Source organism: Lotus japonicus, chromosome 1, assembly GCF_012489685.1.
Source record: "Lotus japonicus ecotype B-129 chromosome 1, LjGifu_v1.2".
Classification (NCBI taxonomy): Eukaryota; Viridiplantae; Streptophyta; class Magnoliopsida; order Fabales; family Fabaceae; genus Lotus; species Lotus japonicus.
This window is the reverse complement of record NC_080041.1, coordinates 116,839,926-116,899,482: the sequence shown is the minus strand read 5'-3', so window position 1 is coordinate 116,899,482 and position 59,557 is coordinate 116,839,926. Positions and strand designations below refer to the sequence as shown.

At 36.6% G+C, this 59,557-nt stretch overlaps 7 protein-coding genes and 1 long non-coding RNA gene across 14 annotated transcripts; 4 read left to right on the top strand and 4 right to left on the bottom strand.

Annotated features, from left to right (window-relative positions):
* Nucleotides 1–5,316: 5,316 nt before the first annotated feature.
* LOC130729674 (protoporphyrinogen oxidase 2, chloroplastic/mitochondrial) lies at nucleotides 5,317–14,233 on the bottom strand. Of its 2 annotated transcripts, none has more exons than XM_057581494.1 (18): nucleotides 14,076–14,232; nucleotides 13,796–13,835; nucleotides 13,257–13,392; nucleotides 12,625–12,690; nucleotides 12,362–12,412; nucleotides 12,192–12,248; nucleotides 10,319–10,395; nucleotides 10,162–10,198; nucleotides 9,945–10,010; nucleotides 9,628–9,668; nucleotides 8,885–9,017; nucleotides 8,576–8,743; nucleotides 7,211–7,285; nucleotides 6,859–6,982; nucleotides 6,665–6,773; nucleotides 6,305–6,379; nucleotides 6,131–6,237; nucleotides 5,317–5,722 (listed from the first exon to the last, which is right to left on the bottom strand). In XM_057581494.1, the coding sequence occupies exons 1-18, from the start codon at nucleotides 14,191–14,193 to the stop codon at nucleotides 5,607–5,609; spliced, it is 1,596 nt and encodes a 531-aa protein (XP_057437477.1). In that variant the 5' UTR covers nucleotides 14,194–14,232; the 3' UTR covers nucleotides 5,317–5,606. The 2 variants fall into 2 exon arrangements, 1 of the variants encoding a protein (XP_057437477.1); XR_009016067.1 differs by having other exon boundaries at nucleotides 5,582–5,722; nucleotides 6,131–6,217; nucleotides 14,076–14,233.
* Nucleotides 14,234–14,361: 128 nt separating this feature from the next.
* Nucleotides 14,362–15,655, top strand: LOC130729677 (uncharacterized). The gene is made up of 2 exons (XM_057581496.1): nucleotides 14,362–14,941; nucleotides 15,023–15,655. The coding sequence occupies exons 1-2, from the start codon at nucleotides 14,792–14,794 to the stop codon at nucleotides 15,305–15,307; spliced, it is 435 nt and encodes a 144-aa protein (XP_057437479.1). The 5' UTR covers nucleotides 14,362–14,791; the 3' UTR covers nucleotides 15,308–15,655.
* A 181-nt stretch (nucleotides 15,656–15,836) lies between these two features.
* Nucleotides 15,837–22,009, bottom strand: LOC130729671 (uncharacterized). The gene is made up of 4 exons (XM_057581490.1): nucleotides 17,737–22,009; nucleotides 16,524–17,606; nucleotides 16,279–16,455; nucleotides 15,837–16,196 (listed from the first exon to the last, which is right to left on the bottom strand). Exons 1-4 carry the CDS (start codon nucleotides 19,618–19,620, stop codon nucleotides 15,906–15,908), a joined length of 3,435 nt encoding a protein of 1,144 aa, XP_057437473.1. The 5' UTR covers nucleotides 19,621–22,009; the 3' UTR covers nucleotides 15,837–15,905.
* Nucleotides 22,010–22,292: 283 nt separating this feature from the next.
* Nucleotides 22,293–25,478, top strand: LOC130729678 (uncharacterized). Of its 6 annotated transcripts, none has more exons than XR_009016072.1 (8): nucleotides 22,296–22,634; nucleotides 22,717–22,851; nucleotides 23,014–23,062; nucleotides 23,559–23,646; nucleotides 23,833–23,995; nucleotides 24,131–24,316; nucleotides 24,427–24,476; nucleotides 25,104–25,478. It is a non-coding gene; the product is annotated as an uncharacterized LOC130729678 (long non-coding RNA). The 6 variants fall into 6 exon arrangements; XR_009016073.1 differs by having other exon boundaries at nucleotides 23,011–23,062; XR_009016071.1 differs by lacking the exon at nucleotides 23,014–23,062 and having other exon boundaries at nucleotides 22,293–22,634; nucleotides 23,740–23,995.
* A 13,191-nt stretch (nucleotides 25,479–38,669) lies between these two features.
* On the top strand, nucleotides 38,670–44,427 carry LOC130729673 (uncharacterized). Its single transcript, XM_057581493.1, has 4 exons — nucleotides 38,670–39,071; nucleotides 41,013–41,288; nucleotides 41,994–42,131; nucleotides 42,590–44,427. Exons 1-4 carry the CDS (start codon nucleotides 38,772–38,774, stop codon nucleotides 44,126–44,128), a joined length of 2,253 nt encoding a protein of 750 aa, XP_057437476.1. The 5' UTR covers nucleotides 38,670–38,771; the 3' UTR covers nucleotides 44,129–44,427.
* A 744-nt stretch (nucleotides 44,428–45,171) lies between these two features.
* Nucleotides 45,172–47,147, top strand: LOC130721113 (FBD-associated F-box protein At3g49020-like). The gene is made up of 4 exons (XM_057571848.1): nucleotides 45,172–45,798; nucleotides 45,896–46,101; nucleotides 46,610–46,622; nucleotides 47,004–47,147. The coding sequence occupies exons 1-4, from the start codon at nucleotides 45,172–45,174 to the stop codon at nucleotides 47,145–47,147; spliced, it is 990 nt and encodes a 329-aa protein (XP_057427831.1).
* A 2,654-nt stretch (nucleotides 47,148–49,801) lies between these two features.
* LOC130729669 (uncharacterized) lies at nucleotides 49,802–53,453 on the bottom strand. The gene is made up of 4 exons (XM_057581488.1): nucleotides 53,426–53,453; nucleotides 52,606–52,697; nucleotides 50,348–51,066; nucleotides 49,802–50,268 (listed from the first exon to the last, which is right to left on the bottom strand). The coding sequence occupies exons 3-4, from the start codon at nucleotides 51,063–51,065 to the stop codon at nucleotides 49,814–49,816; spliced, it is 1,173 nt and encodes a 390-aa protein (XP_057437471.1). The 5' UTR covers nucleotide 51,066; nucleotides 52,606–52,697; nucleotides 53,426–53,453; the 3' UTR covers nucleotides 49,802–49,813.
* Nucleotides 51,136–52,477, bottom strand: LOC130729670 (L10-interacting MYB domain-containing protein-like). Its single transcript, XM_057581489.1, has 2 exons — nucleotides 51,971–52,477; nucleotides 51,136–51,869 (listed from the first exon to the last, which is right to left on the bottom strand). Exons 1-2 carry the CDS (start codon nucleotides 52,295–52,297, stop codon nucleotides 51,327–51,329), a joined length of 870 nt encoding a protein of 289 aa, XP_057437472.1. The 5' UTR covers nucleotides 52,298–52,477; the 3' UTR covers nucleotides 51,136–51,326.
* Nucleotides 53,454–59,557: the final 6,104 nt, after the last annotated feature.

Here is a 59,557-nt window from a genome sequence, read left to right as displayed (position 1 = left end):
GTTCATGTGTTGCGAGCAAGCAATATGACTGTAGACTTTCTAGCCAAATTTGCATTGTCTCAGTACAGCAGTACTCTTTTGTGGGGATTGAAGAGTACCCCGTCGATTTAGAGGAGGTGCTCGCTTCCGATTTGGTTTCTTCTTAATTAATGTAATATCATTTTCCGTCAAAAAAAACTCGCACTCATTTGACTCGCACTTTTACTATGGACTTTTTCAGATTATAGTTTATAAAAGTGTGTCTGAACCCATATAGAGTAAGTTGACTTTGACTTCATTCAACTCGCACTTCAATTGATTATATTACACAATACATGCATTCACATGATCAAGATTATGTTCAACTTTTGAACCTTAGAGCATCTCCAATGGAGTCCTTATTTTGGGATCTTAAAATAAGATCCGAATCTTATTAAATTCCACCATTGGAGCTATCCTACGTGGCATGAGATCTTAGAGCATTTCCAATGATAGGAACTTATTTTGGGACTTTACTCATTTTTTGTGGGACCAGATTGCCACATAGGATTTAAGACACTCATAAGGTCTCTATGCACATTTCACTCTAATGGTTGAAGATCTTATTTTACTTTTGACCGGGCTCACAATACCCAATATATTTATATTATTTATTTCCCTCCTTATTTTTTACTTTGGTTATGGTATTGGAGGAGAGAGAAAAAAATATTATTTTATTTAAGATCTCACATTTGAGAGTACCTGAGCTAAGACACGGATCTTAGCTTTTGCTAAGATCTCATACTATGTAGGATAGCTCCAATGGTGAGATCTAATAAAATCCGGATCTTATTTTAAGATCTCAAAATAAGGACTCCATTGGAGATGCTCTTAGTTTTTGCTAAGATCCGTGCCTTAGCTCAGGTACTCTCAAATGTGGGATCTTAAATAAAATAATATTTTTTCTCTCTCTCCTTCAATACAAGAACCAAAGTGAAAAATAGGGAGGGAAATAAATAATATAAATATACTGGGTACTGTGGGTCCAGTCAAAAGTAAAATAAGATCTCAACCACTAGAGTGAAATGTGCATAGGGACCTTATGAGTGTCTTAAATTCTATGTGGCAATCTGGGCCCACAAAAAGTGAGTTAAGTCCTAAAATAAGATCTCACCATTGGAGATGTTCTTATATGATATGTTAAAATTCAGTCACGGGTTACTTTTGAGTTGTGTTTACTAATGATGAAAGAATTATGTTTATAGCTACAGTAGCAAGTAGGGCCTGCATAATTTTGGATGGTGGTGGTTGCATAACTTGTGTTCTTTAATTTTGCACTAATCCGCTCCACCCTTGTACCTATTTTTTTTTTGTACTACCAATACCCTATATTGAAATGGAGTAAAATGCTATGCAGAATCATTTATGCACAATATATGTTCACTTTTACTGTGTCTTTATACATGTGATGTGCATTTGTATCGTTTTCATGGAGCAATCCTATTTTTCTATTAAAATTTAGAACAAGTGCGGTAATCAAGGAAGTTGATCATGTGTCCAACTTGAGAAATGACAAAAACTAACCCATCAAAGACGTTTCCTAACGAAATACAATTATTATAATGCAACATGTTTATATGCGATTGTTGTCATGTTTCTTAAGTTGGAGGAATAGTTTTCTTCCCCATTTAACGCTCAAAAAATCATGTCTTACTCAGGTCTTAACTTATATCATGTTTCATATCATCCTATATAAAAGAAAACAAATAATTCAATAATTTCATAATCATAAGAAGATAAAGTGCCTTCGTGTCTTTTTGTCAATAGCATGTGAGGATTTTGGACGCATCCTTTTCTTTGAGTGGCATGGCTGGGTGGGGCTTCATAGCCGGCCGGGATTGTGATGGTCAGGTTCTTGTTGCGGCGTGCTCCTCTCCGGTGGAAGCTTTATCCTCGGTTGGCCGAAGCTCTTGGGTTTCGATAGGCGCTTTTCTTGGCTTCTGGAGAGTTTGTTTTGAAACTGATTGCCTCCGAATCTTCTCGGCCTGGAAACGTACTTCTAGAGGTGTCTTATATTTGGATTTCATTATTTGTGACGGTCGTAATTTAGCTTTTATGTTCGATTTTGTTGGTTTTTCTTTTGTGAGACGGTTAGGAAATACTGTGGTTGATGCCTAAGCCAAACTTTTATTTCTTGTGGTTTTTCTGTTTGGATGGAAGAGACCCCGGTTGGGATTTGCCCTCTCATTCAGAATGATGTTTTAGCCTCTGGCCCCTTTTCTTAATGAATGGAGTTGATTTAAAAAAAAAATCTCATCGAGATCATGATATCACATTAGATGAGTATGTTTCTCCACCTCCATACACACTGTTTAAAGATCGAACTTTGCACTAACTATATTAGGAATTCATCTACTGTCAATTGGACTGGAACTGATTGGTCTTCATTACATGAAGTTTTATTTTATTTATTTAAAAGATAAGGTAACAAAAGTAAAAGGGGTAACACTTGCATGTGAAAAGAATGATAGTTGGGGACCATTTCCATAGGATTCCATCGAAATCAAAGTCAGAAATCGCCACATAACACCACTCCTCTTCTTTTTGTTTTGTTCTGAAGAGAACTTGGACGCATTCTAAGTGTTTGGGAATGGGTTTCATTTTCTGGGTTGTAATTTTGCTTGGCAAGTGCACTTCCACAAACAAAACAACAAACACAGGCAATTACAACCTGCACATCCACTCTCTGACTCTGAGCACTTCTGTGCATCAATCCTTTATTCTTATCCTCTATAGCAGGTTGGACCACGCACCGCTTCCTTTTGTTTCTTCTTAATTTGTGCAACAAAATGAAAGTGCAGATGGATTGTTTCAAGATTACCCGTGATGGGCCATTATGTTTTTTTATCAATATTTTTTTAGAATAAAAGTCCGAAAGGTTACAACTTACATGTGATAATAAATCCCTGGAAATGCTACAACCATGCATTCACACTCAAGTGATAAGCTAAAAATATGATATAAATCTCTAAAGGCTATACAAAAGCCCGTAAAGAGCCAAAATACTAGAGAAGCTAATTGACTTCTAAGCGGGGAAATAACTTTAATCAGCGCTCTCAAAAAAAAAACAACTCAATCGACTTTGTTGAAGATGCAAATTGTGAGGCTATTAAGGAAGTTCAATAGTTTATCGTGGCTACAACGACACCAACATGGGACAATCATGCAACTTTGAGAAACAAGGGGAAGCAGCGAGACTTATAAGATTCCAAATATACCTTAGCGGAGTTGAGTAGGGAAATGGAGGCGACAAACATAGGGACAATAGTGACCGAGGCAAGGGCAGTAGTCGGAGCTCATAGGTGGTAGCTGGTGCCTGTTGCCAAGGTGGCGCACAGAGGGTGTGGATACGCAGTGCCTGCAGGGGCGGAGGTCACAGAGCCTACCGAGGCTAGGGTTCGCGAAATTTCCTGAGGATGGATGGATGGTAGTGGCCAACGACGGAGGAAGGGTGGTAGTTGTGGCCAAAAGAAAGGAGAAAGAAAAAACCTAATTATTTGGGTAATAAACCACCTAATGTGGTAGAAATCCACACAATATGGGGGGAAGCCTAAACAAGTAGAAAGAGATCCTCCCTAATGGAGGAAGAGAACCCCCAAGGGGTGACGACGCTGTTGGATTTGCTTAACCCTAGCAAAGGTGCAAAAAGGGAAAGCAACGCTACTTTTTGTTTTATTGTGTAGCTCTTTAGTTAGTGTGATTAAATGACTTTTTTCATAGCAACTAGTGATTCATCTTATATTCCAATTCTTACACACATAAGCGAAGAATCTCTATACATGTACTTAGATGCTAATGGATTATATATCCAAAACATAGAATGAAGCCACAAGTCTTAGCTACTGAGTGAACTTTCTCCAGGACGTGTAAGTTTTCTTCTCGTGCGATTAAGTGTTTTTTCTTGGATACTCGTTCAAAAACGTTACTGATATATACTACTCACCTACAAACCATCGATTCTATATATATATCAATTTCTTTGAAGATACACCAAACTTGGCTACTTCAGATACTCCTTCAGTTTCCTCATAAATCTTTCCTCAGGTACCACATTTCTTTGTCTCTCCAGTTGACTCTTTTATGCCTATATCCTCAGATCCTTCTACTGAACCAAGTGATTCATCTTCTGTTCCAATCACCTCTTCTACTCTAAGTCAACCTACTTTGGTTTACTTGGCTATTGTCCTTCGTAAAAGTAAATGCTCTATCGTTACTCTTCATCCAGTTTATAACTTACTCTTTATAATTGTTTATCTCCTGCCAACTATGCCTTTGTTTCTGCTATTTCTTTTATTACCATACCTAAAACAGTACAAGAAGTTATATCTTATCTAAGATGACCAGAGACAATAACATAAGAGTATCTCCAATGGAGATCTTAATTTGGGAATTATAAAATAAGATCTGAATCTAACAAGATTCTACCATTGGAGTTGTCTTACATGACAATAGATCTTAGAAAAAACTAAGATTTGTACCTTAGCTCCACTACCTTCAAAAGTGAGATCTTAAATAAAATAACCATTGTTTCTCTTTCATTCAATGCAAAAAAATGTAAAATAAACAATATCAATATTTGGGCATTGTGAGTCCAACAAAAAGTAAAATAAGATCTCAACCGCTGGAGCGAAATGTGCACTGAAACCTTATGGTTGCCTTAAATTCTTGTGGCAATACAGACTCATAAAAGTGAGTTAAATCCTAAATTAAGATCTCCTAGTTGAAGATGTTAATAACTTTAGAATCTGACCATATGCAGGTACTTGTCCCACCTCCTACAGGGACATCTATTGTTGGGTCTTTAACAATAAGGAGGGTCTGGGTTCTAATGGACACGTAGATTATCTGAAAGCTGGCCTTATGAGTAAATGCTACACACAGGTCTATGGTCTTGACTAACGTGTTATAAGTTATAACCACTCAACATTGCATCTCTCTTCCAATCTCATTTTTCATAAGAGAACAAACCATATTGAAGTTGATTACCATTTTATCAGAGAAAATTATTTCTGGTGTCATCAAAACCTCATTTCTTTGCTCTAAGGATAAGCTTGTTGATATCTTCACTATGACCTTTTGGGGTTTGCGAAAATCATACATTTGTTCGATGCTGTATGCATATGATACGCTCGAGTGTGTGGGTGAAGTGTTGAGATATTAGATGTTTTCTTATGATAAGACAAAGTTAGATATGAGATATATTTTGTTATGATAATATATAAAATTAATATGAAAAGTATTGTCATGTTATCATATAGGACTAGTTTTGTAGATAATGATCAAGATACACTAGGAAAGTTATTGTGGAGATAGACGAGGTACTCTTATCTATAATCTATATATTGTACTTCTAAGTAATGTGTAATACACTCCTTTGATATTAAATATTTGCAAGGAAAAAACTGCCTAGACTAGATATCCTCTCATATCCTTGAGTAGGAGCAGCATCGACAATAATGACTGCATTTAATGAGCTTCCTAATTCAAAATGGGGAGTCGTGCAAGTACAATAGTTATTACATGCTGATATGAGGAGATAACAAACTAACAAATGTCGAAGCATACACTTCCTACATCAATAATGATTATCATTTATCAGGCACTATGCTTTCTGATGCATTGTTGAGGTAGGAGATTACAAGATCAGCTGCTTTGCAACCGGAGGCAATTGCTTTGCCAACTGAGAGTCCACCTCTGTGGTTACCTATCAAGTTCATAATCATTAGCATTAAAAGTTTAGAATTTAATGTTTTGTATATGCTCACATCACATTCTGTTAGGATCAACTTTGGTCCAACATTAGAAGTATCAAGTATGAGAATCTAGTGTAGGGTTTATAAGACATTCGGCTCTCCAACTACAACTGCTAGCTTTTGTGATATGGTTTCCCCAAGGTTCTTATCACATTCTGTGTAATCTCATCTCTATCAGAACATAGTCCGTTTGGAAGTTAAGGATATGTTTAGTTATCTATTTTGATCAGTACAAACGGAAATGTCCGTTTATGTTACACTCATGACTCAACGGATATCCAATCACACTAAAAGTATTTGTATTTGAAGCTGTCACAAGAAATTTTACCAGTAAAGAAAAATCATCATAAAATATTTACCTGCGTAGAAAAATCCGGGGAGATCTTTTTCCATTTTGTCAATAGCTTCAAGAACTGATCCATAGTTACGGCCATACAAAGGAAAGCCTTTACTCCAATAGAAATGGCTGCCATTGAGCATAGTTAGAAGAACATAAGAGTAGAGTAAGTACTGAAAATAAATTGATGACATACTTGACAAATGAGGGCTCCCCTTCTGCTCCCAACAACTTTCTCAGATCAGAAGTAACAATTTTCTTAAGCTCATCACTGCAGTAAACAAGAAATTTAGTAATGAAAAGGAGAAAAGAAAACAAAAAAGATAAATCAACAGGAGAATATATATGGTTTTTGGGATGCATAGTCACTCTAAATGTCTATTGCCATTCCGATTTACTTCTATATAATTTATCTAAACTAAAAGTTTAAATAACAAAGAATAAGGTTAGATAAAAGCTTGTTGAGTGAGGGTGACAATCATAAAGACACATCAATGTGGCAATAGATACAAATAAGGTTTTGCTAAATATATGATTACAACTATAGTACACGTACGTGGAAGCTTGAGCCAGTTCCATGTTTCGAGATCCTCCAACAAAGGTGGTATAGAGATATAAATCACTAGGTGCACGATCTGGAAACATTATAGAGGAAAAAAGTGTACCTGTAGAGCAAAATAATTCAGAAGTCACACAAAAAATCGTTTAAACTCTTTTAGTTTTAAAGACAGACACTTATCGGAGCATTACCCATGGTTTTAAAACCATTTTGTTGCTCTTTTGAAGGAACAAGAACTCCAAATCCATCCAGAGGTCTCTTTACATTCTCCTTTTTAAAGGTGGAAATTATGACTGAGAGTGGCAAATAGGTCACCTGCAATAATTGTGCACAAAGAGCATAAGATTTTTTTGGTCTTGACCAAAGTATCCACACAACCGATAGCCATGACACTAATCCCCCACACCACAGTCAACACACTAAGTGGTAAAGGGACTGGCCAATGAGTTTTTTCCATATGAAGAAAGTAAGATGCCATCATATATATGTAAAAAAATTGAAGAACATTAATTGAAGCCCAAGTCAAGTTGTAATACTTTATACCTCAGGAAGAAAATTAAGTGGAAAGGGGGTTCCCCTTTTTGAGATCTTGATGTCTTTGACATTACATAGAGGGGCCTGTGTTATAGAAAAACCCACGTCAGAAATTGATGAAGTTATCAACAGTAGCTACTAACAAGATGTGGTGGAAATGTTTCACTGTAAAGATGTGAGCTTGGAAGTAAAACTTCAGAAACTAAACAAACAAAAGGTTCATAAAGCACTTAAAAAAAATGCCGAACAATACAACTTATGTTCTTTTTCTTGCCTAAATAATGCTGCTTAAAAGACAGTGGAGAAAATCATTACAAGCCTATGTAGATTACGAAGTGCTAGAATAAATCTATGAGCCAGCTTCTCATGAATACCAACTGTAATTAATTTTGAGCATCCTGATGTCACATTAACATCGGTCTGCAGGAACTAGTACACTACACTGCAGTCAAAGATGCCTCTAGATATATAACGATATTAATAAATTAGAACTCAGGAGTCAGGACTGACCTAATACTACTCCTAAGTCAAAATCTAATATGGTATCAGAATCTATCCTTGGGAAAATTTTCAACGCTACAAACATCATCTATACCTTTTATGGAAAGTTATTTCCTTTTTAATAATTTTAAAAAATAAAATTGGGAAATAACTATATCTATGTGAGAGGTCTTCAATATACAGGAGTACCAAATATTTGCTCATATCCCCACTATTAAGTCACCATTAGATGGGCAACCTACAGTTGTCCAATCCTATAAACTTCAAGCTCCTGCTATCTAGCTGTGGGCATGAGGAGGTGAGTTGAGGTCTCACATTGACTAGAGATATGATCAAAGCTAGAGGGGGTGTGTTGAGATCTTACATAATAGACTAGAGATAAGGTTAATATAAGCTTGTAATGGCAATCCTCACCTAACGAGCTAGCTTGTGGTATAGAGTTAGACCTAACAAGTTCTCAATGAACAAAATTCTATCAAGTGTCTTGGAACGACCTATCCTCAGGATAAGAAAAGAAAAACAGTCCATTTGTATATTTGAGCTAAATTTTTAATTTCTATCTGGCAAGAAACCATCTAGAGTATGTTTTTTTTCTTCTCTCAAGAAAAACAGCAATTGTAATGATAATGCATTTTTTTTGTTGTGTGAGACTTTCTCCTGTCTTGTTTATCTCACTTTCTTTCTTCTAATTTGATTTGGTCTGAAATGTAGATTTTCCTTCAAACTTGCATCATCACATACAAGACAAGTCTTTCCATGACTTCAGTTTACTTTTTAGTCAATATTAACATGTTCATCCATAATATGCAGTGCCTACATCATTAAGATTCAGGGAAAGAATAAAACAGCATAAAGAAGGAAAACAATACTAACCGTCATGATTATTGCATCAACCACTGGAGTGTTCTGGTTAGAAGTAGAAGTAATAGACCAGTTTTGTGATGAGGAACTTCCATCATGACTGTAAGCTAATGTCAAAACCTTTGCATTTAATTTTAGGTCATCTTTTCCAAGCTCTTTGCACAATGTATCGGTCAGTGTCTGTGCTGGATACAAATATATGTATGAGATGGAAGATATGTATTAACAAAATGAATACGATATTCAAATGATCAATGGTTCTAATCAAGCACAGAGCAGAATTTTCCTGAAAGGAGAAATATTTGCACAATGATTCAATACCTGCATCCCACCCTGGAAAGAAAACGAACCACGCTTGGGTTTGTTTTTTCTTTGTGCAACTTTAGTTTCTCCAGTTTTGTTCCTTTTGGCAAATAAATTTGATTGCAAAGCCCCAGCTATAATAGAGCCAAACCTGAAGCATGTAGTGTATCCAATATAAGGTAACCAAACAACTATAAAAAGAAATGTACAGTGTACTTCTAGAGAGACTCCCTCTATCACTCCCATGCTCAAATTTTAACAGCTTTAGTCATAAGGCTAGGTATGCCAAAATTCCAATGTTCTAAGGGTGACTTTTTCTGCCTAAGCTTGCAACGGGATATGACTGTTTTTACAATCCGTTGGATCGAGCACTTACCACTAGGTTAAAAGTTGTTGCTAATAGTCAGAAATTAACTATTTGTACTTGAGTGCACAACCCGCGCAGTTAATGTTACTTTGCATGAAAGAAAATTGATCTATTTGAAATAGCTACAGAGGAACAGAGTCACAACTTTGAATATGTGTCAGATACAATAATATATGTCACCAGATCCAGGAGAGGAAAGCGTATGTCCAATAATTATCACAAAACTCATCAATATACTTCATATGTAAAACAGAACAGGGGGTACCATATTTCATATAATATAATACAGATATCAAGTGAAAATACCAAATGGAGAAAAAAAAAAAGTAAGCATTTAAAAGACAAAGAACCTCAGCTAAATTGAAGAGAACTACAAGAAAGTTGCAATCAATACCTTTTCTCCAAATTCCATAGCTCTGGGAAAGAATGGCGCACCTGTTTGAAATAGATGAAAGAAGCTAATTAAGGACAAAAGTTAGGTCTACTAGAAATCTATCTAATCCTAGTTGCTGTTTATTTCATTTCTGTATCTGTAATTTCTGCATTGGATTCCCAGTACTCTCTAATAGAGAAGGATGTTTATGACAGATTTCCTCTCTTTTTTATCAGGAAGCAAATTGAAATTAGGAGAAGAATAAGAAATCCTCCAAAGCTACAACTCATTAATATGAAATATTGTGGAAATATTTCAAGTTTTGAGAATTAACTCACAGAAAGAGATTCAGGATCTGCTGCACTTGTACCTCCAACAAAAGGATCAATTAGATACTCCACAACCTTCAAATAATTTTGTTGGAATTAGGCATAAAACTATTTGATCCAAATAATAAACACTGCTGGAAAATTTGTGTACTTTTGCACTAAAAGCACACATCATCAAAAGTGTCAAATGAGTGAGGGTAAATTGGCATTGCAATGTGAAAAATACCTCTTTCCCAAAATGACGCTCAAAGAACCTGCCCACACTGAAAGATAGAAAGAATGTTAAGGCTATCAAAAAAAACTTTTGTGCTATGGTAAAAAATTAAAAAGATAAAGTGCAAGGTTCTATAGAATTTGGTGCCATTTGCTGAGGTATTTTGAACCTTTCCTGAGAATCTTCATCACAGACTTTGGAGGAGTCGCTTCTTTTCCACATTAATGGTTCAAATATGATCCGGATCTGCAAATTTAGAACGCTAAGTAGGCAAGCTATCTTTGTCAAGTTTGATGGGTTAATAGTTTTAATCAGCTACATCTAGAAGAGGTAATCAATACCATTAACAGAACCGGAAAAAACAACATTAAAAAAGCTTACATTTGCCTTCCACATAAATAAATAATTCACTCCCTAAATTATGTCCAGAACCTTTTCTGATTTTGAAGTTTGGCATCAACTTCCTTGAGGGCATCTCATGCCAGATTCCCATGTTGACATGTTTGATATTCTTAGTATAATATTTATTCATGGCCAATGTTAGAAATAGATTACACTGACTTGGGTACCATTTTCTAGTGTCTGGGCCCCTTTGTCTACTATTTGCAATCATGCCTTAGTAAAGTTTAGTTGTCCTCAAGCACTCATGGAGTCCTTTAATAAACCATCTGGCACTTGTTCTACTTCAAAAACGGCTTCTATTCTATGCTTTATTGAAATTATTAGAAAAAAGATTGCAGGAGAAAAACATCATTGTAGGAGACCACCATTTTATCAGGTCTATGTGTCCACAACACCATTTCATTGTGGCCATGATCTGTGAATTTAATCACTACATTATAGCAGTTCATTGCAGTTCTACTCACTTGCTGCCACTGTTTTGTAGGTGCAGCTGCAACGAACAATGTGGTCCATTTTTAATACCTTGGCTGTACCTATACTATGTATGTATCAGGTTCCAGTATTTATTGAATGCACATAGGTACAAACCTAATTCTCATTTTCCACATAAGTAAAAGTCAGTCCATGTAAAAAACAGAACAGGACACTCTATTCTTTTCTATTTCTTTGGTTCCACCTAAAAACGTGGAACCAATATGGATCAACTTATATGTTTTGTTTCGTCCTGTTCTAACCTTTCCACCATACGCTACCGAAGTAGTTTGGTTTACTACTAATGAAAAAAAACTGCTACTTCAACCCCTTCAAAATGTGTGACCTCTTTAAATATATTTGCTTACTCATGTTAGAGTATCAGAAAAATATATTTTTATTATGATTTAATTACTTTGTTGTTATTTTGTTATATTTCTACATAATATACTTTTAGAAAAATTGACATACTCCACAGCAATACTAATATAGGTACTCATATCAATGCAACTTAGCTCCATTTTAGAGTCAGAATACTAAAATAGTTTGTAATAGAACAGATAGGACATGCAACAAAATATGACAAGAAATTCCTCAAAGGATTATTTGTTCACAAATTTAGCAATAGCTTAATGCAAGGTAACTTCACGTGCACAAAAGAAGTGGGGCATGGCCTCGTAAACTGTTTTTCCCCACAGCAAAAAGGTGTAACTAAAAAGATAGCATGAGAACTGTCATAATGTTCTGTGCTCATTGGTAAGAGATATTTACAAAAGTGAACCAGAAGGGTAATAAGGAAAAAAAAAACACAGTCAATAAACATATGCCGTGAGACAGAACAGGTCATATTTGTTAGCTATTTGTTGTATCAAAAGCAACAAGGTCAGACCATTGACATTATGTGCTATAAACATCATATGTTAGAAAATGCATACCTAATTCAGAGTTCATACTTCAAATTAATGATCTGCCCAAAGTATTATTCATAAACTAAATTTTGCAGAAAAGAGAAACTGAGTCTGACAAACACCAACAAAAACATTAAAGATATTTATGAGGTATTTCTAGAATCTAAAACCTTCGCAAGTGTAGCATTTCATAATAATGAACAAGAAAATTTTCAGAGCTCAAAAAGATGGAATGTTCTTAGACTTGTTGGAGAAAGAAACCTTTGATTGTGCAGAAAGCAATTTGCTCTGCAGTAGTGCAACAGGATTTGTGGGTACCTGATTTTAAAAAGTTACCAAATTTCATAGTTATTTTGTGACAAAGATAGCTGCAAAATGTGAAAATCCATTTCAAAAGTTTAAACTCAAAGTAAAAGAATAGCAAGACATACCAGTAGTGGTGTCCCATTTTTCACAATATAACGCTTATGCTGTGAAATAGGCTGTAACAGTAAAAAAGATTTTAGTGTCATAACCTGAATTACATTTCCAACAAAAAAATACAGATTATAATTCAATTCAAAGAATAAAGGCTCCAGCAGCTCATAGGATTAGAAAGAGGGCAGTCATGGAAAATAAATGAAAGAAAATTGCTTTATCTTATTGGGAAAACATGGTCTCTGACATTAAGTTTTGTAAGCTAAAAAGTCCTTACAAATTGTTGCTTTTCTTGAAGCCCAAGAGCATCAATCAATCCTGTAACCTCCATTCCATTTTCGATCTGCACAAAGTGAACAAAGTATTGATACTAAGTACTTTTTTTAGAAGCATGTATCAAATAAAGGGTAAATTGCAAACAACCCCTACAAGTCATTTTCAATTTTTACACATGAAGTTTATTTTGCTGCACAGAACTCCCTTAAGTTTGGGTTAAATAGAAACATGTTGAATTTTGTTATTTTTCCCATCTCATGGGTCCCGTGAGAAAGATTGAGACATTGAGCAGCTCACAAGGAGACTTGCCTCACTTCTAAGTTGAAAATGGCTGAAACATCATGTGGGTTATAATTTTCCTAATACTAACTTTGTAACAAATCCTCCAGTTCTAATGTGAAGGTGCTTTCTAAAAGAAGTGCCCATGAGAAGTTATTGATGAAAAATCAATGGTTTGGAATTTTGAACTTTACTGAGTAAAGATCATTAAATACTTTGATATATATATTCCATAGATTTGTGACAACCCACACCCTGAACTGAACTAAACCTAGATTTTTCATTAACATTTACTTGCATGTACTGTACTGTAAATTTAAAGGATCTAAATACACCGGTTACTAGTAAACTTACCATTGTATTAGCTCCCTCATCCCAAACTAGACCATCTTGAGAAACACTTTTCAACCTCCCTCCGGCTCTTCCATCAGCTTCAAATACAGTGACATCCAGGCCATGTGATTTCAATTTATAAGCCGCCGCAAGCCCACTTGACACCACAATACAAAGTTAGTCAGTTTCAATGTCATGATATACAGAATCTCGAGAACATCAGTGGCTGAGCTGCACATCATGGACGATGCGGGCATCCAATTTCATTCGTTAAATAGCACACAAACAATCATCTTATTGAAACAACTTGAAATGACATCTCATCATTCCTTGTAAATCCAATCCAACACCATACACAAACTGCGGCACAATACAGTTCCCTCACTAATGCTTTAATTCGATATAACCAATGTGTAAATTCAGCCAAGCCAAGTAGGCAAGTAGCCAACCATAATTATGCAATCTAAACAGTCAAATTGAGTAAATTAACAGCAAATAAGTTCAATAGTAGCCAACAATTAGATAAGAATATCAAGATATCAAGAAGTTAGCCACCATACCTTACCCCAGCACCAACAACAGCTACTCTTTTGACAGACCCTGCAGACCCAAAAACACCAAGTTAAGGTTTTAAAAATTTAAGGAATTTTGGACAGACATATCAACAAACAAGAATCACACATTTTTTCGCAAATCCACACACTACTACTGGACGAAATATGAACCTAGAGACAAAAAAAATTGCATTTTAATTTTCAAGTGATAGGTAATTAGCTATGATCAGAATAATGAGAATAAATAAGAGAAATGTGAATGATTTAGAGGAAGGAGATAAGATACTTGGGTTATCATGTTTTGCAGTTGCAGAGGACGCCATTTGTGAGTCAACTTGAGGCTGCTGCTGCTGCTGCATGCGGGAGGGAGGGAGGTACTTAGCGAGAGCCAGGCGAGATGTCATACAAACGGTGTCGTCTCGTCTCTGTTTTTAATGATAAAAGTTTGGCTTAATCCTCAAATTAGTCCCTGTCTTTGTTTCGCCGTCTGAACCAGGTCCCTGACCGGAAAAATTTGTGGCATCAATCCCTCTTGTTCAAAAATGTTTGGAGCCAGTCCTCGCCGGAGCTCGGAGCTCCGGCGAGGGATGAAGTGGCATGCTGACTGTGTAAATAAATGTGACGTGGCACTTAAAAAAATAAAAAAATAAAAAAATAATATAACTTAATATAATAAACACATAATTAACCCAATTAAACTTAATCTCATCCTAAGTCTAAACCTAAACCTAAACTAACTAAACATTCCTAATTCCCCAGCCACCCCCAATTTCCCAATTCCTCAATTCATCAGAAAGTGAATGAAATTAGGGTTCATACCCATTTCCCCAATTCCCCATTTCCTGAATCTGGTTCATACCCATCCGCACGCGTTCTCCTCTTCTCTTCTCCTACTTCCTCTTCACACCAGTTCCTCTTCTCTTCTCCTACTTCCTCTTCACACCAGTTCCTCTTCTCTTCTCCCTGAATCGCGTGCGTTCCTGTTGTCTTGAGCCTTGAAGAATGAATTCTTCATCCGCTTCGTCCTCCCGTTCCAGGACAATGTCTGCAAGTGGAAAGGCCAGGTGTCAATGTGGTCTCACTCTCATCATCTACACAGCTGGTACTCGAGAAAACCCAGATAGGAGATTTTTGAGGTGCAGAAGATGGCAAGTAAGTGAATGAATGTATTTAATTGAGGCTTTTTAATCTCATGGTATTCATCTTGTAACCCAATTGCAATATCTGCTGCAGTTTCCAGATTCTTGTGGTTTCTTTTTCTGGATTGATGAACCACTTATGGGAAGAAATGCAGCTCAGGGAAGGCATGCTCAAGTTGAAAGTGATGCAATGAGTTTAAATTCTGAGATTGGTAATGGTCCTGTCACCTCTGTGCATGTTCTTCCTGATTTGAATAAAAAGATTAACAAACTCAAGAAGAAGCTTGAAGTTGAGAGATTCCAGAAGAAGATTGCATGCTTGTTCACTGTCCTTGCAATGATGGTAGCAGTGTGGAGTTTATGTATTAGAAAGGGTTGAAAAGTTTAGTTGAGGGATGGTAGTATGGAGTATGTAGGCTAAGGAAGTATGGAGTATGCCTGTATCTTGTGTATGGAAGTATGTAGGCTAATGAAGTATTTTGTATATCTATCATGTACTTATTGCAAGGATTCCCTGAAGTTAATGAAAAGAAGAATAGTTGTTGGGCTACTATTGATGTCATTTATTTCTTTTGGTTCACATTGAACTTCATTCATTATACACATTGAATAGGCTCATTGAATAAGATTAAAATGACACAGCAAAAAGAGGCATCTAATTAGAATTAGGTTAACCATCAACAGCAATACATAAGGAGTTAAACTACTCCACTAGTCATTGTTTGAACAAAGATGAAAGGCTAGGATAAAACATAGCCTAAAACATAATCAAAACACTTATAATTCAGCAAGTTGGTGGCCAAAGTAAGTGGTCTACATACACCCATAAATAATACAAAAAAAGTAAGGGGTCGACCATAGTGGCCATGTGGTCCATATTCTACTGCTTCAGAACCATGTGAACCATTAAAAAAGTTTGAAAGATTCCCTTGCTTTTTTCATACACTAAAAAAGCTTTCCCTTCATCCAATGCAAGGTCAAGTTGATTCCCCCATTGCTGTGTCAAGGACAACACTGCACTGTGTTGGTAAAGTTTCTCCATCTTCAATAACTTGGTCTCTTGTGGCTTCTGGAATCTCAGTTGCAACCCTCTCAACAGTACTGGAAGTCTCAATCTCCATCTGAACTTGAAGGACAGAACCAGAAGTGGATGCTCCTCCCTGATTCCCAGTCATGACATATGAAGTAGTAGCTCCTCCATGAGTCCCTGCATAGATCTTATGCCAATTTTCATCCACAGATCTTGGATCTTCCACTACCTTTTCTTTCTGAAATTAAATTCAATTGTTAGCATAATTTTTACCAGTTACTCATTGCATAATTTTACCAGAAAATGAATTATTATAATACCATTTTTCCAGAATTAAGAGGGAGTGAGGCAGTGACATTAGGATTGACAGGCTCCCTTATAACAATCCCAGGAAGAGAGCGGGGCTGAGGCATTACAATTAACTCTGGGATGTTCTTGCATCTTGTTTTATAATGTCCATACTGCTTGCATCTACTGCATTTTTTAAATCCCTTGTTCTGCAGAAATAAACAAGATCCATCATTATAGGTTTCATATTTTTTGAAGCAGTGTTTGAATTAATTACCTTTGGTTTCTTCTGAGCAGTTGTAGGTTGAACTCCATCATCTTGTGCAGTTGAAGGTTGTACTCCATCATCTTGTGCAGTTGTAGCTTGTGTTTCACCTGGTACAGCTTCATCAACTTCTGGTACAATTTCAGATTGCTCTTCTGGAACAGGGTTCTTACATCCTCTCTTGTTGTGCCCATATTGCTTGCACCTACTACACTTCCAAGTTGCACCCCCCCTCTGTAATTTAGTTGGGTTAGGATCATTTTCATATGGGTCTCTCCTCCGCAATTTCTTTGGCCTCCCTGCACTTCTCTTATACATGGGTGGTAGAATGCACACAGGATCATGAGGGGTGACAATCCACTGGTTAGGGCCAGGTAATGGAGTCACATAATTTTCATATGTTGCATTGTAGGCTTCCCTCTTGTAGCAATCATCTACAAATTGTTTAGGATCATTGCCATTGAAAGTAAGTGCAGATGCAGCATGTCTACAAGGAAAGCCATTAAGTTCCCAGAATCTGCAGGTACAGCTCTTATCCTTCAAGCTTATTACATGTCTCTCCAAAGTGATAGTATGTCGAACCTCATACTTTTGAGCACCAACAACCCTAGGGATCCAATTCTTAATGTGATCAACCTCATGTAATATCCTCTTCAATGGCCTAGGCATGATCTGTCCATGATGCTTGTGCAGCTTCTCCATCATCTGTGGAAACCTTCCCATTACATAGGTCCTAATCCACTCCATCATAGTTAAAATAGGCTTGTCCCTAGCCAACATAATTGCTGCATTGAAAGCCTCAGAGAGGTTGTTCATGACCACATCACATCTTGAGTAAAGGCTAAATGCATGTCTGCACCAGCTTGAAGTTGGCTTCTCCATCAACCACTGATAAGCACTTTCATTGGCATCCTTTATCAGAAGCATCTTTTCTTTCCAGGCAGCTTCATATGTAGCCTTGGCAGCACCCATCATCAGATCTCTTAAAAGCACACCACCTCCAAATTTAGTTTTCATATTTGCATAGAGATGTCTCACACATAGTCTATGTTCACTACCATGTAGCATATCTTCTTTGAAAACCTCCATCAAACCCTATGATCACATAAAATTTGGCAAAATCATGACAATTTCTACATTAAGGCAGACCAGTGACCAAGAAAAGCATGACAAAAATCTAGACAAATTATACAAAAGCATGACAAAGAAAGAAAAAAAAAATTACCTTTTGTTGATCTGAGATAAAGACCCATCTTCTTGATCTTTCAGGGTCAATGTCATCCATCAATAGCTCCATAAACCACATCCAACTATCTTTTGTTTCAGACTCAACCACACCAAAGGCTAGTGGGAAGTACTGCTCATTGGCATCTCTAGCAACTGCAGCCAACAAGATTCCTCTATGTTTAGTCTTCAGATGGCATCCATCCAAGCCAATGAATGGCCTACACCCAGCTAGAAACCCTCTCTTACAACCATCCAAGCACATGTAAAATCTGCTGAATCTAGGAAACAAAGTGCTTCTTGGTGATTCAAAATTAATTTTACATGTGTTTCCTGCAGCCCTCTTCCGCAATTCATTGCTAAATCTCCATAGAAGGGTATACTGCATTTCAATGGCTCCCTCAACCTCTTGAATTGCCAGCTGCTTACCCTTCCATGCTCTGTATCTGGTTATACCAGTGCCATGGTTAATTCTGAAGTCATCTACTATTTCATTTGTGCTGATTTTATTCATTGTACTCACTTTATTCAACAGCTTGAGCTTCACCCACCTCACTGTAGCTGACTTATTATCAAACACTCTTGCACAATTGTGCTCTCCAACTAGAGTTTTGATTCTGAAAGTCTCTTTATTGCCAACCTTGCTGCATAAGATGACAAATGGACAGCCCTTACTTCTGCACTTTACCCTACACCTTATGCTATCATTTTTCATGTATTCGAATTCTCTGCCATTAGTAACAAAGTGATCATGTAGAGCATCTTTGAACTGTAGTAGTGATGAAAAGTCCATTCCAAGGCTGAATTTGAAATCTTGGCCCATTTTTTCCTTAACAAACTTAGGGAACCTTCTTCTAGGAACATCTTCCACCTCAGAATCAGTTGGCACACTCTCTAGATCCTCACTCTCATAACCTCCTTCAGAATCTGATTCATCCCCAAAAGCTAGACCCATACCTTCTTCACTTCTACTACTAAGCATCTGTTTGATATGCTCATTCAAAAGAGCCTCTGCCTCAGCAAAAGATGTGTTGTCCAATACATCTTCATGCCCTAAGTCTCTTTCTTCATCACTATCCTGAAGCCTTTCTCTTTGCACAGAAACATCACTGTCAGAATTTTCCCCATCTCCATCAATAACTTCAGGAACATTGTTGTCAGGGCTTATGTTCTCAGGACCAACAACAACATCTACCTCAGGGACCTGCTCTGTACCAGGAACATTGTCATTTTCAGGACTTATGTTCTCAGGAGCAACATCTACCTGAGGAACATTGTTGTCAGGACTAGTGTTGACATTCACAGGCAGCTCAACTTCCATCTCATCATCGTCAGAGAGAACCACTAAGGAAGGCTTGCCCAAATATTTTGCTCTAGTCACCACAGCTTGTATACGACTGGACCTTCTCACACATTTCATCTTTGTTGGTAGGACCTTATTCATTTGTGCTGAAACCTTGTTATTTTGTGCTGGTACCTTGTTGTTTTGTGCTGAAACAGTGGGAACAGAGGGAAGCATGGCAATAGTGGGAACATTGCCAACACTAGGTTGCTCTTGTGATAGATTTTCTACAAACAACAAACCTTGACCAAGTGTGCTCGCATATTTAGCAAATTCAAGAGCATCAGCATCAGTTTTGTAATCCCTGAAGACATGTCGTTCAGCATCCTCAGCAGTGACCCACCATAACTTAAACTCCTTGTATCCCATCCCTTTCACAATGGCTACAGTGTCAAAGTAGGACCATATGTCTTCATCTTGATCAAGAAGCTCAGTTCGACCACCACCAAAGTAATGCAGGTAAGGGGCGGTCCCAAACAAACCACCATGACGAACAATCAGTGTAAACACCATCCTGCAACTCCAGAGAAGCCAAATAAACATTTATCCCTAAATAGCAACCCTAAACGAAAAAACCCACCCAAACAAACCATAAACCCTGAACCACACAAAACCAAAAGGAAACCCAAAGCCTCCAAGATAACAGCCAGTCGAACAAGCTTGTTCGTATTCGAAGAAGAGAATGTGGCTACTTACTTAGTAATCGAAGACAAAGAGCCTTGTCCTAAACGGTGACCTTCTCGAACGAACAACACCAGCACAGCATAAGGAAGAAGCAGCGAGAGGAAGAATCGGAGAGAGGAAGAATCGGCGAGAGGAAGAGGATTGATTGCAGGGCTCGAAATGGAAGAAGAAGAAAGAACTAGGGTTCTTCACGGTTGATGAATTGGGAAATTGGGGATTGATTTGGGAAATTGGGAAATTGGCTGGGGAATTAGGAATGTTTAGTTAGTTTAGGTTTAGGTTTAGACTTAGGATGAGATTAAGTTTAATTGGGTTAATTATGTGTTTATTATATTAAGTTATATTATTTTTTTATTTTTTTATTTTTTTAAGTGCCACGTCACATTTATTTACACAGTCAGCATGCCACTTCATCCCTCGCCGGAGCTCCGAGCTCCGGCGAGGACTGGCTCCAAACATTTTTGAACAAGAGGGATTGATGCCACAAATTTTTCCGGTCAGGGACCTGGTTCAGACGGCGAAACAAAGACAGGGACTAATTTGAGGATTAAGCCTAAAAGTTTTATGACTTTTTTTCCATTTTACTAGTCAAAGATTTGAATTGAACTGGTTTTCACTCAAAAAAACATATTTGAACTGGTTAAATCAATTACATTACCCTGGTAGTAAAATATATCAAAATTGTCTTTGTCTTTCAACCCACTTCCAAAGACCGATTTCTCTTTGTCTAGGTTCGTGCTATTTCATGCCTTTAAGCAAAAATGACTAGGGAGAGGAAAGGTTCTCATTTTTTAGGGTATTTCAGAAAATAGATCACGATGTGGGGCCTGTGAGGATTAGAATGAAAAATGAGTATTCTCTCCTCTACTATAATTAATATAAGCAATTTGATACTAGATACAACAGGGAAGTCACTCAAAAGAAGAATTTACATATGTGTCGTTCAGGACCTTCAATACATGTCCTTCTACGAAGAGCTTCTTACTCTCCAACAACCAATGAATAAAAGTTTGTCACTCAGAGCATCTCCAACGGAGATCTTAAATTGGGATTTTAAAATAAGATCTGAATTTTGTTATATCTTATCATTGGAGGTATCCTACATGACATAAGATCTTAGCAAAATCTAAGATTCATGTCTTAGCTCGCTACTCTTCAAAAGTGAGATCTTAAATAAAATAATATATGTTTCTCTCATTCAATACTATAATCGAAATTAATTATGTAAATGTATTGTGTATTGTGGGTCCAACCAGAAGTAAAGTAAGATCTCAAACTATTAGAGCGAAATGTGCATCGGGACCTTATGAGTGTCTTAATTCCTATGTGGGAGTACGTGCTCACAAAAAGTGGACTAAGTCCCAAAATAAGATCTCATTGTTGGAGATGCTCTCACACGTGCAAACATTAATGAGGTTACAATTGTTTTTAAAATTCAAGCAGATTTCGATCCAACCCTTTTCTTGCATCTTGATTTGAACCTTATTCATATCTCTCTTCAACATTGAGTTTAGGCGTCACATCAACTAGCGCGAAGATCTTTGAGATTCAAATTTATTTCATTATCTTCTCATTTGTGTCCATACAATTTAGAATTTAGATTAGATTTAGTTGATCAGTCTTTTAGATTATAATAGGTTGTTTACTCAAGTTTATTTCATTATCTTCTGCTTTGTGCCCTTAAATCACCCTAACAAAGAAAGAAAACCCTGAAAAACCCACCAAAACCAACCAAACAAAGCCAAGGCCCCTAAAGGAAAGTAAGTCAACTCTCCCTTAATTCTTCCTTGAGGTCGCGTATGGCTTCCTCATCACTAGCGGGGAATTCCTGCCACACCTTCTTAGCTTGCTTAAAAAAGCCACCAGACCATAGACCACTCGAGAACGACGATGAATGAGAAGTTGGGGGCGTGGCCACTCCAGAAGTCAGATCGCCACCCTCAATAGAGAAGAAATCATCACAGTTGGACGGAGAAACCTTTTGTGATTGTTCTAAGCTCATAATGCAAATGAGTTGATTGAGCAATGATGAAGTTCTGGATTTCCTCCCAAACTTGCCAAGAGAGGCAATTGATGACAATTGGAAGGAACGAATTTGAAAGCAAAGAGATAAGCCATGTAAACAACACAAAATTAAATCTTGATGTTCCCAATCAACATATGCTGAATTTATTTTGCAGGAATCTCAAGCTTCTTCTGAAAGAAACTTCGGTGGAATTAAGGTTCTAAATATCGGTCGCGGTTGCGATCGCGGTCGCGTTGCGGATTTCGCGATAACGGATATTATCGTTGCTGCGGTATGTGTTGCGCCTGTTGCGGTGTGAATGACTCTCAGATTTTCACAAATCTACTAACTTAAAATGCAAGGTGCAATTTCACTGTTCATAGTGCACCATTTTTTTTTGTTGCAGATGCTTGATTGTTGGGCCTATTTCTTATTTGGGCCCCTTTGGTTCAATGATAGGTTACTGTGTAGGGTTAGAAATGTTCATGCCCTCCTTGCCTCTTCACGTGTTTTCTGGCCGCCGCCGTCACCAATGAAGGAGTCGTCAGTCACAGATGTAGGAGTAGGAGCTTCCCCCTCTCTATTTGATATCCTAGCGAATGCATGTGCTCGAGCCAGCTTTGCTTCGCCCTTCTCTTATCTCATGGCTGGATTTTCGCTAGCAGCTGGAAGCTATACCCCTCGAAAGTTCACGTATCTCCCTGCACGATTCAAGCCTCCATCGTTGATCTATCATCTATGACTTCGCTGCATCTTCCTCACATGCCTTTCCTTCAGCCACCGATGCACATCCCTCTTCTAGCTCTACGATTCGTCCTTCACCTAGCCTTTTGCGTGAGATGTACGCATATCTTCCCCATTTTCTGTGGTAAAGCTACATCCTAACCATCAATCTGGTTTGGGTTCTCTAGGAACTATACCTAAAGAAACCTACATAATCTACTTTACAGGTTGTTTGAGCTACTACTAGATTAAAAAATCTAGCTACTCAAGGTGCTTTCCAGTTGTTTGATTCGAAAGCTTCAAGATCTTGCTGGATTCTCTATGGTTTATTTGCTTTCCTTGGTATCTTCATCCTTAGGCAGGTATGTGCTTATAAATTGCCCCTTTCATTGTGTGGTTTCTCATTTCTCCCCGGGTTCTTCATCCAGTTCCCTCTCCCATTCTTCTTTTCTCTCTTTCAAAGAGACAAAAAAATACCGTATTACCTTAATTGCTATTTGTATTTTGGTTTGTTTATGGAGCAGTATCAAGTGATAGATTCAAATGTTTGGGAAGAGAAAAAAATTGCATTGGGTATAACTCTTCGTTTTTTCCCATATATGTGATCATAATTATTCTCTTTTATTTGTTTTATCTTTGTTAATCAGTTGCAGAATTATATTGAGACTAAAATGAAAGTTGAGGCTAATTGAGGCTTTGACAATCTCATCTCTAATCTTGTCCTCCAAGGCTTGTGCCACTGTCAGCACTTGCTTCTTGAATGGAGACTTTTTAGGAAGGGACTAATTCCTTGCCACTGTTAGCTATGGCCTATGTGTGTTGATGTTGATGTTGATATACAAATGTAAACTTTTTTTTGTATTTTTCAATTAGGACATGTCCATTTTCGTTTTGCTCCTAAACTCTTACAATTAGTTCAAGCCAAATTTCATATCCTTGAAAGAAACACCAATTGTGGCCATGCTTGGTTTACATGGGTTCATCATCTTATTTATGCTTATGGTGACCAATTCAATTGTCTTGCTTTTTTCTATTTAGTGATTAATATTTTGTGGTTTATTTTTTACAGGTTACCAAATAAATAAGAGCTCTCTAAAACTCCAAACTTCAATAAGCAAGTTGAAGACCTGACATTAAGGTTGCTTATTGAAAACAAGGTAAATTAGTATGGTTTAGGCTCATTGTTTTGTTTTTCTAATTTGGTTTTTACTATTTTTTATGGTTATGTTATAATTTTTTTGTTCACGTAGTCCAATGGGGAATTTGGGTATCTTGCTTACACTCTTGATTGAAGGAGGCATCTTTGGAGTTAATATATTGATTATCAAGGGGCTTTCATGTAGGATTTATTCTCTATGGGTTGTGAAAGTCCAAAGCAAGCAGAGACCAGAATGTTGTAAAAGCCTGAGCACATGAATAGGCGATGAAGAAGAACTCTGCTGATATTGAAATGACTTTGGGGAAAGGAATTTTCTGATAGAGAGCATGTTTAGACTTGAAGTCCAGGTATATTTTGTTCTTTTTGGATTTTATGTTTACATTTTATATGTTATTCAATGAATTGATAGAGTCATAGCTGGTCAAGATGAATTTCATCCCAAAATTTTCTTTTGAGACATTTTTATTTGATCATTTTTTCAGATTAGAACATAAGAAATTGATTTGATAGCCAATAGGTGCATTGGTGCTCATGATAGTGGGAGAGAATTTGTGACCAACTTGGTTGGAAGTGCAATTCCTGGTTCTAAAAGCCCAAGAGGTAAGGCAAGAATGACAACATCTCAGATAAAAGGTGGCTATGATTTACATACGACCTGATACTATGAGGTGAGTATAGGCTACAATAGCTGATGTTGTTAATTAGTTTATTTTTATCAAGTGGCTAGACTACCTTTGTATCTGATCTAATTCTTTGTTTATGCATGGGTTATCAAAAGCTAGCTGCCTTGGGAGGTTTTAGTAAACTTTCTGATTTTCTAATTTTTGGGTTAGCCCTCTCTCTCCCTCTCTCATGATAGAATTTCATGGACATCCATTTGCTTGGTTTGATCGTATGTGCTCCTTTGTTTTATCCACCACATGAAGCATATCAAATTGCTTCCTAAATTATTCTTTCTAGCTTTAAGAAAAAACAAATAATGTTGTCATTTGTATTGTTTGCTAAATTTTGGGATTTATCAATCACTAAATTTCTATTTGATGCACTGTGGAATTAGTTTTTTGAAATTGACTTGGATCAATTGGATTTGATGTCATTGTATTGCAGTGCAAGCTAGGATCTAATACTTTAAGTTTGCTGACAAAGGTTGAGCCTTTAAACCATATAACAAATCCCCTTAGAGACCATTTTTTCCTTTAGCCTTATAACCCAAGGATTGAAAATAATGGTTTGGGTGAATAGCCAATAATGTCTAAGTCACACTTCATAAGCTAGATAAATAACAGAGTAATTTTAGGTTTCTATGTTTTGTTACCTATATAAGATTTTGAAAGTGGTCCTACTTATGTAATCTGTTTTACTATAATATGTTTACCACTTTTATTGTGGTTGTTGCTTCAAAAGCATTCATGTAGTTGGAGAGACTTAAAAAGTATATGTTCATCATCTATGCAGGTTTGATGGGGTCGTTGTGTGCTTGTCCTGATCATTGACTCTCATGTTTAATGAATTCAACTAACAAAAGATGGCTTCACTTAGCCTCTTCTACTGAATGTCCTTTATTAAGGGAGCAACACGAATCTGAGCTGCATTTGTTTAGAGACCGGCAAGTGATCCAGCCTGTTTGAGAGATGAGGCTCAACAATGGATTTTGGATTAGGCTCCTAATGTTACTATGGCTGAACTTTATTTATATTTGGAGTAGTAGTTGTTAAATCAATTAGTCAAATGTAAGTTATTGGAGTAATTTTAAATTGGACATTTTCTTGGGATCTCATGACTGTTACTCTTTGGGATGGTGCTTAAGTTGTTACTCTTTGACATTGTTAAGCTCCTGTGTTATCCATGTCATCGCATTAGTTAATGTTTATTATATAATGTGTATCATTCACATAAAATTATTTTGTAAAGCAAACAAAATGAGAGATTAAACCTCCGTGCATCGCACGGGTATAATCCTAGTTATGTTTAAAATGCATAAATCATGTGAAAAAAGAAATATTATTATATAACCTATATTATTGATCATAATAGTAACATCTACATTATACAAAAACTCATGACATATATTTTAAATCTTCATAAGATGCCAAAAAGTAAAGAAAATAATTAGAAAATGATTGATATAAATAAATTAGTAGCTACTAATATATTTAATAAAGTTCATACATTAAAATAAATCAAACAATAAGAATCATTCAAAAGAATCATATGATCTATTAAGCTAGATAATCAAATAAAAAGCTAGATAATCAAATAAATAAAAAAACTACATATAACATAACCCATTTCAGTTTTTTTTTAAATCCATATAACCCATTCAACGAATCTGTTATGAGCCCAAACCAACACCCTTTTAAACAATTAAACAAATTAATTCAGAATCAATTCCAGGGAAGGGAAAAACTAAATCATGGCCATAATTTTAGGGAAATCAGAAAATCAAAATATGATAAAATAAATAATTAAACTGACCCCACATTTTTTTAAGAGAAAAAAATCAAAATCTTTCCACTCTCCTCCCATTCCAAAACACGATCAACAAAAACCCAAAAGCCAGAGAGAAGACAACAACAGATCTGCAGAGATTGAACTTGAAGGGTGAAGAAGAGACAGAAGAGAAGAGTGAAGACGAGAGCGTCGCGGACAGTGTACGGTGGTTTTGGGTGGCAGCGCGGCTGCGCCGGTCGGTCGGAGGCTTGGAGCACGAACTGACGAACTCATCTCAGTTCTCACTTCTCACGGTCAAAGTCAAGAACACAGGAAGAAGGGAAGATAGAGGTTTCTGAGTTGAATCTAAGAAAAAGCTGAAATTTGGTACAAGATTCTCCAATTCTCCTTTGATTCTCCTCTGAATCTCTGATTCTCTCTAAAATTGATTCTGAAAATGGGTTTTTTTTGGAGGAAAAGAAGAAGTCATGGCAGTAACGGCGTTAGAAGGCTCTGTAACACCTCTGTTGCGGCCGATACGCCGTTACGTTGCGGCCGTTACACGTGATTCTGCATAGCACCGAGAAATCGTTCCGTATCGGTAACGTTCCTCGCCGTTACCGCAACATATCGGACGATATCAAGATATCGTTCCGATATTTAGAACAATGGGTGGAATAGTAGGATTCACAAAGAACCGCTGAAGTTTGTGCACACGAATAATAACTCCTTCTACATGTTGTCTCTATGAGAAGAAATTGATTTTATTGAGGTTGACGTTGATGGGGTGTCAGAAGGAGAAAGATGCTGAAGAACGATTTCCAGCAGAAAATTCTAATGACAAAGGATTACCGGAGAGGGAGCCATGATTGCGGATTGGTTCAAGCCCGTGATACCATGTTCAAAATGTTAAAGATCTTAGAGAGAAAACAAAAAGGATGAATGAATGTAGAAACTAATATCATCATTCTAACTGAAACTATACCCATGAGTGCTATATCTATTTATTGCATTTGCATCCAACTGTTACAAAGTGTAACTGGAAACTAAACTACAGTTGTAACTAACAGCTAGCTAGCTTAATAGTTAACTCAGTTACAAGATCAGAATCCAATAAAACACTGACCATGTTAACAGTGTTACTCTAACAATATTGCTAACCGTGAGTCATTACATTTCTACATCGGGTGTTTAACAATTGAAAGTATCTGTCTATCTATATATGGTTCTTTCAATAATTCAATTAATATATATCACATACGTACAGAAATTAAACGAGATAGAAAGGCACAAAATTAAATAATTAAATGAGTCATGCATTCTTAATTACCTTGTGTGATAGAGTCGACGAGTTCCTTGCATTTCAAGGAGGAAAATATATTGCAGATCTAGATAAAATCAGTTCATATGCCAATGCTCCTCCCGCACCATTGAAGGCTGCTTTGGAATGCTCCATACGACTAGTTGAACTCCTTCAGAAAATCTCAACAATGATCTGTTTAGTGAAGGGATGATGGAAATTAAAGGTGTAACATATGGTCATCGCAACATAGTCGACAGAGCCAGCGTTGGGTGCAAGCTAAGGGACCGGTGTTCCTAATGGAACGCTGGAGCTAGCTCTGTTCCTTAGCTTGCAATCAAATTAAGCGACAAAGAAGGATATTGATGAGCATGAGAGTGGACTATTCTCTCCAGATTTCTCCTCGATCGATCGGGTAGCTAAATAATTAGTTAATTAATATGTACAAGGAGAATAATAATAAGAGTTCTTGTGGTCCTCTAGCTAGCTAGCTAGCTAGCTAGGAGCTTTTCAAGTTGTGGAGGGGATGGAAGACCCTTCGCCACCTTCAGGATACACTAAAAATCATCATCCATATTGGTTCAAACGGTCATCAACAGTCACCATAGAGAGCTAGCCGGTCGTGGGGAAAGTCACTGCATATAATAGCAAGCTAATTGGGCCAGTAGATTCATTTAGGCCCACGTCTTATTATTTGATACAAGTTCTACTTCTATTTAGACCCAAAAAAAAAAAGACTTATAGTCCAAATATTTTTATTATCCTCTAATTCAGTGGGATTATTGTAGTTAATATTTCAGCCTGTTATTTTATGTTTTTGATAAGCCATGAAACCATATTGAAAAGAAGTACAAGAGGCTTCAATCCCAATACAAGAAAAGGAAAAAGGAAAAAAAAAAATTGAACATAAAATTCAAGAGTACATGATCCTTCCCTTACTAATGAAAACCCACCTACAGACTTCTTGGAGAAAATATTCTAGAAAATTTGCCTCATTAAAACCTTACTAGAAAAAACCTCCTTGGGCCAAATAATTTCAGTCTGTTATTAGTTCATGTTTTGAAAGTTAGGGTTTTACTATATAAGCATTTTTTAATAAGCACTATATAAGCATGTACATATATTTCATAGCATGCAACTTCCACGCTGGACGCTTGGAACTTGGTGGCAATTGATAAGCATGTACACAATAATGATATACACATTTCATTTTTCAAACACTTCATTTCCACTTATTTTTGCTTCTTTCTCTCTTTTCTTATCATTTATCAGTTATCACATCTCATATTTTCTCTCTTTTTCTTTTTCTTTTCTTTCTATCTCTCCCATCATTTCACATCTTTCCACCTCAAAAAGAGGTGTGTAAGTAACATTATTCGCATGCACATATGTTTTCACTAATCATAACTAATACAACTCTATAATATTGAAAACCATCAACAAACAAAGTTGGATAAGTGTGAATTTTAACTTAAATTGGGTGCTACTACTGTGAGAATAATATCAAGGTCAGTGTTGGCCATGACCGACCTTACTGAGACCTAGATTTGGAGTCGGTCTAAACGGCGTCCAGGGCTAAAGAAATACAAATCAGTGTCAATGAATGTCATCGGCCAATTGCGTCAGCTTAGTCTCGACTAAACCAACTCTAAATGTTTGCAGCAGCTATATTAATTTCCGCAAACAACAAACTTTGACCTTTTTACAAGGTTTCCTGACGTCGATGCTAGGCCAACTCTAAATCACTGATAGAGTCAATTTTTATGCCATAGCGTTGGTTTTTAGTCGACGCTAGCGAGTATTTTTTGTAGAGGTACAACTCCTAGATCCACTAGGACCAAACAATTTCAACAACATATAAGCATAATCAATGTATTTAAAACCAATTTGATAGTGTAAATGGTTCACCTCTATGACGAGTGTCGGACATAGATGTGAGTGCGAACAACAATGAAAACAAGGAGCACGACCATGAAAGTGGCACGACGACAACAAGTCTCTACAAGATAAATGCTTTTTACCGATCGACATTCAAAAGTCATTGGTAAGCCAAACAAACAAATGGTAATGTTTAATTATACACCCAAAAATCCATCACTATTTAGCTTGTTAGTATTTTTACACTACAACTTTCAAAAATCGTTGATAATTACCAACAGATTTTTCTATCACAAACTGATAGACACCTATTTTCGTCACTAAATACAGACGTCTAATGTGCCACTAACTAAACGAGGGTTATTCCGTCGCTACTTATTGGCGATTTTTCTGTCGGTAATTGATTTGATCAGCACAAAAAAAAAAACTCTTTTTGTTGTGAAATGCTTTTTACCAACGACCAAAAGTCGTCGGTAAGACAAATAAACAGCCAGTAATGCTTAATTATCGATGGCCAAAAATTTGTCATTATTTGGCTCGTCGGTATTTTTCCATTGACTTTTAAAAAACCTTCGATAACTACCAACAACATTTTCTGTTGTAAACTTACCGACAACTCTTATTGTTGCTTAATGCCAGAGGTTTTTTCGTCGCTAACTTACTTAGGGTTTTTTCCGCAGCTAAATTACTGATGGATTATCTGTTGGTAATAGATTAATATTGGTTTGGAAAAAAATCATTTTGTTGCGAATAAAAAATGTTAAGGTGGCATTCTTATATGCAACAAAATGATCCTTTTGCAGTCTTTAAAATTATTATTATTTATAATTCATATGAAAGTGAGAAAGAAGAAGAAGAGATTAATTTATTTTTAAAAGAAAAGCATGTTACTGGCGATCAGGTTATAGCAAGATTTTGCAACGATTTTGGGACCGTTGATAATTCAATATTTTCTTGTAGTGCGGCTAAACAACAAAGACAACAAGCGGCATACCATATATAGTGAATTGGTGAAGGATCCGTGTGTGAATTAGACGTGTGAAATCCAGCGATAGACCGTGTAGAAATTGAAGAAGGAATAAATAACTCATTAAAAGTGTTCAATAAAGAAGAGGAAATGAAAAAAATAAGAATACTTGAAAAAGTAATTTGTCATTATTGAAAAAATGATGAAATGTTGAATAAGATTGTTATTTTTTATAGGCAAATGTTAATTGTTAGAAATGTTAGTAAATTAATCCCTCATCTGGGTTCGAACCCAGGACCCTTCACCCTTTACCCCACCCAACCCTTATGTCCCTAGCTCTTACCACTTGAGCTATCATTCGGTGAAATATATAAGAGCATATATAAGAGCATCTCTAACGTAGTACTCCCTTTGTTCCTATTTAACTGTTCATTTTGAAGAAATTTTTTTTGTACTTATTTAACTGTCCGCTTAACATTTCAAGAGAACATTAAATGATATTTTTACAATAAATACCCTTGTCAGTACAATAAATGAGGAGAGATAACACATACTTTAAAGGATAAAATAGAAAAATAATCCCCACTTTTTCTAAAAATCAACAAAATTAATCACACCCTTAATATGTGTGCCTTTACTCAAAGTGAACAGTTAAATATGAATGGGGGGAGTATCTTATACTGATTCTTTAAATAAGATTCGTGCCTTATTTTCACTTGCCCATTGGAACAAGCTAATGTGAGTGCCTTGTTTATAAAACTTAGGCTTAATACATCAGAAGGCCCCTGAATTTGTAAAGGGAATCAGTTTCGGGATTTGGAAAATTTTCGCATCAAATTGGGTCCCTAAGAATTTTTTTTAATTCAATTAAGGATAAAGTGTGTCTGATGCTGAAGTGGCTTCAATTTTAGCCTACTCATATATTATCTAAGCATCAGACACACTTTGTCCTTAATTGAATCAAAAAAATTTCTCATGGACCCAATTTGATGCGAAAATTTTTTAGACCCTGAAACTGATTTTCTTTATAAATTCAGGGGTCTTCTGGTATATTAAGCCTAAAACTTAAGATACTATTGTTTCTACCGTGCTTAGCCATTACTTAGAATAAAATATAATTTATTATTCTCTTTCATTATTCACCAACAAATTTATGGGTATAGTATCATTTAAATAAAATCTACATCAATTATTTATAAATACGTACAGTGGTATTTCAAGTCCACATTATAATTAGTTGATACTATGCCGTAAGACACATCAATCCACCTACCTAGTCCTTAGTCCTCACACGAGGTTGCTAGACCCAAAGATGGTTAATTATCTAAGTTCAGATTACGTCTCCAGGGTTGACTCAACAACACTAATATTTCTGGAACAAGATTATGGAAGGTGCCCATTAACTAATTAATTAAATTTATAGATTTCCATTTTAACAGTGCATGCAGGAATATAACTTTGACGACTTTTACTCGCATGCATAGAGATTCGATTCAACATCAATGACGGATCCAGGACAACATGAGCCGCAAGCATGGGACTGTGCTACATACTCAGGAACATCTAATAGTGGCACTCCATTCCAAATGTATGAAATACACATATTCGTCCTGTACCTGCATCGCAGAAACTGTTTCATATGGGTAGAAACTTAGAAAAGGAAAAAAAATATCTAGCTAGTCTCGTTAAAAAAACTAGACAAAAAATACAAAAGCACCATTCAGAAATAACTACTATAAATCCTAACTCCAAACCAGGGCAGCTATTAAGAACATCACATGGATTACTGCACAACCTGTTCCCCTCTTTAGTAACAACCAACTTTCAACTTCTCTTATTTTACTCAGCTGAGTAGTAGTTTATTCATCAAGGAAAATGTTACCCATACATCTTTTTTTTTTAAGTACCTTAATTAATTAGTACTATTTTTTACTTTCCGTACAGGTTGATCCAGTCAAAGGTAACAAATATGTAGAGCTGGTAAATGAGTGTATGTGAGGAAGTAATGATACATTCATACTTCACTTTTTTTTTCATTTATTTTTTACTCATTTTTCTTTTTATCTCTCGATGCATTTCCTCTTTGCTAACTATAAAGCTATATATATTTCAATAAAATTACTATTTCAGCCAAACACATTGGATGGGGTCGGTATAGAGGAATTACATTCTCTCAAAACATTTATTTTGTGTGTTCAATTCTCCTTACCAATGTAAAAGTTGTGTTCATGATCCACGTTAATTTCCAAAATATCTCTATAAATAATTTGTGATTTGGCTGCAAGCGGAGATGAACTTAATTACCCAAACTTCTTACCTCCAATAAGATAAATTAGTTATTCATGATAGAATCCAAGATGGTTGAGGCAAGAAAAGCTAAATTGAAGCATGTCATGCCAATCACTTGTCCCTCATTGGATTCCCTTTTCATTCCAATTTGCTGTCGGCCTTGTAACTGGCACCCAAATCTAGTATGCACGTACCATTATTTTTGTTGTTTGTAAATGAAAGGACCTGTTTCTCTTAAATTAATACAGCCAAATATTCAATCAAACACATATGAATGGAATCGAATAGATGATTGATATAAAAGAAATTAAAATAACCAAACAAAGAGTGTGGGCACTCTGATCTGATTGAATCCTTCGAACCTTATGATAGGGAACTCGAAACTGCAGTTTGACAGGCTGCAGCCATGCAAAACATGAATAATGTCATGCAAAATAATAATTCAAGCAAATAATTAAATTGAGGTAATTAATTAAATTACTAAGTTCCATCATATATATATATGGTCATTCTTAATATATCTAATGAAGACATTTGCAAATTAATCTGTTATTAATAATTTTCTAATTTCAAATTTTTAATGAATTTAATTTCTTCTTTCAAATACTAAATTAACAGGATGGTAGGCTGCAGGGCGTTTGAGTTTAGACTGGGAGTAGTTCTGGTTGTTACACTACAGCGACGACATATCATTGGGTATTGCAAGGCAATATTAATTGTTCCGGCGGATAATTTGCATTGCCTGAGGGACATCCCCAGATATACTATAGATGCTCTCACCCTGGAGGATAGTTTGCATTGCCTAAAGGACTGGGCCCTCATTCTTGTAAGGTTTGGTTGCGGCTTAGTGCGCTTTCTTGGTCGCGCTTTGATTCACCCACAGTGCATGAGTGGATTCAAACTCAGGTTCTTGGTGAGCATTCCTCAATCCCTCTTTGTTGTTGTTGTCTAGGGTATTTGGAGATGGCATAATGGTTCTCGGGGAAGGGAAGTGGACGATTTAGTTTGTGTGCTCTTGGTTCAAGCAAGAGGAGGTGGAGTATTGTCGATGTCTTGGGAGAAACCAAGATCTGATTATGGACCCCTTGCAGCAATTGTACGTGTTGGAAGCTTCCTTCGGAGGGCTTTGTCTCTCTCGCGGTGGATGATGCTTTTAGCCACTCTTAGAACCATATGGGATGGGTGGAGACGTGGAGTTATATATTCGTGATTATTAGCTGAATTGCAGGGAATGAGGATGGGTTTGTAATTGCTCTAAAAGCACAATATTAAAAAGGCTTACTGTGAACCAGATTCTTAGGATCTCGTGGATTGCTTTATCATTAGAAGTTTCGTTTCCATGAGTGTGTGCGCTTGTTTATAGATATTCATCTTCTTTTGTCACACAACTGAGATATTTATTGAGTCATATTCCTCAAGAAGTCAATGGTCGAGCAAATTGCCTTGCTAAGTTGGGAGTTATCACTCAACGCAACTTTACTTGCCTTGATATGCCTTTGAATACGGTTGTTCCTTAGTTGTATAGGGATGTTTTGACTTTGTAGTTTTCGTTACTAAATTAACGAACTAAGTGCAACATCTTTAGTCAAAATATTTTTCATAGAATAATTACAAATTTTATCATAGAATAATTACAAAATATTTTTCATAGAATAATTACAAATTATTTAAGTCTGAGCGGGATTTTTTTTAAAAAACTAGATATTGAATCTCATACCTTTCAATAAAAATTGATTTTAATTTTAGTTTTATTTTTTTGTTAATTTGTATTTCACTTTTTTTAACTTTTCTAGCACTGATCTGTTTACGAACACCTCTCTCCAAATCTACATGAATCTCTCTTCCCGATTTATTCTATTCGTATTTAATTGCTTAATTCTTAAAATAAACTAATCAGTAATAACGATACGATGCTGAAAAATAAAACTTTAATTATGAAAAATCTTATAATTAATTTGTGGATCTTTATTCTATAGATACCAACAAGCTGCAGTTGATATGGCACGTGGATTGTGACTTGTCAAAGCTTGGTTGTTGTCTTTTATGGCTGAGCTTACATTCCGCCGTTAGCACCTGCACCTTCAAAATTTACGGACAATGCTACTGTAATAACATGGGGTCCTCTACACTACTAACTATTAAATCGAATTGTGCTAGTGTGGCCTATGCATCAAATTTATAGTGAAAGTAATTATGAATGTACTTGTGTTACTGTGTTCAATAACATACTCCCACTCAGCCCCACATAAATATCTTACAGGGTTAAGATATTGTTTTCGAAGGTTAGCTCAATTAATAAGAATTCAGGATATACAGGTTTTGGAGGGTGAAGGATTTAAACCCTAATCAAGAGGACTAGTTTACTAACATTACTAATAACCAACATTATTCACTTATAAAAAAACAGATTCAATAGGTTTTGCATTCAACAAAAAATTGCTACTGACAAATTGACTAAAAGAAAATATTGACTGAAAAAGTTGACCAATATACGTGGTCAAAAGAGATTGAGAGAAGCAAAAAGTAGCTTCTCTATTACTCTTGCAGTCTTGCTGGTCATGGTCTTTCCCTTGTTAAAGGAGAAGACTTCTTTGAAATTGTCAGCAGACTCACAGCCTTTTGTATGTGAGTTTATAAATATCATTTTTTCAGAAATAATTTTTTAGTTAAAATTTATTTTTGGATATTTAGATATTTTTCATAATTAATTAATTTAGGATTATTAATAAATTATTTTTTGTTCCGGTGTATATTAATTTACGACGTGGCCCGAACTGCTGAGTTACAATGAAATTTGAGCTAGACTATATTTGTGTTAATAACTTGAAGTCGGAGTATCTTCATTAGCACCACCAACAAAAGGCACATCACACATGACAAAGAAGCACATACACAAGGTAGAGAAACCACCCTCATCACCATATTTAAAGGGTAATACTCGATGTAGAGTGATTGTTCATATTTGTCTAATCAATTTCTATGATAGATTATAATTAATTAATTATAAAAGTTTGTAGGTGAAATGTTATTTTATAATTTTTTCATAAATAATTGCAATAAAATGTTACTTTCACTCATTACCCAATGTAAATTCAAGCATGAAATTAATTACATTGATAAACTTTGTACTTTTTGCAGGTTGCTCTGAATTCAGCTTCAGCATAGGCAATGCAGGACAAAAAGCCTTCAAAGTTCAAACATGCCATTACGTGTCTCTCCTCACTGATGTGCAAGCACATGCATTGAGTTTCTGTTATTTGACATTGAGAGACAATTCACATGAAATCATGCCATCGATAATTATTTTTCAATAATACAAATTTTTCTTATTGATTTTAGGGTACTGCTATTCTAATAAAACTTGATTGTTTTTCATGATGATATGCAACTTTTTAATGAGATCGTGCAGATAGTTAAAATATCAAAAAATTATTTAATAGACTATGATATGGTAAGATTCTTTTGAATTTTAAGATCATGATGAATACAAGGAGTATTTTTTTTTGGTAAATATACAAGGAGTATTAGTTAGTGGACTTTGATGAACACGTTCAACACATGAGTGAATTATTAACGCTTTAAATAAAAATATTTGTTTTGACCCCAACAAAATATAAAAGTTTTGGTTAAAAAATTGAGTTTAATGGATATCCACTGACAGTGTAAAATAGTTTTACACAGACATCCAATTGAATTCCGCCAAATCAGAAAATATCTTATTCTTTTAATTAAAATTAAAGTCAAATGTAATTATCTCTCCTATGTGGCATGCTTTGATTGAATGGCAGTGCATATCCATTAAACTCTAAAAAATTTGTAATCCCATTTTCCGAAGCAGAAAAAAAATTGTATTCCCATTTCAATCGATTGTCGAACATTTTCGGCCATTGCACATGACATAATTGATTATTTTAGTTGAGATATTAAATTATTATGTTTTAGAGAAAAAAATCAAAAAACAGAATAAGCAAAGAAGACTCAATCGGTGCTCGGTACAGTGTTTGAAAGCTGTTGTTTAATAGTAGAAAATTTGATTCTTAGGGGGCGTTTGTTACATGGGTATGTAAAACATTCCCGGGAATAATGAGTGTGGGAATGCAGATTCCTTTGTTTGGTATAAGATTAGGAAAAAAGATACCAAGGCATGTGACATTCCCAGGGAAAAGATTTTAGTTCATTTCAGCAACTCAGGATTCCTGGCTTCAAGGATGGCTATCTTGCATTCCCATGGGAATGGAAGTTATTTCCCACTAACTATAATTTTTATTTCAAATTTTATATTTTTAAATATTTTAATTAAATAAATTTTAAAAACATACCTGGGAATTGAATTTATCAACCAAACACTTTTTTTAAAAGATGCCCGAGAATAACATTCTCATCATAATATTCCTGGGAATCCACTTACCCGGATATGATTTTTGATAACTTGAAACAAACGCCCCCTTAGAATCACGTTTATGGAGAATTGGAGATACATTTAATTTTACCTTACACCCAAGTTAAAATTGTAAGAAAATTTTAATATAAAAAGAGATTAATTTCTATACACTCATAATATAAATAAGTTTTATACAATCATGTAATTACATCTTTCCATTTTGGTAGCTAATGATAAATTTTGAATTTAATGATAAGATAAGAAGGTTGTTTTTTTTGCAAATAACCTCCACATAAGTGGCCGATAGAGTTAACAAGCCACTATTAAAGGGTCATCTCTCCTTTATAAAAAAAAAGGGCCATCTCTCAAACTGTAATCAAAAGCTTTAACTCATATTGTCGTGTTCTAATTTTTTTGTCTTCAAAGTAATATTAATAAACCTATGCATGTAGTCCTTCAAAGTCTCACTTGGCCTAACCTGATGTTGAACAGGCTGGCTGAAGTGATGCGTTGTGTTTGCCTTGTTAAGAAATGTGTTAAGAATCTCGTTGAGAACTCAGCAAAACTAGCAAAAGAATGTATTGGGAGATTGGAAAACCATATCAAAGCTGCCTACTTGAAGATCCCTGGAAAGAATTTGTGTTTCAACAAGTTATTGATGTCGTCAAACGAGAGTCTTTACATTATCTAGGATCTTTATTGTGTCGATCTCATCCAGGGGGTGTTAAAAATCAAGGATGGGATCTACCCGCAAGGTTCGCCACCATGTCTTGCCAGTTCACTAGGGTTACCATTTGTGCTTAAGCGGCTGATTTTTCTCACCCTGATCGGTTAGCCATCAATTCCAAAAGTAGTGCCTCTAAGACCCCTCCACCTTCATTAAGACTAGGGTTTTCATTCCTTGTGGTCACCATCTTCACTCATTTGAGACCGTGAATCAAAGAAATGATGAATAGAGTGTGTGTAACGCAAATTTCCCTGGCCCCACGATAGGGACCAAATGTTCAGGAAAAGATCTCAAGAACAACAATCGGGTTGTTAAATATGATCTTATATCTCAAGAACATCAAATGAACATATCAAATCCATTGGTAAAGGGCCACTTATATAGTAAGGTTCTCTTCACTATAATAAATCTAATCTATTGAGGGACTACTCGAAAGCCATTAAACCACCTTAATATGATTCCCATTGCATTCCATATGTGTGCAACTAACTTAGTAAATGTTTGAGTAGGATTTGGGTAGACCATATTCTAAAGACTTTGGTCAAGTCAAACTCATTGTGAATGCCATGGTGAATCCAAACGACCAGACATTGGTTCCTTTACAATCCAATTATGATTTCAGGGTTTGGGGGTTTTCAGGCTTCGAGGCTTTTTGTTGGTTACGTTTGTTTTCATTTGAAGCTTTGCATCTATGGTGGGTTTCCAGAGACTTTTTGGTTTTGTTACTATGTGAATGTTTTAAGGAGTCGGGTGCTTCTCTTCTAGTTTTGATTTTGTTTGGGATCGCTTCCTTTTAGAGTTAAATTTTGTACTTTTGTCTATTCTTCAATATATTCAATTTCTAACAAAAATGATTTCAGAATTTCCAATTATTCATATCATTAACATTTTCCTCATCAAATTAAAAAAAAAATAGATTTCCAAAAATACACTAAACTAAACTTAGTTGCCGGATTCCCAAAATCCAAAACCATGTTACACACTATTCACTCCCTCTTAGTATTTTCAAGTGTGACCGGCTGGACGGCTTGGACCCAGTAATTAAAACCATCCTAATATAAATACACTCCCAGGCGCTCACTTCTTTCAACTTTCCTTCTCTCGATTCTCGCGTCCACAGACAGCACTCTCCGCCCGTCCGCCGCCGCACAATGACGGTGTTTTCAGCCAAACAAGTCTTCCCGGTGGACTACGAAGTCGAGGTCTCACGCCGCCTCCTCGAAGCTTCTCACTCCGGCGACCTAGCCCTTGCCTCCCCCTGCATTTCCGATCCCTTCGTCGACGTCAACTTCACCGGCGCCATCACGTTGAAAACCAGAAGCACTGACCTCGTTCTCCACCATGAATCCGCTAGCCAGGTCCGCGTTGAGTTCCAGGAGTTCGTCACCGATGTTACGCCACTGTTCCTCGCCGTACACGCCGGAAATGCTGGCCTTGTCCGGAAGCTACTGGTAATGTCTTCGCTGCTGTTCAGATCGCGATTTGAGCTTCGTTTTTCATTTGTTAACTGTTTTATTGATTTTTGTTTCTCTGATTTGAGGTTGAGTTTACCGTTAATCTGATTTCGAAACGTTTTGTGTGCGTTTTGTTTAGCCTGTTGAATTTTTCAAATTTACTCAACACTGATTTCGAACTGTTTTGTTGTTTACTCAACTAAACTTGAGTGGACTTTTTATTCATTTTTGGTCCTTGGAAAAATCTTAAATTACTAAAAGTGGTTTTAGTTTTTGAATTTTCCACAACAATTTCGAATTTAAATTAAAGTGTTTCTCTTTCTCGCACTTTTTAATTTATTTATTTATTAAATTACCATGACTGGTCCCATTTCACTTTTCTCTCCCATTAGGCCATTACCATTGTAATATTTTCCTTCTCATCATGAAAATTTGATTTAAAAATATTTTAAAATTTCATCAAAATTTTAAGAAGATTGCAAAAAAGAATTGATAATTGATTGTGGAGAGTTGTAAGATAGATGCAGATTTATTTACATGATGACAATTTTTCTTGATTTCTTCTCCTCTTTGATGTTATTATTATTTTTTTACTTGTTTTTGTTTTTAGTAGCAAGCATGTCTTGTGTGCCACATGCTCTATTGTCCCCGACAATTAGACATACTACAATTGATTCATCATGCATCCTCCCTTCATATGACCCACCCACCGACTAAGAATAAAAACAAACGAAATATCTGTTTTTATTTTCTTACCTTCCCTCATTTTTTTTGTTTGATTTGCTTTGTTCAGTTTCATTTTTTGTTCAACTTGTGGTGAGTCATGTCAGATCATATTTAGTTTCTCATTTAGTTTCTGTATCTTTGTGGATTTGGAAAGTATTGTTGGAAATCCCCATTGGGGTAGCCATTAAAAGGTAATATGAATATATGGCATGATTTGATATGAAGAGAGATAGAAAAGTTGGATGAACTTATGTTGGTAGATGTCTGAGAATCAGTGTTATCAAATATCCGCCATGTAGGGTTGGCAATGGGCTCCGTGGGTGTGGGTTTGGTCATTCCCACACCCAAACTCAAACTTAACACCCAAACCCAAACCCAAATTTAATATGGGTGCAAAAGTTAAATCCAAACCCAAATCCCTGGGTTTCGGGTTACCCGAACTCAAACCCAAAACCCAATGTGAACACCGAACCGACAAAAAATAAAAAATATCAATCCGAAAACAACATGTACATAAGAGAACAACATGAACATAAGCTGATTAAACCTCATTATCATTCCAATACAAAGGAAAAAATATAGTTCATGAACATAAGCCTACTTAGTAACTTTAAAAAAAACTCTATTTAGTAGCTTTAATAGTATATATATAAGGGTTGGTAATTACATGCATAAGACTTCGGGGTTGAGTTTGGGTTTGGGTGCGAGTTTAATCAATCCCACACCCAAACCCAAACATGTTTTAAAATTTGGGTGAAACCCAAACCCGAACCCAACCCCAAAGAAATCGGGTTTCACCCACAATTTCGGGTCGGGTTCGACCCCGCAGGTTTGGGTTTTCCTGCCATCTCTACCGCCATGGCGGTTTTTTTGGTTTTCCATCATGACCATTATCTTGCCATATGGCCGCCATATTCCATCATATTCCGCAATTATTTGCCATGTATGGCGGGATTTTGGTTTCCCGCCATCCGCAATTAATTACACTGCCAAGAATGTGATTGTTGTGGATTTAGAATCTTTTTGCACAAGTTCTAAGTTCTAGCAGCATACTTGGAAACAGTAAAGAAAAAACAATGAAGGAAGGAAAATTAGTTGAATTGTGGAAGGCACTTTGTTCTAAAATGTATCAGAAGTTCTTGTAGGATTTTATTGGGGATATAAACTTTAGGTCACTACTTACTAAAAGGTTGATTCTTCTTAAAATGACAGGTTGTGGGAGCTGATGTAAACCAAAAGCTCTTCAGAGGCTTTGCAACCACCGCAGCAGTGAGGGAAGGGCACCTTGATATTCTTGAGACGTTACTCAAAGCAGGGGCATCGCAGCCAGCTTGTGAAGAAGCACTTCTAGAGGCATGCTGCCATGGGCAAGCGGGGTGTGCAGAATTGCTCATGAACTCTGATTTGATCCGACCTCATATTGCTGTACATGCTCTTGTCACCGCGTGCTGCAGGGGGCTTGTAGATGTGGTTCAGACTCTCATAAAGGTACATGTTCTGCAGCTGCTTGATTCTGTAGATTCCAATTCATGATGGCATTGGCATCCCTGAACATAAACTTCCATGATCAGTATAATTTACAATTATCTGGTCGGTATTATATGGCGCATTATGAAGTTGCGTCCTGTGGACTTAAAACTTTTATTCCTAGTGTAACCTTCTTTTGAACACAAAGGTCATTATTGACTTCACCATGGACTTCTTTGTGAAGTTTGGTTCTTGGTAATTGGTACATTATTTGGATGGTATTTGCTGAAATAATAAAAAATAAAAAATAGATTTTAAATAATGGCCGCAGTCGTGTATCGTGATCTTTGATATTGTGGAAAATCACAGATAAATGCGGTTGATATGGCTATATGCCGTCACGGGGCGTCCAAAACCATAATGTCCCGGCCGCAATTGCATTCTGATCATAAAGTTTTTATAAGCCTTTGTGATGCTTGTTAGCTAAACTTCCTCAAACACTTCACTCGCTTTTCTCTTGTTACAAGAAGAAACCTTTACCACGGACTGTCATCTTTCTAGAGTTCAACTGACTGGTCCTCATGTAATATTCTGAGACTAGTATTTGGCTTACACTCTCTAGGGAGTCAATGAACTATGCTTGTACTCAGCTTTCTACTGTATTTGTGGTTTATGGAAAATACTTGTTTGAGTATGCTGAACTTGAGATGATATTTTCAATGGCAGTGCGGTGTGGAGGTAAATGCGACAGACCGGGTACTTTTACAGTCACTTAAGCCTTCTCTCTACACAAATGTGGACTGTAATGCACTTGTTGCAGCTGTAATTCATAGGCAGGTCCCTGTTGTCGATTTGCTGCTGCAGGTAATCTTTTCCCTTAGCCCCTTCAAACCTTTGATTATCATTACAATTTGGTTTACTGCATGAGAATATTTTACATTGCTGCACATTCCTAGGTTTTGCAGCCAATATTTCCTTACTTTTTGGATTTGCTTTTGTGATCGATTGGTTTGCTGCTTTTTACAGTATATATTTTCATTTTTTCCAAAATAATTTCTTCATGGTATAATGAGTTATTTAAGAAGTCATAAGTTTGTGGCAGAAAAGGCCTCATCTTGTAATGCTGGTAATAATGTTCATCAGCTCAGCAATTTCTTGCAGTTGCACAACAATATAAAAAAATATGATCTTCATGGTTAAATTTTAGCATTTAATCAGCTAATTCTGCCGATAGGGACATAATTGCATTTATCTTTCCATTGTCATTTTAATTTTTAGTGTGAAATGAGCCTCACTAGAACTTTCTTACAAATGAACTACAGAATGGTGCTCAGCTAGACTTCGAAGTCAGACTTGGAACATGGTTATGGGACACTTCAAATGGTGAAGAGCTTCGTGTTGGTGCTGGACTAGGAGAACCTTATGGCATCACCTGGTGCGCAGTTGAATATTTTGAAAGAAGTGGCGCTATATTACGCATGCTTCTGCAACATGTCTCCGTCAATAATTCTAACCGTGGGAGAACCCTTCTACACCATGCTATCCTCTGTGGCAATGTTGAGGCTGTCAGGATACTCTTAGAATGTGGTGCTAATGAAGAATCCCCAGTCAGAACAGTCAGCAAGACCGAGTTCCTTCCAATTCACATGGCGTCTCATATTGGCTTACCAACAATTGTTCAATGCCTTATTGATTTTGGTTGTAATTTGAACTCCATAACGGACTCCGGTGACACAGCTTTAATGGTTTGTGCAAAATATAAACAAGAGGAGTGTCTCAAAGTACTAACCAGGGCTGGTGCTGATTTCGGGTTGGTTAATTTGGCTGGTAAATCTGCGAGTTCAATTGCTGAGTCAAACAAGTGGTCACTTGGTTTTCAGCAAGCGGTGCTGGACACAATCAGGAAAGGCAATATACCCAAATCCAGCAATGCTTCTACCTTTTCTCCTCTATTGTTTGTAGCTCAAGCTGGAGATACCGAGGCATTGTCAACTGTCATTGAATCTGGAAAATTTGATCTTGATCACCAAGATGATAGTGGTTTCTCAGCAGTAATGCATACTGCTTTGAAGGGTCACGTGGAGTCATTTAGATTGCTTGTATTTGCTGGAGCCGATGTAAAGCTGTGCAATAAATCTGGTGAAACAGCAATAACCCTATCTGAATTAAATCAGAACCGTGACTTATTCGAAAAGGTCATGCTTGAATTCGCGCTTGAAAAGGGCAACCGTAACACTGGTGGCTTCTATGCCTTACATTGTGCAGCTCGTCGTGGTGACTTGGAAGCTGTGACATTGCTCACCAGCAAAGGCTATGATGTGAATGTCCCTGATGGGGAGGACTACACTCCGCTCATGCTAGCAGCAAGGGAAGGCCATGGATCCATTTGTGAGCTTCTAATCTCACATGGGGCTCATTGCAATGCTAAAAATGCTCGAGGGGAAACTGCACTTTCACTTGCAAGGAAGTTCCGAGGAGGGAAAAACGATGCAGAGGCTGTTATACTTGATGAACTTGCTCGTAAGTTGGTATTGGGTGGTGCCTGTGTTCAGAAGCATACCAGAGGTGGTAAAGGCTCGCCACATGGGAAACAATTAAGGATGTTGGGCTCTGCAGGTGTGCTGCGTTGGGGAAAGTCAAGGCGGAGAAATGTGATATGCTGTGAGGCAGAGTTAGGGCCAAGCTCAGCATTGGGGAGAAATAGGCGCAAGAAAGGTGATGCAGATGAACCTGGAGTTTTTAGGGTGCTTACTAACAAGAACAGAGAAGTGCATTTTGTTTGTGAAGGGGGGCTAGAAGTTGCTGAGCTTTGGGTGAGGGGTATTAAGCTTGTAACTAGAGAGGCTATTTTTCATTTGTAGAGATCGATCTAAGTGCTTATTTGAAAATTCTTTTATAATTGATTTTAAAGTCAAGATCAATTATCAGAAGAAGCTTATGTGAGTAGCTTCTTAGTGCTAGAATTGATCATGGGGAATGAGAGTCGATCGAAACATGCTAGAAGTAGCTTTAGTGTCAATATGGTAGGATATATAGTTGCTTGGGGTAATACTTCTTCTTGAAGTATTTTAGCTGCTTTTCTATTGTAAAGATTTTGATCTCTCTATAATATTTGTACATCCTTTTTGGGAGGTTGGGAAAGTTGAAAACAGGAAAGCTCTGTTGCGTTTCTTGTACCCGTTGGTCCTCATTGAATTTACAGTGTTTGGTTGAACAAAAATGGAGGGGAGGCGATGATTTATTCTTATTTGGTTGAAGTTCTTGGAAGGATGGAAAGTAGGGCTAGAGGGATGTGGATGAGGTTAAAATATTTTAAAAGTTATTAAATAAAATATTCTTAAAACACAAGGAGGAAACCATATATAAATGTATAGAATTAAATCAACCGACACACAATTGTTCTAACTTAAGTAAAACTCTCAGGTTGAGTCTTTGAAGCAACTACGTTAAATACATGGTAAGGAGAGCTTTGCCGCTCATAATGATTCTATCTAATTCGAAATTGCAGAAGTAATTAAAAACAACAAACAAATTCCTTCAATTTCTTCTCTAAACTAAAAAAACCCTATTTTACGAAAATTCCCCCCTTCATTCCCCTTCTCTCTTTTGAAGTATGAACTGAACTAGGTATGATAACTGGTGCATAACAACATGTGGCATGCACATGTGCATATTTCTTTCATTTTCTTTGATTAATTAATGATGTTCTTGAAGATGAAGGGTAGTCTAGTCATTTAACTTTTAAATATATTCAATCTACACCATTCACGATTTAAATTTCATCAACGGCTTTAAGTGATTTCCGCACCTTGTGCAACAACAATTCAAAATGGAGGTGAACCCCCCATAAACCTTGATAAACCCTAGCTCCAAAACAATTCTCCATTGTGAAGTAGCAGCAACAATGGTGGATAGGATCAGCAATTTGCCAGATGAACTTCTCTGTCAAATCCTCTCATTTCTTCCCACTGAAAATGCTGTCGCCACAAGCGTTCTCTCAAAGAGGTGGAAACCACTGTGGCATCTCGTCACCACCCTCGACTTCGACGAACGTAGTTTTCTTTTACCCGGCAGCGACAGAACCCACTCTTCCTTCTTCAACTTCGCACGCGCCGCCGTTGTCGGACGAGGTTTTCACCAACCCATCAAAACCTTTCGCTTCCAAAGCATGTCTCTAACTTCCGTACTCAATTTCAGCGACAGAACCCTTCATCCATTTCATGAAACCCTTGTTGTTCTCAAACTGGGTTTGATTCGTTATTACGCTTTTTCTCCTGTTCACCTTCCCTCCCTCAAAACCCTGCATTTGATGAATGTTGGGTTTTCAGTGCGTCAACATTTTTTAGAACTTCTTTATGCATGCCCAATTCTTGAAAATTTGCAAGTCAAGTATTTATACATTGATTACTTTTCACATGAGGAAAACTTTATAACTTTACCAAAGTTGACCTCGGCACATGTTTCTACCTATGGTTATCATGATATTCCTATGGAAGCATTTTGTAACGTAGAGTTTCTGCGCATAGACAAGGTTTGTATCTTGAAAAAGATAGTGAGTAAAATTAGTTAGTTTTTTTAGAAATGTATGTACCGATGTTTCTAATAATTTATCTTTCTGACTCTTGCAGGTTTGCTACGGTCTTGTGTTTCCGAATTTAATTCATATGGAGCTCATCTTGATACATGGATTTTATTGGAGCCTTCTGCTTGATTTGCTCAATCATTGCCCTAAACTTCAAACTTTAGTCCTTGAAAACGTATATGGTTATGACGTCGGTTGGCCTTGGCCAGACACACATGTTGTTCCTGAGTGCCTTTCTTCACAGCTCAGGAGGTGCATTTTTATAAATTTTAGAGGTCGGGAATGTGATACGAGATTTGCAAAGTATGTTATGCGAAATTCAACATCCTTGCGTAGCATGACATTTTGCCGTCAGCCTAACTCAAATCAGCAGAGAATGCGTGAAATAATATCCGAATTAACCTCATGCCCAAGGAGTTCTGCAACCTGTGAACTTTTATTTAAGTAATTAATATGCTTGTTAGTAGTTAGAAATCATTCCTAGATGAATACATTTATAATTAGTAATATGTCTGCTGGTGTTGATGCACATAAATTGTGTGCCCTTGTTGGTACATCCTTGGGTGTGTTACTTATCCAATGCAGTAACTTCTGAATATGTAACACAAACTGAAATAGGAATATATTTTTAAATTAGTTATGCTGATGTTTATCCTTGTGAGTCTTAGCCCTTTTAATTGGGTGCTGGCTTCGGTGTTTTCCTATAAAAGTTGAATACCCATACTGAGTTTTTTGTACTTGTTATAACCTGTGGAAGCAGCCAAGCAGAGCAGGTAATCTCGGGGTCTAAATATGATTACAACTAATATGTAGCTCACTTAGGAATTTTGTGCTTCCTTCTATATCTTTTACTCGTTTCAGTCTTTGCATTATGTAATTTTTTTTGCCGGACCGGTGTTGTTGGAAAGATGCACAGTTTGTGTTTTTGGGGTCTATATGTGTTTCATTATGGATACATGCATTTTTAGCTGTTGGCAGTGTGGGTGTGAATTGAATGTAATGAAATTTTTGTAAGAAGAATTTGAAAGTGGTTATTTGTGTTGTTAAATTGATATAAGATGAAACCGCAACTATTTAGAGACTAGCTGAGTTTGCAGTCATTCCTTGGTTTATCTTGTAATGCTTTGCTTATTATGTTAAGGATTGAATTTTAGAGCAGAGAGTCATTTGAATACAGGCAGACTAATAGAGTTGCCCATGCTTTGGCAGCTGAGAGTCATTTGTGCAAAGACTGCGTATGGTGGGGTGACCCCCCTGTGGGTATCCTATTACACTTGGCAGCAGATTTTCCTAATTAAATGAAGTTATGTTGTTATAAAAAAAAAGGATTGAATTTTAAAGCTAGATAAAATGTGTGAATTCAGAGAAAGAAAGCTGTGGAATATTTTCAGTCTTGTGAAATTAGTCCAATTGGCAATTGGACATGGCAGGCAGGATATATATAAATACACACACACAAGGAAATTATTGGAAAGGGGTATTGATCAATGCTTTTCTGATGTTGGAAGGGTTATAGTAGCCATTAGTTATGTGGATGAAATGAAAATGCTGGCTTGCCAGGGCATACAATTGTATATAATTCTTTGATCAAATTGTATGCAAAAGGTGTCTACTTGAAAAAAAGCACAAGAAGAAACATACTAGTCGCTTCAATCATCAAGAGTAAAAGCTGAGCTTGTAAAATCCTCTGCAAGGCTGCCACCAATGACTTTGAATTGCTGGAGAGGGAGGGCAAATCGGCGTCTGGGAAGCCACAAGAGAGGAAAGCAAAGCAGATGTGCGGTGTCAAGCTGTGTCGTGTCGTGGCGGAACAACAAACCATTCCTACCTGCCAAATAGAATACAAGGAATAAATAAAATAACCAACACCATGAAGGTCAACATGGGCTAAAAAAACCAAAGACTTGAACAAAACATTCATGATCAAGTATGAATCTTAAAGGAGACACAAACCATAACCGTTTAACTACATGGCAAAATAGTAAAGCAAGTTGCAAATTTTCATGCTCTAAGGTGGAAGAAGAAGGATCCAACTCAATGCCACAGTGATGAAGGGAAGCACGCACTAGAAGAAGTTCAATCTCCAGGTTGTTTCACACTACAAAAATTTGCTGGTTTAGTGTCGGTCGATTTCTTCGTTTAGCGTCGGTCACAACCGCCGCTAAATGGACTAGCGACGGTCACTTAACTAACCCAAAATTTGGCGCCACAAAGCAGACTAGCGATGGCAAAAGTCAACCGCCGGCACAACCGCAACTAGGTTCGTTTTAAAGGACTAGCGTCGGTTACAACCAACACAAAACCTATTTTCTGAATTGGGCATTCTGATCATCGATTAGCGTCAGTTGGAACCCGGACATTCATGTGGTAAGGGAGGTTTTAGGGTATCATCACCTACAAATAGGTGAAGATGAAACTTGCCAAACTTTCACTCTAATGGATTTACCTTTTACCTTTTATTTATATTGAGAAGGGATGCACTTTCTATAAATCAACCCAAACATCACCTAAGAAACCCAAACAACTCTTATAAGAAACCCTAAACAAAGTCAAGTGTGAAGCTCCGAAATAATATAATTCTCCATTTCCTCTTGCAGCAGCAATGGTGGATAGGATCAGCAATTTACCAGACAAACTTCTCCATCACATTCTCTCATTCCTTCCCACTGAAAATGCCGTCGCCACAAGTGTTCTCTCAACGAGGTGGAAACCACTCTGGCTTCTCGTCCCCGCCCTCGACTTTGACGAAGAAAGATTTCTCTTACCCGGCGGCGACAGGTCGCGCTCTTCCTTCATCCATTTCGTACACACCGCCATTCTCGAACGAGGTTTTCACCAACCCATCAAAACCCTTCGCTTCAAAGTATCTATCTGATTCCTGAGCTCAAGATATGGTTGAAAGTTGCAATGCAGCGTCAAGTTGAGAGCATCGAAATCGAGATGGGAATACGGCATGGGGACCCTAACATTATCAACTGCAGAACCCTTAACATTTTCACCTGCAAAACCCTTGTTGTTCTCAAGTTGGATTTGGTTTGGTTTGAACCTTTTTCTTCTTCTGTTCACCTTCCCTCCCTCAAAACCCTGCATTTGATGAGTGTTAGGTTTCCTAAGGATCAACATATAACAGAGCTTCTTTATGGATGCCCAATTCTTGAAAATTTGCAACTCAAGTATATATCCTTTCATCCTCAGGAAAACTTTACAACCTTACCAAAGTTGATTTGGGCATGTGTTGCTTCCTACTGTTATTGTTATCGTCATATTCCTATGAAAGCCTTTTGTAATGTAGAGTATCTGCAGCTGGAAAAGGTTTGTACCAGTGAACTCAATTTGTTACTTGTTTCTTTAGATTATGAGGCAGTTTGGATGAGCTTCTTTATAAGCTCTTATAGAAAAAGAGCTTTTTGTAGAAGCTCTAAATGAAAAAGCTCCTCTTAAATAAGCTATTTAGCGTTTGGATGCACACATACATAAGTGCTTATTCAAGTAGAAAGTGGCGTTTGGATACATTTGTATAAGCACTTTTATTTTATAAAATTACGAAAAAGGTCATGATTTTAATATTAATAGATTCAAATATTTAAATACTAAAAAATTTAACATTAAACTATTTATTAGTAAAATTATTTAAGTTATTTTATAAATAAATATTATATTTGTAGCTTTTAATGAAATATTTTTGGCAAAAAATATTTGAACAATGTTTTTTTAAAATAACATTGAAATGTTTTATTTATTTGTGTTAGAAATTTTCAAAAAATTAAATGTGTGTGTACACTAAGCATCTCTACTAAAAAAAAATGCCATAATATCATAATGTTAACAATGCTCTAACAATAACGTCAAACCATATCAAGTATCAAATAGTTAATACAAATCATAATTCGTAGTCTTGAATATAATCATACCACCTTACAAATAAAAAGACATATCTACTAATCATAGATAACTAGGAAAAAAGCTAAACTCGTGTTGGAAACATATTTTTGATGTGTTCCCTAATTTGCTCCATTTGCAAGGAACTTTGAAAATCAGGTTCCTCCCATGTAACAGTACTTGGGCCAGCTTCATTTTCTCCTCCTCCATCTTCATTTTCATAATTTGCATCAAATTCTTCATCACTTCTATCATTTCTTCTAATAAAGTTATGCAAAGCCATACAAGCCGTAATGATTTTGTTTTGTGTCTTCAAATCATAAGAAGGCATACTACCTAGTATCTTCCATTTTGCTTTGCAACAACCAAATGATCGTTCAATCACATTGCGAAGACTAGAATGATAATAATTGAACACCTCAACTCTCCCTGTTATTCTAGGTCCATTTCTGAATTGCGGAAGATGATACCTATTTTTTTTGTATGGCCCTAGAAAACCCATAAAAGTAGGGTATCCCGCATCAACAAGATAATATTTACCTAAACAATAAAATATTATCGCATGTTAATACATAAGTGTAACAATATTATATAATTATAAGTTTTAAATATTACGTACCATGAGGAGGATGGGGAAAATGCAATGATGGTCTACGCAGAGCCTCCATAAAAATCTTAGCATCATGTGCAGAACCCTCCCACCCAGCCCAGACAAAGGTGAAACACATGTTGAAATCACAAGCAGCCATGACATTAGTGGTAGTGTAACCTTTCCTACCAATATAAGTTGCCTGGAGTTGAGGAGGAACACAAACTCTTATGTGAGTACCATCTATTGCACCAATGCAATCTTTAAAATAAGGGTAATATCTGACATCATTCTTAATCTCATCAGGAACATCACTAAATGATGAGTCAATAGGTTTAATTATGTCTCTTGCAAGTCCACAAACAACATTTAGGACGCTATGAAACTGTCTAGATATTGTTTCTCCAGAATGTTGGAATCTCTCCTCTAAATTGCGAACAGAAGCTGGTTGACCCACCATGTATAAAAAAAAAGCAACCTGCTCATAAATTCCCACATTGCGAGTTGGCCTCAAGTTATACTTGTTTTGCAACACATCACATAAATGGAAGAAGACATGTTTCTTCATTCTAAACATTTGGTAACAACGAATCGGATGACCATTTAGAATTTCAGAAACCCAACGATAACCTGTTTGATCTGAATCTCTACGTGGACTTTTGACAACATTACTCGTGAAGTAATTCACAACTTCACATACAAGTGCGTACACAACCTTTTTCTTCTCCTCTAACTCTGATGAAGACATCCTGTGAGATTTCATTGTTAAAATTACATCAAACCAATAAAAGTGGAAAGCAAAACTAAAATATCATGTCATAAAATATCCAAACAAGCTCATAGAAGATCACATATCCAAAATTCAGAAAGTCATAACACTAACATATGTCATAAAATATCCAAACAAGACCACATAAGATCGCATATCCAAAATTCATAAAGTCATAACACTAACATATGTCATAAAATATCCAAACAAGACCATATAAGATCACATATCCAAATAAGCCTATTTGTGTTTAGACTTAATCCATCCAAGCTGCAGTGTAGGCTCCTCTAAGGAAAGAAAGATAAGCCTATTCTCCCTTTTGTCCATAAGACTAATGCCCGTGTAAAATAAATCACTCCCACGAGTGAGCCCTGGTAGATTCTTTAGCCTCTCTACACATGCATTGATGTTAGCAGGATCATTTTTAGATCCAGGATCACTTGACTCAAAGCTATTAATAACACGTTCCAATTGACTAGAGAGGTTAGCCGCATCCCCAACTTTCTTCTCACCCTCTCTACCTCTCTTCCTTTGTCCATTTCCCCTTGAAGATGATGGTTGCGCTGTCATTTCTACCTCAATCCCATGCTCTTCTGTTTCGGCCTCATCAATATCAGCATCAAATGACTCTTCCACTCCAATGCTTTGACCGTGAGAGTCTCTTGAATCTTCAGATGGAGCATATGCTGCAAGACCAGTAGCAACTACACCCTTGAATAAAATTTCCATCTCAGGAAAAAATTTCAGACCTTCATCTCTAAACTTTCCAACCTCAGGACTCTCCTGTGAAAAAGAAAAACAAGGATTAACACTTGCAAAACTCAGGAAATTGTAGAGCAGATCATGCAAATACAATAGCTGAAATAAACAGTCATCATACATACCTTGATTTTGGCCTCCCACCATTCATCACTAGCAGCTACTGTTCTCTTAGTTGCATCCCAACCAAGACCTGATTCTATTGCATTAAGCTTTGTCCATAATGCCCAATCTACTTTCAAATGATCCCACTTATTTTTAAATTTTTTATAATCATATGCTAACTTTGTGGCATTGTTGAACTTGGCTTGTATATTTGCCCATCCAGTTCTTGTAAAGTGAGTGTGAGGTCTATTCCCAGCACGTACCTCTTCAACGCACACTTTCAAAAAAATTCCAAGATTCTTATCACTCCAATCTGCTCTCTTTCGTTTCACATGAACTTGAGACATTTCAACAAGCTTTAAGAAACAGTATATAAGTGAATGGTAAGCACATCATTCAATTCAATTAATATTGCAAGTTAACTAACTATCTTTCTTAAACAGCAACCGTTTCAACTTGTCCATGAAATGAAATGCTACCAGAGAACACAGTACATAGATGATGATGCCATTGATAATTGAGAAAAAAGAAAAAAAAAAAAAAAGTAGAAAACAGAATCAAACCTAGAAGCAAAAGAAGCTAAAAATCAAACCTACCATTGATAAGTGGGTGTAACATACCAAAGTGAGTGTGAACAAGCAATGCTTTCACATACCTTCTTGTAGAAACTTGGTATTGTAGAAGCTTCAGCACTTTTCTTCTGCTTTTCCTTAAAAATGTCAAGCAAAATTCTCTTTGTTTCAAGCTCTGCAAATTAAAGTAGAAAATCAAAATGGGGTGTTGTCAAGTTCTACAAATTACAGTTCCACCATGCAATGAAGCATTCAACTTTGAAAGAATCACCCAATTCAATTTTCTTTAGCTTTAATCCTTTGCTTCAATTTTGTTTTGTTGGTCTTTATAGTGTTAAAATTCTTCAAATTGTCACACTTTGATTAGTGTTTACCATATCATTGTTCCTCAAAGTTAAACAGTCATCACACGTAGTCTTATCACTTGTTAACCACTAAGCTTAAAATGATCAGAAGATGACATTAACAAAGTCTCAAAGCATATATATAGCACCATGATCACTAGCCATAAGTTAATCATAACAAATCTACTACAGGGAAACAGAACAAAGAAATAAGAAATAAAATCTAACATAACTACATAAGACACATACAGATCCATGTAATTATAAACTGGAAATTTCAGTGTGGTGATTTCAATTTCAATCACAATGTTGAACTGGAAATTTGGGGAACAAATTCACACAAAATGAAAATCACAAAAATCAGAACGCAACCAGATGAATTCGAAATTGGCAAAGAACAGAACCACCAACAGAAAGTGAATCTCTCAAAATTGATAACATAAGCAGGATCAATTATCAAACCCTAATCAGATTATAACATATAAATCCCAATTTGATGAATTCAAGATAATGAAAACAGAGTCGCAATTTGATGAATTCGAAACAGACGAAGACGCACCTTGGTAGGAGAAATAGAGAGAAAAGGAACTGCACGATTGGGTTTTGATGAACTGATTCAATTCAAATGAGAATGTCGATGAGTTGAATCCAAAGAACGTCGATCGTGACGGCGGCGGAGGCCGTGACGGCGGCGGCGACGAGATTCAGTGGGGAACCATTTGTGTGCTAGGGTTTAGTGTTTCAGATGGAGAGAATTGAAATGTAGGACAAGGCTTGTCATTCTGATATTTTGCTAAGGGTAATTTTGTCAATAAAGTTTTAGGTAACAGCTTCCCGAAAAAGCAGAAAAAATAAGCTCCAGGACCCAGCTTTTCAAAAAGATCTTTAAGAAGCTTTTTAATAAGTTAAAATAAATTATCCAAACACCACTTTTTAATAAGCTCTAGCTTTTTTCTAGTGAAAAAGCTGTAATAAGAGCTTATTTATGGTATCCAAACGGCCTCTATGTCACTAATATTTCCTATAATTTATCTTTCTAACTCTTGCAGTTTTGTGGTGTGAATGCTAATGGCCTTGTGTTTCCCAATTTAATTCACGTGAAGCTCATCATGGGAGACAAATCTAAATGGAATTCTGTGCTTGATTTGCTCAATCATTGCCCTCAACTTCAAACTCTTGTCCTTGAAAACCTATTTCATGCTGACAATGTTTGGCCAGACTCACTCGCTGTTCCTGAATGTTTTTCTTCACAGCTCAGGAAGTGCTTTCTTATACATTTTATAGGTCTGGAGTGTGAGATGCGATTTGCAAAGTATGTTATGAAAAATTCAACATCGTTACGTACAATGACAATTTGTTGTGTGCCTAACTTAGATCCTCAGTACAAGCTTGATATAATAGCAGAATTAACCTCATGCCCAAGGAGCTCTGAAACCTGTGATCTTTTGTTTAAGTAATTCATATGCTTGTTAGTAGTTAAAATCCATTCCTAGAGAAATGCATATGTAATTAGTTCTGAATATTATGTTCTACTGGTTTAGTGCTTTTGAAGACATAAACTATGTGCGCTTGTAGTTGTTGGTACTTCCTTGGGTATTATCTAATGCAGTAGAGTAAGTTTTGAAAATATAACAGAAACTGAAGTAGGAATAGATTTCTGTTAGACACACTCAATTCGTGAGAGTTGTTTAATTAGTGGGGGGTTAGTACTGATGAGTGAATATGGGTATCTTTTGGATCATTTGGGGTTTGGGACTTAGGGAGAGTGGATGAGTCTCTTGAATTACTCAGCAACCATATCCAGTTCCTATCAATTTCTAAATTAGTGATGCTGATGTGTATGTCTTAGCCCTTTTAGTTATGCTGAGTTTTATTTTACTCGTTATAGCCCGCAGAAGCAGGTAATTAGGTCTTAATATTTGTACGACAAATATGTGCCTCACTTAGGAATATTAATTGTGCTTCCTTCTATATCTTTTACCCAGTTCAATATTTGCATTATGTCCACTGTTGTCAAATCGCGATCGCGGAAAATCGCGTTGAGGCCAAAATCCGCTATTTGCATTATGTCTTTTTTTTTGCTAGACATGTGTCCTTGGAAAGATACAAGGTTACGATTTTGGGGTCTATATATCATATATGTGTTTCATTATGGAATGATGCATGGCTCTTTTAATTTTTAGCTTCAGCGGTGTGGATGTTTATTGAATGTAATGAAATTGGTGAAAGAAAATATTGGAAGTGGCTATTTGTTTTTTCAAACTGATATAAGTTGACAAAGCAACTATTTGAGAACTAGGGAGAGCATGGGCTGAGTTTGCAGTGCTGCTTTGCTTAGCATGTTGAGGATTGAATCAGTTTTAAAGCTAAATAAAATGTGTTAATTACAGAGAAAGAAACCTGTATAAGATTTCTAGTCTTGTGAAATTAGGCCAATTGGACATGGCTGAAGATATATATATATATACACACACAAGGAAATTACTGGAAAGGGGGTTTTGATCATTGTTTTAGAGCATCTCCAATGCATAGTTGCTAGTTGGGTTGCTTAAAAACTATTTCGGTGGATCCAGACTGACACATAGGATTTAAGCAACCAAAGCAGAATTCGCTCCAACCACGGTTGCTTAGTTTACTTTTAGTTGAGTCTCATTATACCTCTTATATTTATATTATTTCAAGGTAATGACACTATACAAGTACATGAATAAAAAAGAAAATATGATTTTTTAGTCAAAAAGTAAGGAGAGAGAAAATAAGCAACCGTTGCTTAAATAAGCAACCGTTTCTTAAATTTAAGCAACCCAATTGTTACGTCATGTTGCTCCAGTGGTGCTCCAAAATAAGCAACGCTGCTTAAGTTGCCAACTGGATTTAAGCAACCCCATTGGAGATGCTCTTATCTAATGTTGGAAGGGTTAAAGAGGTCATTAGTTATGTGGATGAAATAAAAAAAAGCTGGCTTGCCAGGGTAATGTAGTTATGAGACTTGTTATTTCAACCATCCAACATCTATTCAAACCATTATTTAAAGTGCGTAATGTGTAAAAGTATTTTAATGAAAAAACTTTTCCAAATCACCCACCAGGCCACCACCCCCATCCTCATATTCTCTATACTCTTTCTTCTTCCTTCAACCTTCACCAACACCACCCATACCCATTCTCATTTCTATATCCATCTCCAAACTCATCCTCCAACACCACACATACCGACTCCGTCATTGGTCGTTGCCATTAATGTCGTCATTTTTTTGCCACTAAACGCACTTTAAAGTAAAAGTGTGTTTAGCTACGAATTTCAACATAACTAATATCATATGTTTTTTAAAAATTCTGAGATCACCACAGTAAATCAAGATAGAATATTTGGAGATTTATTGTGGAATAATTTTTTTCAAAATTCAAAATAAAATAGCAGATGAAAGAATTTGGATCCGGAACACAACTATTGTGGTGAAACAACAAGCGTGCTATTCCTTTACTTTTCTTTTCAACTTTGTAGTCGACTCCTTCTTGATCCAAGGTTGCAAAAAAAATCAGTTTTTCGGCGGGTCAGTAGGAGGTCTGGTATGCAAAAAGTTTCTAAAAATGGTTTTGATACAACATTTGAGAAGAAAGTTAGAACATATTAAATGTCAAAACCTAATCATTTTGTAAGACCCAAGATTTTAGAATTAAATAAATAAATAATTTCCAGCTCACGCATAGGATTCTGCGTAAGCGTGAGAGGAACTTGACTTTCGTTTGATGGTTGGATTAGCGTTATGAAGGAGAAAGTCCAGGAAACGACTAAGAATAGTACTATTGTCACTATAGGTTATAGAACGAGCTTTATTCACTTCCGCCTAGGGCGAAAGCGTTAGTAAAAGGCTAATCCGCTCTTAAAGCAATGTAGAAGCGGAATTCAAAAATATTCAGAGGATTACAAGAATTTCTCTTATTCCTTTCCCTGACAAGTGTTTCGACACGAAACCCTGGAATGTACGAACGTCCGATTCTAGTTCTCGGAGGTTTGCCGAAACTAAAACCCTGATAGCTCAAGAAACCTAGAATAAACGGTTGATGAAGATTTTTTCTATTCGGAGCTTCAAACGAAGATTCCACACGCGTACACCTATTTCTTTCGAGCTTTCCAATCTTTCTTCAGAAAGAAGTTTTCCCATCCGACATTCACTGCAAAAAGTAGTTTTTCGGGTAAAATAGATTTACACCGACTTTGGATTATCTACCTTAATTCCAAGAATCCTCTTTTGAGTTTTGGAATTCTGTCGCCAGAATCTATCTTAGGATAATATATCACTCTTATATTTTTATCTTAACTCTATGAGTTAAATCCTCCGATATCTAAACAAATCTGTACCGGTTTACAAAATATCTTTACAAAATATCTATCCATCCTTATCCCTCCATCAATTCATCCTTATCTGATCTTTACAAAATATCTTTCCATTTCATTCACTATATATATGTTGTAGCTTGATAAATGAAAGAAAAACAAAAAAAAAGATCCCCAAAACCCACCGTCCCACAGTTCGTTGCTACGCGTAGACCTCAAGGTAAGGAAAGGAGAAGAGTTTTTTGCCGATTCTTGCCTGATCGTCCCACAGTTCGTTGCTACGCGTAGACCTCAAGGTACTGATGCTAATCCTTACTTCTGATCGTAAATTCTGCCGCTTTTCTCTATGCTTTTCTGTGCTATAAGTTTTGAGCTTTTTGCAAAACTATCCAAATAACTTCTTCTTTCTATCTAAACTTATTCCCTGCGTGCCCCTGAGCATGTTTAGCGGATTACATTTCGCCGATTCTCGCCGAATTGCCGCCGAGTTTCAATTCTGCTCATAGTACCCATTTTTGGCTAAAGACCCAACCTTTGGGCTTAAAACCCTCGACTGAGCTTAGCGTTAGTAAGATTAGTCGTCATAATCGTCGTTGTTATCAACCCCATCTAATTTGTTTTTCGAAATTCTGATTTTTGAGTTTCCGAGCTAAAAATATTGACCGAAATACCCCTGCGATAGTTTTCGATTCGATAATTTTTATGAAAGTTTCCCTGGCCTAGATATCGCCTAAGAATACCTAGGAATCGATTTAGATCGAAGAAAAAGTTCGGAAACCCTATTTTACATAGTGGCCGAAACCTATTGCTTAGGGTACCGTGTCCAAAAATAATTTTTGGGTCTCTATGACCTGAGCCATTGCGTAGCTCTTTCGATTGTCGAAATTTTGGCGCTGGTTTCGTGTCATTCCGAGTTCTGTAGCTCGAGTTATGCTCGTTTTAGCGAACGAAGTTCTGTTGTCAATTCGTGCCTAAAGAGGAACTCTGAAGCTTTAAAAGCTTTCTTTCCGGTTTCGATTAGCGTTAGTAGATAGTGTTACTTCTAGTAGGGCTTGTGTTGATGATTGTGTTTCCTTGTTCTAGGTTCACAACTTCCATGCCCAACTTCTACTCACGAAGGTAAGGGTAACTCAGTTTTAGAGCGTCATTTGAGTCTTGCCTGCTTTTATCGCACTGCCTGCGTTTGAGATGAAGATGTTTATATTGATTGGCACTGGATTATAATTATTATGCTTGCTTATGTTGACTGTTTCTGAGGCTTGTGCCAAATGTTTTCTGAAGGCTTCGGCCGAGTGAACTTATTGAGACGTGTGTCTCCGTTTTCTGAGAGGCTTCGGCCGTTTACTGGTTTCCGTCATTACTTCTTTCAAGTGGATAAGACGTGATTATTGTTGATTGATTTTGGCATATAGGGCTGAACTTAGTGGCAGTGCAGTGGTTGTCGTTCCACATGCATGTCCCGTCTTTCGAGACGTTATTAAGTGACATTCAGTGGTTGTCGTTCCACATGTCTGTCCCGTCCTTCGAGGCGTTATTAAGTGGCATTCAGTGGTTGTCGTTCCACATGTCTGTCCCGTCCTTCGAGGCGTTATTAAGTGGCATTCAGTGGTTGTCGTTCCACATGTCTGTCCCGTCCTTCGAGGCGTTGTTAAGTGGCATTCAGTGGTTGTCGTTCCACGTCTGTCCCGTCTTGAGAGACGTTATTGATCAATCCATTTTGGTAGCAGCATATAGTTGCATTATAGGGAACTAACACCTGACCCTATGTTATTTGATTTAGTTATTGGTTTATTGATATCTGATTTGATGTTACATTGTTGAGGTTATTATTATCTGAGTTAATCTATGTTAAGTTGTTGATATATGAGTTTAGTAATGTTGCCGGTTTATTTACCATGCTAGGTAATTAAATTTGAATAGCATGATTTTCTCTTTTATACATGGTAATTGCATGGAGTTAACCCTTTCTGTTTGCTACTTGTTATTTGGGCGCTTAACGCTATTAGCGATGGAGATCCTTCCGCCGAAGCTTAGCTGCTCGAGTTGGAGATCGGGTCGTAGGCGGTGGGGTAGAGGTGTGAGAAGCAGCTTTGCTTCTCTTCTTGTGAATTATGTTTGAGTCTCTTTTTCTATATGAGAACTCTGTTATTAAAGCCTTGCTTCCGCCACTTTTAAAGTGCGCATGTTTATTCTGAACCTTACTTATGGTGTTGTAAACTATTATTATTACTATATATCGGGAAACAGGTTATTTAAATAAAGTTATGATATGTTTCCAACCTTTTAGCCGAAGTGTTTAGTTGTTTTCAGAAAAAAAATACCCTTGGATTTTAGGGATTTGCAGAATAGTCCT

Excerpts from the sequence above, each read along its gene's own strand:
- LOC130729674 (XM_057581494.1), bottom strand. The coding sequence starts at position 14,193 with ATGACATCTCGCCTGGCTCTCGCTAAGTACCTCCCTCCCTCCCGCATG. Across the intron at positions 12,691-13,256 it reads ATGAGGGAGCTAATACAATG|ATCGAAAATGGAATGGAGGT; the intron begins GTAAGTTTACTA and ends CACTTTGTGCAG. Across the intron at positions 6,983-7,210 it reads CACTTAATTTTCTTCCTGAG|GTGACCTATTTGCCACTCTC; the intron begins GTATAAAGTATT and ends CAATTATTGCAG.
- LOC130729677 (XM_057581496.1), top strand. The coding sequence starts at position 14,792 with ATGAATTCTTCATCCGCTTCGTCCTCCCGTTCCAGGACAATGTCTGCA. Across the intron at positions 14,942-15,022 it reads TGAGGTGCAGAAGATGGCAA|TTTCCAGATTCTTGTGGTTT; the intron begins GTAAGTGAATGA and ends TATCTGCTGCAG.
- LOC130729671 (XM_057581490.1), bottom strand. The coding sequence starts at position 19,620 with ATGTTTATTTGGCTTCTCTGGAGTTGCAGGATGGTGTTTACACTGATT. Across the intron at positions 17,607-17,736 it reads TTATCTCAGATCAACAAAAG|GGTTTGATGGAGGTTTTCAA; the intron begins GTAATTTTTTTT and ends ATGTGATCATAG. Across the intron at positions 16,456-16,523 it reads CTGCTCAGAAGAAACCAAAG|AACAAGGGATTTAAAAAATG; the intron begins GTAATTAATTCA and ends TTATTTCTGCAG.
- LOC130729673 (XM_057581493.1), top strand. The coding sequence starts at position 38,772 with ATGACGGTGTTTTCAGCCAAACAAGTCTTCCCGGTGGACTACGAAGTC. Across the intron at positions 39,072-41,012 it reads GCCTTGTCCGGAAGCTACTG|GTTGTGGGAGCTGATGTAAA; the intron begins GTAATGTCTTCG and ends TTAAAATGACAG. Across the intron at positions 42,132-42,589 it reads TTGTCGATTTGCTGCTGCAG|AATGGTGCTCAGCTAGACTT; the intron begins GTAATCTTTTCC and ends AATGAACTACAG.
- LOC130721113 (XM_057571848.1), top strand. The coding sequence starts at position 45,172 with ATGGTGGATAGGATCAGCAATTTGCCAGATGAACTTCTCTGTCAAATC. Across the intron at positions 45,799-45,895 it reads AGTTTCTGCGCATAGACAAG|GTTTGCTACGGTCTTGTGTT; the intron begins GTTTGTATCTTG and ends TGACTCTTGCAG.
- LOC130729669 (XM_057581488.1), bottom strand. The coding sequence starts at position 51,065 with ATGTCTTCATCAGAGTTAGAGGAGAAGAAAAAGGTTGTGTACGCACTT. Across the intron at positions 50,269-50,347 it reads TTTTCCCCATCCTCCTCATG|GTAAATATTATCTTGTTGAT; the intron begins GTACGTAATATT and ends TTTATTGTTTAG.
- LOC130729670 (XM_057581489.1), bottom strand. The coding sequence starts at position 52,297 with ATGTCTCAAGTTCATGTGAAACGAAAGAGAGCAGATTGGAGTGATAAG. Across the intron at positions 51,870-51,970 it reads GGTGGGAGGCCAAAATCAAG|GAGAGTCCTGAGGTTGGAAA; the intron begins GTATGTATGATG and ends TCTTTTTCACAG.